At 32.7% G+C, this 72,089-nt stretch overlaps 6 protein-coding genes across 13 annotated transcripts; 2 read left to right on the forward strand and 4 right to left on the reverse strand.

Annotated features, from left to right (window-relative positions):
* The first annotated feature begins 9,092 nt into the window (after positions 1-9,092).
* LOC7496040 (DNA damage-repair/toleration protein DRT100) lies at positions 9,093-10,477 on the forward strand. The gene has a single exon (XM_002299204.4). The coding sequence runs from the start codon at positions 9,182-9,184 to the stop codon at positions 10,286-10,288; it is 1,107 nt and encodes a 368-aa protein (XP_002299240.1). The 5' UTR covers positions 9,093-9,181; the 3' UTR covers positions 10,289-10,477.
* A 3,073-nt stretch (positions 10,478-13,550) lies between these two features.
* On the reverse strand, positions 13,551-15,556 carry LOC7496039 (UPF0481 protein At3g47200). Of its 6 annotated transcripts, none has more exons than XM_024609992.2 (2): positions 15,412-15,556; positions 13,551-15,086 (listed from the first exon to the last, which is right to left on the reverse strand). In XM_024609992.2, the coding sequence occupies exon 2, from the start codon at positions 15,083-15,085 to the stop codon at positions 13,781-13,783; it is 1,305 nt and encodes a 434-aa protein (XP_024465760.1). In that variant the 5' UTR covers position 15,086; positions 15,412-15,556; the 3' UTR covers positions 13,551-13,780. The 6 variants fall into 6 exon arrangements, with proteins under 6 accessions (XP_024465760.1, XP_024465786.1, XP_002297787.1 ...); XM_024610018.2 differs by having other exon boundaries at positions 13,551-15,162; XM_002297751.4 differs by having other exon boundaries at positions 15,344-15,556.
* Positions 15,557-24,442: 8,886 nt separating this feature from the next.
* Positions 24,443-26,098, reverse strand: LOC7487038 (UPF0481 protein At3g47200). The gene is made up of 2 exons (XM_052453600.1): positions 26,045-26,098; positions 24,443-25,896 (listed from the first exon to the last, which is right to left on the reverse strand). Coding segments are annotated over exons 1-2 (1,332 nt in total). The 5' UTR covers positions 26,047-26,098; the 3' UTR covers positions 24,443-24,566.
* A 2,375-nt stretch (positions 26,099-28,473) lies between these two features.
* Positions 28,474-29,491, forward strand: LOC112327190 (succinate dehydrogenase assembly factor 1, mitochondrial). Of its 3 annotated transcripts, none has more exons than XM_024609691.2 (2): positions 28,474-28,816; positions 28,951-29,491. In XM_024609691.2, the coding sequence occupies exon 2, from the start codon at positions 29,000-29,002 to the stop codon at positions 29,300-29,302; it is 303 nt and encodes a 100-aa protein (XP_024465459.1). In that variant the 5' UTR covers positions 28,474-28,816; positions 28,951-28,999; the 3' UTR covers positions 29,303-29,491. The 3 variants fall into 3 exon arrangements, with proteins under 3 accessions (XP_024465459.1, XP_024461174.1, XP_024456854.1); XM_024605406.2 differs by having other exon boundaries at positions 28,476-28,853; XM_024601086.2 differs by having other exon boundaries at positions 28,481-28,764.
* A 1,131-nt stretch (positions 29,492-30,622) lies between these two features.
* On the reverse strand, positions 30,623-36,869 carry LOC7496037 (uncharacterized). Its single transcript, XM_002297749.4, has 12 exons — positions 35,763-36,869; positions 34,983-35,185; positions 34,700-34,897; positions 34,345-34,416; positions 33,792-33,887; positions 33,558-33,637; positions 33,278-33,353; positions 32,834-33,044; positions 32,203-32,399; positions 31,852-31,957; positions 31,599-31,688; positions 30,623-31,500 (listed from the first exon to the last, which is right to left on the reverse strand). Exons 1-12 carry the CDS (start codon positions 36,259-36,261, stop codon positions 30,752-30,754), a joined length of 2,577 nt encoding a protein of 858 aa, XP_002297785.1. The 5' UTR covers positions 36,262-36,869; the 3' UTR covers positions 30,623-30,751.
* A 15,599-nt stretch (positions 36,870-52,468) lies between these two features.
* Positions 52,469-54,116, reverse strand: LOC7487037 (serine/threonine-protein kinase UCNL). Its single transcript, XM_002297748.4, has one exon. The coding sequence runs from the start codon at positions 54,065-54,067 to the stop codon at positions 52,757-52,759; it is 1,311 nt and encodes a 436-aa protein (XP_002297784.4). The 5' UTR covers positions 54,068-54,116; the 3' UTR covers positions 52,469-52,756.
* Between the last annotated feature and the right edge of the window lie 17,973 nt (positions 54,117-72,089).

The following is a 72,089-nucleotide window of genomic DNA, read 5'->3' on the forward strand; positions in this document are numbered from 1 at the left end:
ATGCCAAGTCTGCGGGGTTTGGTACTGCTAAGTTTTATGGTAAAATTTAATAAATGTATTAAATCATGGACAGAGGAACAATTTGAAAAGAGATGGTGGAAGTTGCTTGACAGATTTCATCTTCGAGAGGTTGAATGGGTTCAATCGTTATTCGAAGATCGCAAATATTGGGTGCCTACCTTTATGAGAGAGATGTTTTTTTTGCTGGATTGTCTACAATCTCACGCTCTGAAAGCTTGACCTCTTCATATGACAAATATGTGCATGCAGAAACATCAATGAGAGAGTTTATAGAACAATACAAAATGATTGTTGAAGATAGGTATGAAAAGGATGCGAAGGCAGGTTTTGAATGCCCCAGTTAAAATCTCCTTTACCTTTTGAGAAGCAAATGTCACTGGTGTACACAGATGAAATTTTCAGGAAATTCCAAGTCGAGGTTTTTTGGGAGCAGCTGCTTGTCATCTTAAGAAAGAAAGCTAGGATAAGACAACCACAATGTGTACTGTGAAGGACATTGAAGACAATCAGAAACATCAATGAGAGTGTTTAAGCTATCATCGGAAGCGATCTAGTTGAGCCATCATTAATGATATGCATTAATTCTGTGTTCTTATTCTAACGTCATCTTATACTAATGGCAGGGCATATCTGACTTGGGGTCGACACGATCACATAATATAATGCCAGCACAGTTGCAAAATGTCACACCTACAGTATTTCATAATATCACGCCGATTCAGTTTCAAAACATGGCTCCACTACATTAGCACGAGACTCAACTCCCTCGTTAGTATGATTTTGCATCTATTGATTTCCATAGGATTGTAGCACGAGAAATTAACCATTTTGCAGGGAAGAACACTGGTCCAAAGCATGCAAGATGTGCTCTGATCTCTGCTGGTATGTAAAATAATTATAAATCATCCTGTTCTGTATCAGAATATTACTACTGAGTTACAGCTGCATTTTAGCCATCTATGAGGAACTAAACTTTACCGGGCTGGTCTTGGAAATTTGTCAGTACAATTTCCACCAGGCTCCTTACATCCCCAATTGTGATTTCTGTAAATAACTGCAAGTCGATGAGGTTCTCTATCACACGTCCTATACGTTGTTTTCTCGAACTATGTGGCTTTCTAGGTGCAAAATATATCCCGGGAAAATATCATTGCTTCACCTTCATCAAACTGGATGGTTTGCTTAACACAAAGCAGAACTGAAATCATCAGTCCAATAGTCAGAGAGCCACAACCTTCTCCTTGCGATAGCTCACGCAAGGTGTCAACAACCCTACACAGAAACAATGGCCGTCTGGTCACAGAGCAGAACACTAAGAAAGCCCTCTCTGATGTGTCCTCGCTGACAAATAACCCAGCGCAGAAACAATGCCAATATCAGTCATATAATATCTGCTTTGCTAGAAACTAAAGCTATCTTGATGGGGGTAGTATGATTGGCAACAGCCGTATAGTCTCCTTGAAGCTTGAAACTAGCTACTTCTGTCTTGCTAGGGGCTATTTTGATCAACAGTCAAGTTTCTCTCGGATTATGTACATTGCAGGCAGAGGGAGCAAAGGTGGTGAGACTTTGATTACTGTGTTCCTCGTACACTTGCAAAGTTCTGGGAAGCCTAGCTATTTTGATCAGGTCATGAATTAATTTAGGTTGACCTGATCTAACCTAAATTAATTCATAACCTGATCAAACTTGAGTGAGATCTAACCAGCCAAGTTAACTTACATAATTTTTTTATTTAAAATAATATCATTTTAATAGCCTCCATGGTCTAGGATAGACTCGAGTTGGCATGCGGAACCATGAGTTCACCTAGAAAACCATCACCTAGTCCTTAATTTTAACAAGATCTGATAACTATGCTAGAAAGTTGCAAATAAAATATGCCCAAGGTTGTCATTTTAGTTGGACCGAGAAGCATTGGAGTTGGGCTGAGATATGCATTTCATATAGCTATGCCTAGTTCCAGGTTGCTTCTTGATTTCATTTCATCATAGGATTATGTGCAGGGGATTGCTCAGGGTTTTGATCAAGTTCAATGGCGTATTGTAAAATCCAGCTCCAAACTATATCAAGTTTTTTGTTTTTTTTTTTTTTTTAACATGGTAAGATGGGTGTCCTTTCAATGAATGAAACCACCATATCTAGTGGATCCCTCATCATAAAAGCCACATGTAAATGATTGTAATTTGTAGAGATGCCTTGTAATTAGTCTTGAATTAATAATTTTGGGGACAAGGTCCTATTAGAACATGCTGAAAGTTCCCTTGGCTGCTTCCATTACTCACTTAGACAATACTCTTTTATTCTTGCTCGATTTATAACTCAAAAAACCTTCGCCATGAAACAACCGAACATATAAAATTGATCGTTGCATGGCCATTTGTAATAAGCTGTGCCATATTTTCCTCCAAATTGGTCTCTACATGTTACTTGAAGTAAGACTTCGAAGAATTAATTCCACGAGTTTCGCAATCTTGAAGCAAAATGTTTTTCCATGATTTCTTTTTTCTTTCAACCTGGTTTTCCTACATGCTAGATGGAATCAAACCTTGTTTCCTGCATGACTTCAGGTGCAAGTAACAAAGACCATTTGCAGAAAAGGTGGCATATATTGGCCGCTGATCTATTTGTTAATTTCCATGTCTCAAGCTATATATTATATTACACGTGCATAATCCCAGTTTCTTGCTCAATCATGGGACTTTTTTTTCCTGGGTCAACTCCAGAATTCCTGTTATTGACTACCCTAGATACCACCTATACATTGACAACTACGATCGTAATGGTCGACAAAAGCAATACTGCTTTTATATAATGAATTAAATTAAAAGTTTAAATCATTCATTATTTGGGCTAGGATTCGACCCAATGCCCAGGATGATTAGATAAATCCTGGGTAGTTACATCATTCTAGATCAATTTCAAAACAATTTTTTTAATAAAACAAAAAAGTTAAAAAAAAAATAATCCCAAAATATCAAAGAACCATCTCAACCCAAAAACTTAAGCTATTAGGTGAGGTTCCAAGGATATGATTTATATTATTCTCTAACACACTCCCTCAAGTGAAAGCCCTTTGGACTTGAAACTTACACAGACCCACATTATCTTGTGTTTAATTTTTTTATCAAATAAATAAGGATGATGAGATTCGAACTCGAGACCACTTGGTCATCAAGACTCTGATACCATGTCAAATAACCATCTCAACCCAAAAGCTTAAGCTATTAGATGAGGTTCCAAGGATATGATTTATATTATTCTCTAACACAAAACACCATTATTTTAGGTAAAAATTTTAACAAGCATTCTTGAAGTTGACCAGTCAGGTTTAGTTATAGACTCGACCCGAGATCCAAGTTAATTGAGTTAACCATAAGGTTGGCAGGTCAATTCCAAAACAATGTTGTTGTTCTTTTTAAAAAACAAAAAGATAAATTTGAAAAAAAAAAGTAAAAATAATCCAAAACACCATCATTTTAAGTAAAAACTAAAAACAATCCTTGAAGTTAATTGGTCAGGTTTTGTTTAGGTTTAGCTGGGCAAATTGAATCATGAATTTATCCACTATTACTCAGGTTTGAGGAGGTCAATTGTTAAAGAAAACTTTACTTGAGCTGAGCCTCGAGTTAACAGTTCATCAGGTAAATCTATCCTACTAAACTAAGTTTAATAATATATAAATTTTATAATTTATTTTTCAGTATATTTGTTGGAGAAAATTTGCTTTTGCGTAGATATAGTCAAACCTATATGTTATGTAGCTTTCTTTTGTAAATAATTGCTCTTGTTGAAGTGAAAAAGACCCCGTGGAGGTCATAGACATGGGGATAAAATACAGCTGTTCTACGAGGCGATGAATGTGGTAATGTCGGCACATTTTTGCACTTAAAGTTTAGACCTCTACAATAATGTACGCAACCAATTACATAATAATAATAATAATATCGAAGACCATTAGACCGACTAATCAAACATTTTTTATTCGTATGAAATCGATTTGTGTGGTTAATTACTGGAGTTAAATAAATACAACAAATTCTGCTACTTAATTACCTAAGTAAGAAATTAATTAGCAGATTTTGTTTGTTGGGCATTGCCCAGGTAATATTACTTACAAGATTTTAATTACTCACACTACTTTTTAAAATAATTTTTTATTTTAAAATATATTCATTTTTTTTTGTTTTTAACATTAATATATGAAAATTATTAACAAGTTATAAACACTTAAACAATTATGTAAAAACAGAAACATAAGTATATTTGGATGATTGGATCCATGAAAATTCAAACGATTCGTGCCATACAATTTTGCGTGGATTTCTAGGGAGTTGAAAGGACATTTTGTCTTGTCATATTATTTTTCTTGAGAGAAACAGAAGAAGAAGATTTTGGTCGGCAAAATCAAAGAAAGAGAGAGGAAATGCAAGAGAAAGCAAGGAACTTGCTGATTTCATATCATAACTTTCATGATTAATTCATGATCATTTCAGAGCTCAAAATCTCTAAATAATAGTGTAAGACTTTTCTTTGCTGGACGCTCCGGCACATGCATCACATGTCCTCTACCTAATCATTTGTATTCCTCTAAAAAACTTTGATTTTTTTAAAGGTTCCACTGATTAATATTTTATATATTATTATTGATGGATTGTACAAAATTTTATATTATTTTAATTTATTATTTTAATTTGTTTTAGTGATATATTTCTAATTAAAAACCAGTTGATTTTGATTTTTTATAAAAAAAACGAGATTGAAAGAAGAGAGATTAAAAAAAAAACATCAAACATGGATGATATGACTTTAAGTTTTATAAAAAATACATTTTGATCATTAAACATTAAAATTCATGCAAATTATATAATTTAATTATCATTGTAGTCCATATCCTTTACGCCAACCACTGGTCATTTGGGAATTAAGATATGGACATTTATATATAATCATAAAGTTATTAATGTCATAGCAATGCCTCATAATTGGCCAGTGATCCTTCTTCGAGATTTCATTTTCAAGCATGAACTTAGTATAAATTAGTAAGTTGTCGTGTCTTGTGCAAAATCAGGTGAAACAAACAAACAATTAGTCATTTCCTTTTTTAAAAAAAAGTCTTATGGATAAGGTTCTTCTGATCAGATCACTTGTCTTGTCGGACTCTTTACATTAAATAATTACCACCAAGTTACTTATTTGATCTTGAACTCAGAATGCTCCATGAATAGCGTCTTTTGATCTTAATTATTTTATAGCAAATTTATTAAACTTTGTCTCCCTTGACGGTGGATTCTGTTCCCAATAGATTTTAAATGAAAAAAAAAAGTTGACCAGGTCAATTTAATTGATCCAACTATTCAGCCAATCAAAATACAACTTGTTTTAATTTTTAGTAGCGTAATTCAACTGATTAACTACTAGATTTATTTTTTAGAGATTACCAGTTCGAGTCTCATAAATTTTAAGATCACTGAAAACTTACATGGTCGTTAACTTCAGTGCTCGTGTAATTAGTTACACTCACATTAATAAAAAATATATTACAACTTGTTTTATATTTTTTAATAATATTATTTTAATTTTAAAAAATTAAAATAATATTATTATAATTAATCTACATCGACTCCATCATCTCATAATCCGAACGGGGTTTAATTACTATAATATTTAGCCAACAAAATCCCTCAAATCCATTGATTCGAGGTGGAGTAGTTTTTTAAAAAGTTTTGATGCAATCATTTGTTACAAGTGAGAAAACTAAAATAATTAGGATTCAAATTTACTTCATTGATATAAATACAAAGTATATTCAACAACTAAACCTTATGTGGTCATTAGAAGTTTGAAACAATCAGGCAGCATAAGATCTCGATTAGCAATTTATTAAGAATCGAGGTGATTAAATAATAAAAATTATTATTTGTTTTATCTGTTCATGAACAGTAAAAGGTCAGTAGCTAGTGGGGTGATGAGATTACTTTTTGTCAAGATATCCTTGGAATTCGAGAGATTTACAAGTTGGTTTGAAATCTTTGTAGTAACATGGGCAAATGATGGCTTGTCCTCTCTTGATCTACTTCCAAAATTTTATGCCCCACATACCCGATCTTCTTCTTCGTGGACCGATTCAAGTTGTGAGAAGATAGGGAACGTGGATGATCCAGATTTACTGATGGGTAAGGAGTATTATATTTCTCACCTTGCACCACACTCAGTGAATCCAATTCCGGATGATTAAGATGTCACAACTCAACTCATGCATGCATTTACTTTACAAATCTGTCTTTCCTTTTTTTTGTTTTTATTTGTTGAAATGTATTTTTAATATTAGTATATTAAAACAATAAAAAATTATTTTAAAATAATATTTTTTTTTAAAAAAAAGGCCACAGCACAGTACCAACCCGCTCTAAAGCTAATAATTTTTCATCCCTGGGCATCATCAAAACCAAAGCAAGGTTTTCAGTGTTTTCTATTTTTTCCACTCTCCTTTACCTTTTCATAGAAGTATTAATTTCTTTTCACAAATTTATTGTGGCGATTCACAATAAGAACAAATGATGGACCTCAAAGTGCCACGATGAACACAGCTCTCTACCTCACCCTCCCTAGCTAGCCACCTTCACAGTCAATTATTAGATTCAGCTCCCTTGATTTCTATCCTCCAATTTGCCCCATATGTGTTTTGTCCAGACATAATGATTCATGATCGAGGGGCAAAGACTTTGGCGACACCATTTTATAGGCACGGTGCTCCTATTCTTTAAATACTCTTTGTTTATTTTTCAATGATAGAGAGACAGAGACAAAGGGACACTTGTTTCTAAAATTATTTAAATTAAATTTCTTTTATGTTCTTGTTTTTTTAACTAGATACATTTCTGCCTTCTCTATGTCTACTATATTTTCTATCACAAAAGGTTAATCAAGCATAACCTTGATCATGAATGAGATTGGCAATGTGTAATTATCAAGGAACATGAACATCATCGGGATTGAGGAAGGGGCTGGCTAGTGTAGGTGGAGGCTACTTCTTCATCCTTGTGGCCTTGCAAATTTCAAGTTCAGAATATTAGTTTGGTGCGTTGTCAATTTAAAAATCAAGATTAATTGACACTTTCAAGACCATCCATGAGAGAGCAGTGAAACATTTATCATGCAACCACCAATGTACTCCAGCTCATGCCCTTGTACATTGAATAGGAGGACTTGATTGATCTGGTCAGTTTGTATTGATTACCCATACTTTAATTAATTTGCTCATAAATTCTTAAAGTTTAAGAGAATAAATTATACTTAGAATTTTAACTAACAATTTAATGTTTTAGATTGTGATAGTTTCAAAAAATATCATTATAGTTTTGATAATCAAACAATCACGAGTTTAAATCTTATTATTTTTATTTTATTTTCTAATTAAAATCTAATTAATAGTACAAGATAGTATATAGACATGTATAAAATTAAAGTTTAAAAAACTTTCATTTAAGGAAATGTGTTAAGAAATAATATAAATATTTGGAGCTATCTTATCTAATTATTTAAGTTTTTATGTTGAGATGATTAATAACATAATAATATTATCTATTAATTAATTACAGTTTATTAATTAATTTATAAACATCAAATTATTAAAACATCCTAACATTTTCTTATTTAAAGCAATCCTTGCGTATAGAAGGGAGATAATAGAAGAAAAAAAAACTAGATTTTCATATAAATTGATGAGTTAAGCGATAAATGAAAACGTGTAAGTTTCATTAATATAAATAACTGATATTTCATAAAAAAAAAAGTAATTGTTACAATAATTTAATATAACACTACTCATATATCCATTCTCAATTCTAAGAAGAGACTGGATTCCTTAGTTACTTTTGTAGAGGTAATGTTTACATTCTTTACTTCTTCGAACTCGAGATTTTTTTAAAAGAAAGGGGTAATAATCATAATCGAGTTTACAATTCACTTGTAATATTTATACTTTTTAACGAGAAGAAATAACGTTTGCATGATATTTTTAGATTGTGTTTGATTAGTGTTTTAAGATGGATAAATACACACAAAAAAATATAAAAATATATTTAGTAAAAGAGATAAAAACATATATAAAATAAATATCTTAACAGTTTTAAAATAATTTTTTATACTTTCAAAATAAAAAGCACAAAATATATGTTTTTTATTTTTATTTTTAGTGTCTCAAAACAGTAACTATTATCAAAATTAACTCCTTTTTACTTTTCAATTTTCGGCAAATTAATTCACATTAATATGAATATTTATGAGAAAGTGTTGTTGGAACAAATCATTCCTTAAACTTGGATTATAAAATGTCATACATCGAAAACAAATTTGAATCAAGCTTCCAAAACATACTCTAGATAAATAATTATTCTCATTAGGTATGGTAGTGGGTGTTTACGAGTCGGATTTCTTCTTAATATTTATACTCTATTTATTATTTATTAGATTATAAATTTAGATATTTATAAATTATCAACTGGATTTTGTGTATTTATTATCTATTATTATTTATTATTCAATAAAAAAAATTATATATATATATATATCTATATATATATATATATATATATATATTTGTGTGTATGTGTTTTATGTTAATATTACGATATGTATATATTACATTGTTTTAAAAAAATTAAATATTTTATAAATATATCTATATAATATAAATATATATTTTGGGTTATATTTAAATAATTTTTTAATCGGGTTTAATAATATATTTTTTTTTAATAAAATAATTATTTAAAAAATATCAATGTATTTAGCTTGAGTCAAATCAATATTCACTGGTTTGAATTAAAGTCTCAAGGTCACGTACGTACCTAAAAAATCACCATTAATAATTTTGAATGAACATGCAAGTAGGTAAGACGTGGCAGTGATACAAATTTTTTTATAACATTAAAAAAAACCATCCATGAAATTTCCAAGAACCATGAGATCATCTCCATCACCTGGTCACCCAACAATCTTGTAACAATCCACGTTAGGGCCAAAATCGTCACCAAAATAATTCCACCCTATATATATACACGCGCACACACGCAAACAACAACGTTATCCCTCACCTCCATGCCCGCACTTCACTCCCCAAAGCAAGATCACAGAGAAGCAAAGAAATCAAGAAACCATGACAACGTTTTCTTACATTACATTTCTAGCAACCTTAACAATATTCATCTCAACTTCTACAGTTCGAAGCTGCCCTGCTTCAGATAGGGCAGCTTTGCTAGCTTTCAAAGCAGCTCTCCATGAACCTTACTTGGGCATCTTCAATTCTTGGACGGGCACCGACTGCTGCCATAACTGGTATGGTGTCATGTGTGACATGGAGACCAGAAGGGTTGCTGACATTAACCTGCGAGGTGAATCTGAAGACCCCATTTTCCAAAAAGCTGGTCGGTCTGGGTACATGACCGGTTCGATCTCTCCTTCTATTTGCAAGCTCGAGAGGCTCTCCAGTCTTACTATTTCTGATTGGAAAGGGATCTCAGGTCCGATTCCAGCCTGCATCACGTCTTTGCCGTTCTTGAGGATTATTGATTTGATCGGGAATCGGATTTCTGGTGAGATTCCGGCAGATATCGGACGGTTGGAGCGGATGACCGTTTTGAACATCGCCGACAATCTTGTAACAGGTAGGATCCCGAGATCCTTGACTAATCTGTCGAGTTTGATGCATCTCGATTTACGTAACAATCGGATTTGGGGTCCGTTGCCTCTAGATTTCGGGCGCCTTCGGATGTTGAGTCGGGCTTTGTTGAGCCGAAATTATATCAGTGGGACAATTCCCGATTCAATTTCTAAAATCTATCGTCTCGCTGATCTGGATCTTTCCTTGAATAAATTATCGGGCGAAATACCGGCTTCTTTGGGTAAAATGGCAGTCTTGGCAACACTAAATCTTGATTCCAACAAATTGTCAGGAAAAATACCTGATAGTTTGTTTAATTCAGCTATTGGTAACTTGAACTTGAGCAAGAACTCATTTCAAGGATACTTACCAGATGTTTTCGGGCCGAGATCATACTTCACGGTACTTGACTTATCTTACAACAATTTCTGGGGTCCGATACCAAAATCTTTGTCCCAAGCATCATTTATCGGGCACATGGACTTGAGTCATAACCGGCTATGTGGGAGGATTCCAGCAGGGCCTCCGTTCGATCACCTCGAAGCCTCATCGTTTGCTTATAATGCCTGTCTTTGTGGTAAGCCACTTGGAGCTTGCCAGTAGAGAAGAAAATGTTCAGATCGGCGGAGAACGGGATTAGTTTGATTTTTCGGGTTTGGTATTAGATGTTTGTATGAATATTATGTAATGTAACAGTAATTAAAAGGTGTGTTTAATTAGTTGCGTTGTTATGGGAATTAATTAAAAGGTTTCATGCACGTAAACCTTGCATGAAATGGAGCTTTGATGCAATGAGTGTACCTATAAACATAAATTTAATACCAAATTATCTCAAATCAAATGATAAAAAGCAAATTAATGTTCTTTTCTTTTCAGTTTCTTTCTCAATACCTTCCTAGGCGGGCCCGTTTAGTGCTAACTGCTAAGAACCAAAGGTGTTAAACTGGGCTAGGATTAGGATTCCGATCTCCCTAACCTTGGTTTAGATTAGTTTAAATTTAAAGTTGACTTGGTTTGACTGAGTCAACTTATAATTTAGTAAACTCGGTTTCTGAATATGATGTAGTTTTAATTGTTGTCTTGGACTGGGTTTAAAAACTCTCCATTTCTATTTTTTTCCTCGTTTAAATGACACATAATTAAGTCAAATATTAATTTCCAGCTATTTGCTAAAGTGATTCTACTTTTGTGTTTTATTTTTCTTTGATTTATATAAAATAAATGAAGCCACGTTTGGTGGTACTGATCTGGACCCAAAATGAAAAAAAGAAGAAGAAAAAACCGACAGTACTGATTCATGCGTGCAGTAATTAATTAACTCAAATGATGTGCAAAAGCTACAGTTTGGATTGATTTTTTTAATTTATTTGAAAAAGTAAATGAAAGTTGTACACGTAACGAATGAATTGCTTATTTGTTTTTAATAACACCTGTGTTTTCATATAAAAAATATTTAATACTTTTTATTTGGAAAAAACACGTACAATTATAGTCACGCTTGCGTTTCTAAACTGACAATAAGTTCATGATCGTGTACTCTAACTACAAACATTTTATTTTTTAAGAGGTTTTAAATTCGAATTAGCCTTTTCAATTTACACGATCAAGTACATTGATAATTGGATTGAAAGATCTGAATCTTTTTGCTACAGTTGTGCATAATAATTTAGTAACCAGTACTGGCCAAGCATACGTTGTGTGATGAAGCTTTTTTCTGGGACATGGATGGGAACTGTTGTCAGTGGCGATTTAATTATACACAGCTCCTATTCCTATACAAAACAAGACAGTGCACGTGAAGCCTTAGTGAGATAATGACAGCTTTGCTTTGCATTCAAAGACGAGGGCCTAGCGATGGACGAGGCAAGCAATTTTCCCTGGCATCTGCAGATTTTAGCATACCACAGCTACATCATCGCGCAGAGTACACACACACACCCACCAAACTAGCCATGCCTAATTTACAGATGAAGTTCATCTAGAATTAATCTATGGTAATTGCACTGATATGCTTTACTTGTCGAGATGTTTACATAAATGGAAGGCTGACAGATTCTTGTGCTTAAAGGATGCATGTGCAGCTTTTTTACTTTCTTATTTTTATATTCTTGTATTGTTTGGATTATAGGATAATCCACATTTGCAGGAGGGGTTAATGCCCAAAGTGAGATGCTACCTTTTAAGAGCTAGCTAAATGTAATAACTTTTTAGAAGGCTAGTCATCTCACAAATTCGGCATTATTAATGATTTCCATTTAAAGTGGAAGGATGTTTTGTTTTTGTAGTTTAACTTGTTTTTTAAAATGTTTTTAGTATGAAGCAATATTAAATTAATAAAATTAATATTTTTTTAAGTGATTTTTTTATGGTTTTAGCGTGTTAATGTTAAAAATAAATAAAAAAATATGAAAAAATATATTATTTTAATATATTTTTAATTATTTTTTTAAAAAAACACCATATACTGCATTACCCAACATACATGCTCCTAGCACACAATTAATTATGTCTTCGAAAGGAAGATGCATTATAATAGAAGATTTGAAGGAATTGGGCAATAACCTACAAGTTATATAGGTTGAATTTCTTCTTTTTGGTTATGGCAGGGCATTGAGTTACCTTTGTGCTTTCTATGCTTGAGTGATGGTTTAAGAATATAGAATGTATGCTGCTATTATGGCATCTGGATGCATGCAGAGCTGAAAGAACATGGGGAGAGGGGAATCTCTCCTAATGATCTCATCATGTGGATAGGTCAGATTGTTAGATGTAGGCTGCAGAAAACTAGAATTCTGAAGGAAGCTTTGTTAAATCCGAAGTTTTCTATTCTTAGTTCTACAATTATGTTCAAACAGAAATCTATTTAATTAGTTCTAAAAGTTGCAAAAACACTTTGCTCCACAGACAAGCAAGTGAGAGGTGTGCATTCATCTTTTTGGTTGCATGGAAGAATGTTGAATTTGCTTTATGCTCTCTTTATGTTTGACAGGGGGCAGCTTAAGAACAGCCCATGTATTTCTTTTCTTTTTCTCTTTTAAAGAGTAGCATATGTTCTTCTTGCAGGAATTCTTTTAAACTTGTACTTAGTTTACCTACAAGCTCTTCAAAGGAAAATGGCATGCATAGTTGGTTGACAGAAGACATTTTAATTAGAGGAAATGTATTCTTCTGAGGCATAACATTTTGTTGACTTCATAAAGAAATGTCTGACTAATTGATATGTTGACTTTGTTCGTTTTTTAATTAAATTTTCACACCACTAATTTAGAGTTTACGCTTGTCCCTTGTATATAGACCACAAATTTTCTCCATAATTGACTGAATTTTTCGCCACAGATTTCATAAGGAAATGTTTTTTGATGTATTTGATGAGGCCCAAATCTATGAATTGCGTTGTCAAGCAACTAATATTAAACAATGAGGTAGACTGGCTCCAATATACTTCGCTGAATTGAAACATCTTTGGCAGGAGCTTGATCAACGACGTCCAATTAAAACGGTGTGTGCTCAAGATATCAAAATCCGTCAAGAGGAGATCATGAAAGATCGTATCTATGATTTTCTTGCAGATTTCCTACAGACTAAACCCCTACCAGGACTTGATGAAGCCTTTGGTTACATTCGGCGTGAAACTCAAAGTCAAATCATAATGTTGGGTGGTTCTTCTCCATCTGGCGCCCTTGTAGATCCTGCTGTTGCCATGATATCTAAGGCGTCTGTTAATGGATCAACTGAAAAGGATGGAATAATTTGCTCCTATTGTAAGAAAAGACAACGTAATGAGGATAATTGCTTAGAAAAAATAGCTTTCCTGACTAGTACTTGGACCGCCGAATCTATTCCAATGGGCAAGATCTGACAACCATGCTTAAAACTAAGTTATTGCAATACTGAAATGCACTTCAGTGCCATTCATTACACGATCTTTCTGACTAATTGATAGCATGTTGATTACAAACCATTTTGCAGAGAAAACAAGACGTGGAAGAAACTAGCACTGATCATTTAATGAAGTACATGTATAGTATAGCAATCTCACAGGAAACACAAACAGAACACACTTTTATTTGTAGCACACGATTGAAATGGTAGAACCTATTTCACTTGAAAGACAGAACACACTGTTTGTATGACCGTGAGTATTAGAAGAGCCCCAGCTGCAACAACAGAGATGGAAACCCATGGATTATGGAAATAATTGTGTTTCAGGGCTGCAATCCATTTGTGCGTCCGCTTTCTGCAGTACTTATTCAGATCTTCAACGACATCAGCAAAATAAAATTGTTTACTGTTAACAAGATTTCCTCTATCAAGATCATGGAGAACACTCATAACTGCATCATTATCACTGAGCCAATAATCTATAATTCCTTTCTTAGCTAGTATTTCTACATCATTAGTATCACGAACAAGGAAATTGATGGTAGCGATATAGTCACTTACGTATACATCTCTGCAATGGCATTGCTCAAAGGCGTGGAGATTTCTAAATAACTTCTCTGTTTCATCCTCTAAAAATAGTGGTGGTATTTCCAGTATCCCTTTATGAAAATCAAAGTTCATGTCAAATATTTTTTCCTTGGACCCCAACTTAAACTTGACTCCAGATTGATGGAGCTCCATTACACTTGGTGTGGTTCGACTTTCAAGAGGCTGTTGCTGTGTCCGCTTTGCTGGCCGCTGACACTTTCTTAGAAAGTCAACAAAATGCTCTACTTCAGAGGAATTGATTTGCTCCAAAATGTCCTTTGGCACCCATGAATCCCCAAATGTGCTTGATAAGAAATCACGAGTAAGCTTAATCATGGAACATCCGCCCTGTCTTCTGGAAAGCTTAAGCAAGTCGTCAAGAATGAAGAATGGAATCTGATTTTCAAGCAAGCACATGTCAAAATCGATTCCTCTTATCATCCACGGTTTACCGAATATACGGTCATAGTTGCTTGGGATGAAAGAGCCAAACTGTATCAGGAAGACCATAATGATGAAGGAGCTGTCTAGCAACATCATTTTCACAAAGTCCTCTGTACTAATATTTTCAAAATTATCTGCATAACAGTTGCGCAAACTTGTCTCCTTCTCTGCAACAGCTGCGATACATTCCTTAACACTTACCTCACTCAGTTTAAGAAACTCTTGCAGGTATATTTTTTTATGCTCTTCCATTTCTTTCAGCTCTTCTTTTCCATGGTGAATGGGCCCAATGGAGACTAGTTGAGGCGTGTAGGCATATTCCTTCGAGTCGCGTAGTCTTTTAGGAACTCTGTAGATGGAACACGTATTAGAGAAGGCATGCAAGGTTTTCAACTCCTCTTGCACAGACGCTGTTAATTTGTCAATGTCAAGCGAAACGTGATCATTCCTTTTCATCTGCTCAGTTGATGTTCCAACAATCTCCATCCTGTGACGCCAATCTCAATTGATCAGATGTTAGCCGGAATCACAGAGAATCATCAGATCAATAATTGAAATGATCTCTACAGTCAAGTTACCAAATCATTTAATTAATACGGATGCTTAAACAAATTCCAACAGAAATGTAAAGAGGAAATGAAAATATCACACAAAATATTGTCAAACAATCACAAAAATATTTGGAAGGAATCAAATCTGAATTATTACAACATACGTAGCTTCTCTAAAGTACAACTTCCATACTTAGATTTGCTTCAAAACATATATAGAAAAAACACTCAGCGGCCTTCTGGCAGAAACAAAAAACTCACTCAGTAGCTCTAGGTTCTTTCACAAACTATGGTCTGAAGTGTTTCTGATCAGAATCTTCTTGAATGTTCTGTTCCTGCATTTCTCCATCAGTTCTTATTCTACACAAAGTCTTCGTCAATATAGATTTTTGCAGCTAAACAACAAATCAACAATATCAGGTGGGGGGGTGACTGCAGCTGTTCAATTTTTAAAGTAATTTTTATTTAAAAATATATTAAAATAATACCTTTTTATTTTTAAAAATAATTTCTTACTTATGAAAAAAATTTAAAAAAAATTAACTTTTTTTAAAAAAATACGGTTTCAAAGCATTCCCACAAAAAAGTAATGTTTAGTATTATGATGCATTATGTTTTTTTAAAATAATTTTTATTAAAAATATTTTTTTTTACTTTTTTAATTTTTTATATTATCATTTCAAAATAACTAAAAAGTAATAAAAAAATTAATTTAATATTTTTTAAATGAAATAAGTAGCTATTGTGCTCTTAAATAGTCTTTTAATTAGTTAGGTGGTCTGTCTTATGCCGCGGACTTACCTTTTAAAATATCATAAAAATTTAAAATTCAAAAGCATTGGGTTTGGCTACAACGTCGAATCGAAGAACATTGAGTTTGACTGCAACACCAAACCTAATAATAATATTTAAAATAAACACTATTTCCTTTGCTTTTTTCATGAACATGGAAGGAGGTGAGTTAACACCTTGGTTTTTTTAGATGTATTAGGTGTTGGTGTAGTTTGTAAATAAATAAAGAATGAAAAATATATCTATCCCACATTAAAAATAAACACTCTCTCTTCAAGTGTTTATATATATGAGTTTATATTGTGTAATAAATTAAGTAAAAATTATAGCAGATAAGCTCTTTGTTGGGCTTTTTAATGCTATTAAATGAAAACTTATAATATCAAAATATGACACTTGCTATTTGAAACTTAATATGTCAGTGATATTAAATTTTTTTATTTTTTATAATTAATTTTGATATTTGTGGTTGTTGAGATAAAACTAAATAGTAGATATCCAGTTTAATTCAAAATATAATTATTTTTATTAATAAAAATATAGTTTCATTGATAGTTATAATGTTTCATTATAATATTTGACTATATAAACAGCTACTATGCATAGAAAATATATACAAAACAAATATATTTTATTTTCTTTGTTTTTTTTATATTCTTTCAAAAATTTAGATGATTTAGTTGTATTTTAGAGATATTATATTTATGTAAAATAAATAAACATATTAAAAATAATATTTTCAAATTTCAAACTAATTTTTTTATTGTTTCTATTCCGATAGTTCTTTGTAACTTTAGTTACATGTATGGAGAGAAGGGGCTAGCAGGGCTAAACCCCTACAAAAATAAAAAGAAAAAGAAAAAGAAAAAGAAGACGACCCATTACGCCAATATAATCTTAAATTTTAGGGTCAAAACTAGTAAAATTTAAATTTTTGTCCCTCTTAACAAATTATCCTGGTTTTGGCGTCCTTGCAAATTAATCCCGGCTCTGCCGCCGGTGAGGTAATTAATAGGTGATAAAAGCATGTTGAATGACATAACCGACAAGTTGATTGATTATCATTTCACTGTACAGTTAAAAAATCTTTGGTAAACTTTGTGTATCTCATGAGCAGGAGGATACTGTTCCATTTAATTATGTTTGCAGCAGCTCTGCCCGTGGTCTCAAAATTCGTTTGGGTTTGCATTTTGAAAAAAAATATTTGTTTTTTTATCTTTTCAGGTGATTTGGATATTAAATATAATTTTTTAAAAATAAAAAAATATTATTTTAATATAATTTTAAATAAAAAACACTTTAAAAAAGAATCAATTATCAATTTCAATGGAATACAAGTGTCCAGGTCATAGAGCAGCATATCTAGAAAAAGTTTAGCATTCCTTTTTTTCTTTTTTGAAGAATCATTGTACAGGAACATTTTTGTTTTTTTAAAGAATTATTGTACCAACGTAGAAAGTTCTAGCCAGATGACATTTTGTGCATCTAACGCGCTGAAGGCTGTCGTCACAGACCAATCATACCAACGTAGAAAGTAAAACGGAGATGCCTTCTCTTCCAATCCTCCAGCACCGTTTGTTTTGATGTGTTTATGTCGTTTTTAAAGTTTATTTGTTTTTAAAAAGGCCGTGAACTCATGGGTAAGGTCCGGATCTTACGTCAATAAAAAAATAATCCCAGACTGCATTTTAAGTCACCAAAACGCACAGCTTAACACGTCTGCCTTTCGTTAAGCAAGATTCTTTTTTTAATCTGTACTTTTCTCCTTTCTTTTAAACTGGCTAAGGGTATGATGTTTTTTAATTTGTATTCCGTGATTTAAAAAAAAAAATTGAATTTTTTTTTAAAATTTTTTAAATTATTTTGATATATTAATATGAAAAATAATTTTTTTTTAAATTAAAAAAAAATATTTTTATATATTAAAAAAATCATTTTAAAAATCAAGCTATCGCACTGCACTACAGTAATTCACATTCCATTTCCTTTTCATTCATACCAGTCTATTATACCAACAGGGACACACCCTTCTCCCTCCCCACTCCTTAGATCTTTCTTTTCTTTTGATTCAGAGGAAATATTTTAGGGCTTTATCTGCTTTCGATCTTGCAGCGATCTGAATCCTCAACGTTGTTGACTCTCAAGTCGACGGTTCAATTTCAATAACAGATCTGATTAGCACACTCTGAGCCGTCGATCTAATCAGCAACCATGGCGGCGGCTTACTCCCCGATCACCATTAAGGAAGTCTTAACTATAATTATTCTCGCCCACTCCTGTCTATTCGCTTGTTTTTCGTTTCTTTCTAAATTGAAGTTCAGTTTAGATAGAAAATTGTGCTTCGAACTGAGATATGCTCGCTTATGAGTAAAATAACAGAGTTATCAATTATTTTTTCTTAAGTTAAATGTTGTGGGAAATCACCGAAGATTAAAAAAAGCTTTTAGTGTGAATTATAATAATTATTTTATTTTTTTCTTTTCGTGGAAAGATAAATATTTTTTTGGTTTTTTTCTGCAAGAATATTCAAGTATTTTTTAAATACAAGTAAATAATGCTTTTAGCAAAAAAATGAAATAAAAAAAAGCTTTGCTTTTAGAGTATGTTCATATGAATATTTTGTGTAATTAAGTGGACTATGAGACGCGTTTTAATATTTTTACTTGAGTTTGACATGGTTGCCAGATGTAAGTTGCTTGGATCTAGACCCACGCGCCTGAGCCTGACAAAGATGCCAGACTCAAGCAAGGGTCTGCTAAACCAGTGTCTGGGTTTGCCAGCCTCGCGCCTGAGTCTAATAACTATGCCACACTCAAGCGTCTAGGTCAAAAAATTTAAATTTTTTTAAAAGCATCATTAGATTGCAAAAACAAACACTGCCTCATTGAAGCAGGATTTTTCATTCATATACAGTAGAATTTAACTGTAAATTCTTTTTTGTTTGTGCAGCTTATTTTATAAATTTATTATATTCGAAGAAAAAAAAATGAAAAAAATATTGAGTTCTAAGTGATTTATTTAAATTTTTTTAAAATAATTTTTTTTTTGTTGTATTCATCGTGAATGAAAATGTTAATTTTATGTTTTCATCCAAATATTAAATAATTTTTTAAAGGGTTCATGTTTTTTTAAATTTGAGATGTTGTTACATGATTTAATTGTCAAAGTTTGTTACAAGAAGAGTTTATTACACATTATAACTATTAGTACATACGAAAATTTAAAATATATGATCATAAGAGAAAACTTTTGAATTTTTGAATTGATATATTATGTTAGTGAGATAAAAAAAAAAACCCTTTTAGTTTAAATACTTCAACTTAATAGGATAAGATAATATCTTTTTAATGTATGATAAAAAGCTTTTTGAAATAATCCTTTAGGTTATATCCACATAAATTATTTTTTAATTTTTTCATATAAAACATTAAAATTTTAAATATATTTTTTAAAATTTTTCCAGGTTATCCCAAATGGCTTAGGTCTGACAACTTTAACTATTCGTATTTTTTGATATCTTCGGGATACAGTTTTTCAGAGTCTTTTACTTTCATCCACCTCTTCCTTGGAGTTGCGTGCATACTCTGATGCTGATCATGGTAGTGATCCCACAGATCGCATGTTTGTTATCGGGTTCTGTATCTTTTTAGGTGATTCTTTTATTTCTTGGAAGAGCAAGAAACAATCTATTGTTTCTCAATCATCCACTGAAGCAGAATATCGTGCCATGACATCTACTACCAAAGAGATTGTTTGGTTACGTTGGTTACTTGCTGATATAGGAATTTCCTTTTCTCATCCTACTCCTATGTATTGTGACAACTAGAGTTCTATTCAGATTGCTCATAACTCGGTTTTCCATGAGCGCACTAAGCATATTGAGATCGATTGTCATCTTACTCGTCATCATCTCAAACATGGCACCATTACTTTGCCTTTTGTTCTTTCTTCCTTGCAGATTGCAGATTTCTTTACCAAGGCGCATTCCATCTCTAGTTTTTGTTTTCTGGTTGGCAAACTCTCGATGCTTGTAGCTGCCGCATCGTGAGTTTGAGGGGAGATGTTAAATAATATTTATGTAGTCTTATTTATTAAGGATAGAATAATACTTTTAGTTTAACCTATATATACTTTATTTGTATTTAGGTTAAGACTAAGCATTCATACTATACAAATTATTCAGAATTCTAGCCTCCTTTTTGTATTTGATCTCAATTATTTTAACAACATTAACCAGCTTGCGGCATGGTGCGACAGTTCTCTCCTACCAACAAAGAGAGAAATTTAATTGTCTTTCTTTCTTCTCCCTCATACTAAAAGTTTCACTTGATAAACCTCATGTTAATTACTCTGCTTTCTATTGTCTAACCTTGCAATGTCTTGAGTGTATGCTTTGGTGGCTCTATCTGTGAAAATTAACGAGCCGGAGAACATGGCAAGGTTTATGCAGTGGGAGCCTGGGAGGTTCGTATAATTAATTACCTGCTCTAAGGTAATTAATCCAACCCTATTTATCTTTTTTTTATTGATGTTTTGCATCTGGATTAATGAATTAGAATGTTACCTTTATTTTAATCCCGTTAAAAAAAAAATTTAAAATAATTTTTAATAAAATCTTAACTATAAAAGTGAATGAATTTCTACATAAAGTCTTCGTCAACTTTTAGAATCTTCCAGCTGGACCATAAACAATAAGTGGGGTCTGTTCCAGCTGTTGTCTGTTAGGATGGAAATGACCGCTCAAATCCCGGGCCACATGTTGGGTGTGAGACCTTGGGTTTGGCACAAAGTCTTTTTATTTGTAAAAACTAAAAACAATAACAGTAAATAGAGATAAAAATTACAAATATTTTTCCTTCCTCCTTTGTTATTATGTATTAGTATCCGGTGGGTGTGTGAGTTTAATTTGAAGTTGTGATAGGATTTGAAAGTTAGAATTCTCTTAAAACCCCTTTTAAGGATTAATTGTGATGAATAGAAATATGATTACGGTTTTGGGAAAAGAATGAAATGGATTTAATATGATGGATTTGTATGATTTGAATGAGAAATTATGTTAGGGAGTTTAGGAAGACAATTTTAAGACCCCTAGATCGGTTTTATTTGTTTTTGTTGATGTTGGGTTTAAATTTGAAGGATTGCATAATCGATGTGTGATTCGTTGTCCCTTTTTGGTGTGGTTGATTGTTTCCTCTATTAGCTGTCGACCAGCTTGTTTTGGTCGACCAATTGGTTCATACTGGTCGATCATTTAAAGAGCAGCAAGGTCTTTTCAATCCTATTTAGTTCTTTAGTTAATTACTCCATGCTAAAGAAAAGTAGTTAACCTGTGTGCACATTGTATTGTGTTTCCTAGCTGGCGAGTAGGGTGCCAGTATTGCGTGGGTTGACCTCCCACAGTTGTGTGTGTGTGTTCCATAGTTGACAAATAGAATGTCACTGTAGATTTTGTTTTAAGCTTGCTTTAGAGTCAAGATGGATATGACTCGGTTTGGGTGATATTGGATCAGTTAACCAAGTTAGCACACTTCCTGCTAGTGAAAACTACCTATGAATTTGCTAAACTGGAAGAGTTGTATGTTAGTGAGATTGTGAGGTTACATGGAGTGGCAATCTTTATTGTGTCAGATAAAGATCATCAGTTTACATCAAAGTTTTGGATGAGTTTTCAAGAAGCTCTAGGTACGAGAGTTCAATTATATATATATATATATATATATATATATATATATATATATCAAAGTTGAACGATCCAAAGGGCCTTAAAATTGTCCTCCTAAACTCTCTAACATAATTCTTCATTTAAATAATACAAATCCATCACATTCAATCCATTCCATTCTTTTCCCAAAACCCTAATTATGTTCATATTCATCACAATTAATCCTTCAAAGAGGTTTTAAGGGAATTCTTACATGTATTCAAATCCTACCAGATGCTAATACATAGTAACAGAGCTTAGGAATGAAGAATGTAATGTGTGTGTGTGTGTGTGTGTGTGTGTGTGTGTGTGTGTAGGGGGGGTGGGGTGGGGGTATGAGATCTGGATTGGACTTTAGGTTATTGGACCAATCTGAGGCCTCACATTGAGTTTGGTCCTTCTTTTTTTAGCTAGAAATCATACAGACAAGTAAAAAAGGGATAAGGTTTAAAGTTTAGTTTATTTTCATTATAAGCCACTATAAAAAAAGGGAGAAAAGTCATATTTAATTGGCTTTACTAAGTAATTATGCTGAAGATCAAGATGATAGAAGAATAATTGTTTTGGTATGTTTTTAAGCTTGTTTTATGAGCTATTCATGGTTTTTGGAGAAACAATCAATTGTCACTTTATTTGCCATGAAAGCTGAATTTATGACTGCAACTTCATGTGCATATGCAAGCGATGTGATTAAAGAAAATTCTTGAAAAGCTTAATTTCAAAAGACAAAGGCCTACAATAAGTTTTTGTGTGACAATACTCAACAATTAAACTTTTTAGCAAGCATATTGATGTGAAGTTTCACAAAGGATGAGACCATTGAGATCATTTGTTGTGAAAGTACAGATAAAGTTGTTGATATATTCACCAAATCCCTTAAATTAGAATTGTTTGTTACGCTCAGGAAATTATTTGATGTTTGTACTCAAGAAAACCTTATTTAAAGGAGAGTCCTTCATTGTTTAATTAATTAGAATTCTTGTTTAATTAGAGTTAGTTAGAATCCTTATTAGATTATGATTGTTAGACGTTATAATCTCCCTATAAATATAAAGGCCAATGTATTCAAAATTTTAAGAGTGTGAACCAATCAATAAACAATTGAAAGGTTCAAATTTGTGTGTTTTATTTCTAACAATTTGATGTAGCCGGACTTGTAGACACGAGCGGTTCTGACCATTCAGGTGATGACCTGACATTACTAGATAAATATGTGACCCAGACAGATTATGTGGATGAAATAATATTTGCTTTTATACACCAGTGGAACAAGTCTAGGTTCAAGAAAAGATCTGAGATGGCTAGGCATGGATAGCTCCTTAAAATTACGACAAAGGAGATTTGACCGTTGGATCGAGCTCAAATTCTTATAGGTAATTCTATGAGAAATTTTCTCTAGGGAAGCACTGCGTCGTTAAATGGACAGTCAAATCTTTCAGAATCATCTTTTGAGCACTGGTGCTCCTGTTATGATAGTTTTTATTATTATTTCTATTTTTTTTTTACTTCTAAATTTTAATTTGTTTTTTTTATTTCCTTTATGTTTTTGGATTGCTAGTTGTTTGCTAGTAGAATTAGGGTTTTTGGTATGTAAAACCTCTTAAGAAAGCGGCCTCCATGTGCTTTAATTTTCAAATAATAAAATTATGAATCTAGGACTCACATCTATAATCATCTTCGTTTATTAAACCTTCTGTGTTTTTCTTGTGAATTTTTTATTGTTAGTGTAGTACTTCTATTTAACTTGAGTAGTCTTTTAAGAACCCTGTAAATTGAGTAGTTTTTTGCCTGCATCACAATCGGTATCAACATAAGCACTTCTGTCTAACTAGAGTAGTCTTTTAAGAACCCTGTAAATTGAACACTGATCGGAGAAAGGACACAATTTATAGACCTACTCTCGCACATACGTTCTAACTTATTTGTGTCAACCGAAACATGATCTCCCTTTTTCATCTGCTCAGTTGTTGTTTCAACAATCTCCGCGCGTTCTGTGACTCGTTGAATAATATCTCCTGTCAAAATTATCAAATCACTTAATTAATACAGATGCGTAAACAAATTCCAACACAAATGTAAAAAGGAAATGACATGATTTAACTATGCAAGAAAGAAAGAGAGCATATGGAAATGACATGATTTAACTATGCAAGTTTGCATGATTTAACTGGAGTTGAAATGACATGATTTAACTAGATTAACTCGCCAAACCTGTAATTTATATTATAAGAGTGTGATAATTTAATAAAATACAAATATAATATTAAATAAAAAAATTAATTGAAAAAAAATTATAGAAAGAAAAACACAACACTACTCAAATAAATAATGCTTTATGAGCAGAAATAAAGTATAATCCTTTCGTCAATTTAGTTTATAGTTATAGTATTTTCTATTGAATCTAGTTTTTTCCTGGGCATATGACGGCTAAGTTGACGAAGGTTATACTTATAGTGATTCCCTCTTTTGTAACTCTTAAAAAATTGACATTTTCAGTTTTAAATTAGTTTCTTCTTTAAATAATTTCGTAGTGCATGCACTGGATAAAGATCCACTCAACGAGTAAAACATGTAACTGATCTTTACACTCACTGTGCTTGATGGAGGGTTTAAGAATGGTATAGGATCTTTCTCCAACGGACAAGGATTCTTTATACTCACCATGCTTGAAGGAGGGTTCAGAATGGTATGTGATCTTTTCTCCAATAAACAAGAATTTTTTATGTCGATCATGTTCCAAATTATTACTTTTTTTTTTGTTTATTAATTCTAATATGTTACTGCAGGATAAACAAGAAGTGGAAGAAACCAACATGGATTAGTTACTGAAGGAAATACATTGCAATTTCAGAAGAGGAAATCACAGAGCACACTGTTTATTTACAGAAAAAAAGAAACAAAAGAACAATTGAAATGGCAGAATCTAAACAACTTGAATGATAGAACACACTGCTTGTATGACAGTAAGTAGGAGGAGAATTCCAGCTGCAATAACAGAGATTATGGTCCACGGATTGTCGAAATACTTCTGTTTCAGAGCTGCCTTCCATTTGTGCCTACGCCTTGAGTAATACTTGTTCAGATGTTCAACGACATCAGAAAAATAGAAATCGTGCCTATCGACAATATTTTCTTTGGAAAGATTGTGGAGAAGACTTAAGAGGGCATCGTTATCACGTAGCCAATTCTCTGTAATTCCTTTTCTTGCGAGTATTTCTGTGTCCTTGGAAGCTTGGACAACCAGATTGATCATCGTGATATAGTTACCTATAAAACCAGAATCGGAATGGCATTGCTCAAAGGCTTGGACATTCCTGAATAACGTTTCTGTGTCATCCACAATCTTTAAACATGGAATTTCCAGTGTCCCTTTATCAGCGTCGAATTTTATGTCTAGTAGTTTCTTGCTGGACCCCAACTTAAACCTGACTCCAGCCTGATGGAGATCCATTGCACTGGGTGTGCTTAGAGTATCAATTTTCTTTTGCTGTTTTTGCTCTGTTGGCTGCTGACAGATTCTCAGAAAAGCAACAAAATGCTCTGCTTCACAGAATTTGATTTTCTCCAAATTGTCCTGGGGCACCCATGAAGACCATCTGTTTGTTAAGAATACAAAGGTGAGCTCCTTCAAGGAAATAGGGCACCTTATTTTGGATAGCTTATTCAAGTCTTCTAGAATGAAGAATGGAAGCTGATTTTCAAGCAAGCACATGTCCCTGGATACATCACTGATCATCCAAGGTTTACCGAATATACGGTCATTTCTGCATCCATTATTTCCGTACCAAGCCCTCAGTAAGACCATAATGACGAAGGCGCAATCGAGAAGCATCATTTTCACAAATTTTTCACTGCTAAGCTTTTCAAAGGTTGCCGCATAACAGTTTCGCAATCTAGTTTCCTTCTCTGCAATAAATGCAATAAAATCCTCAAGGCTTACCTCGCTGAATTTAAGAAAATCTTGAAGGTACATTTTCTTATGCTCTTCCATTTCTTGTAGCTCTTTTTTTCCATGGTGAAGTGGGCCGATGGAGACTACTTGAGGTGTATAAGCTCGTCTATTTAACTTGAGTAGTCTTTTAGGAACCCTGTAGATTGAACACTCATCGGAGAAAGGACGCAATTTATTGAACTCCTCTTGCATGGACGTTGCTAACTTGTTAGTGTTAACCGAACCATGATCTCCCTTGTTCATCAGCTGATCAGTTGATGTTCCAGCAATCTCCGTCCTGTGTCTCATTGAGTGATCTCTCCTATCAAAATTACCAAATCATTTATTAATACGGATGCGTAAACAAATTCCAACACAAATGTAAAAAGGAAATGAAAAAATCACACAAATATTGTCAGATAATCACAAAAATATTTGGAAGGAATCGAATCTGAATTATTTCAACATACATAGCTTCTCTAAATTACAACTTGCATACTTAGATTTGCTTCAAAACATATATATATATATATATATATATATATGCGCGCGCGCGCGCATGTTTAATCTTTACACTCACTATGCTTGATGGAGAGTTTAAGAATGGTATATGATATTTCTGCGATGGACATGAATTCTTTATTAGTAAAATACTAAAAAAATGATACTTTTACTCTGCAGCACCCACAAATCACTATTTATTTTAATTTTAATTTTATCTTTTAATATTTATTTTATTAAAAATTAAATTTCGTGATTTATTTCGTTTTACTTTCTATGACCATAGAGGCGAAGCCAGGACATTAGGTTTATGGGGGCAAATTAAAAAAAAAACTTTTAGAGGGGCTAAATGTTAAAATTTACTAATGTAAAGGCTAAAATTTATAATTTTTAATGGGGGAGACATTAGGGAAGAATTTGTAGGGGCCTGCCACCCTCTAGCTTTGTCCTTGATGACCCAAGTCATGAGTTTAGTGAGTTAACATGTTTTTTTTCAATTTCAATTTCATTCTTTAATATTTAGTTTGTTGAGGATTAACTTTCTTGATTTTGTTTATATTTACTTTCTATGAGGTTATCAGAGCCTCATGACCCAAGTAATGGATTTGGCGGGTTAATCCGGTTGATTCAGGTTGTTTTCTTTTTTTAATTGATTTTTTTTTTAATTTCATCTTTCAATATTTTATTTATTAGGAATTAGTTTTTCTATTTTTTTATTTGGTTTCTATGAGGTTATCTTGGTCTCATGACTCAAGTCGCGAGTTTGATTGGTTAATCCATGTTGAATTGTGTTATTTTTTAAATTGATTTATTTTTTAAATTTCAACATTGGATTGATTGAAAATTGGATCTCATAATTTGTTTTAATTTTTTTCTATAAAGTTATCCTAGTCTCATGACTTGAGTTTTTAGTTTGGCAAGTAAACCCGGATTAACTTGGAACTTTTTTGAGATCTTTTTTTAATTGGATATTTTTTAAATTTCATCATTAAACATTGAGTTAATTGAGGATTTGGCTTCATAGCTTGTTTCAATTTATTTTGTATGAGGTTATCATGGTCTCATGACCAGAATTATGGATTTGACAAGTTAGACACAGGTCGATCCAATATATTGTTATTTCAATATTTTTTTTGAAAAAAATATTATCTTGATTTTTTATAGTAAAACTATGCTTTTACTGATCGTTTAGTTTATCTTTAAACCCATAAACTCCATCGAGTCAGCCCCTATATTTAATTTTTTCTGCTAAATAAAAAAAAACCTTTAGCAACCTCTAAACATTTATATTTTTATGTTTAAAATAAATTATCCGACTAATAATAAAGCACGAACAAATGATATAGTACTCACTATGCTTGAAGGAGGGTTTAAGAATGGTATATGATCTTTTCTCCAACAAACAAGAATTCTTTATGTCCATTCTAATATATTTCATCTTTTTATTCGATAAGAAGGATAAGGACTCTCAGATACTCTCATTTATAATTTTCAATCCTCTCTTTTAATTTGATTTGATGAATTACCTCTCATCTTTCCTTTTTTTTCCTTGTAATTCTCAGGATGCATTAATTGACTCTCATATTTTCCTTCTTTTATTATCCACATTACTAGAGGGAAAGAGAGTAACCTTTTTGGACTTGGACCCGTTCATCTTCCCCAAATATATTTTTGTTAGACTGTTATTAATTCACGTGACTCGAATATAATAAATCTATATCCAATTAATTTAATCAGAGCCTCCTGTATAATAATGCATAGAGTCCATTGGGCCCGTGGCTTAAATTATTGGTAAGTCTGATTCTTGCCTTCAACGAATCTTAGATGGACTGACATTCGGTCTCAATAATTTTAATTAAACTCAAGATTTTCAATTCATGTCCAAGTATCAAGAAGAGTAATATGCATATACATGATGCAGATTTTGTATGCAGTCTTGGTTTTTTTTTATAGAATTCCATATGTTTTACAATAGAAATAATTTATTTTTTTATATGAAAAGTTTGATGTTTTTTGCATTGTTATTAAATCCAGTTTGAGGGGTCAACTTATCAACTTGATGATCTATCAATCTAGAACTTAGTTTAAATTGTGTTTTAAAAATGACATGTCATCTTAATAAAAAAATCAGGTTTAATTCTTTTAAAAAAATATTTTTTTAATTTTTTAATGAAACTTTTAAAATAAAATATTTTTACATCTATCTATCGAGATTAGTCCATCCAATTTGTAACCCAAAACTTGGATGAGGACAGGTTTAGTAACTTTTGTATTTCATATATATAAGAAAGGGTGAATTTAAACAGAAAGCCCATTCAGAAATGTACGGTGCATTGGGGATCCATTTAAAAATCACCAATAGTTTGTAGACTACATTGAGAATACATTTATAGTTACGGGACTCATTCGAGGTTTGCCCAGAACTTGTTATCCCCCCCTCTCTAGCTGAATCTATAACCACAAAGTCACCATTCTCTCTCGCATCCTAGCTGAATCTGTTCTTCCTTTCCTACACTCTTGATCCATTATCAATGGTTTGGAATTTGTTTCAGATTCATCTAATTCCGGTGATGGGTTTTCACTTCTTTCTCGATTGAATTACGTGAAGAAATCATCCCTCTCTCTATGAATTCTCTGTACTGTTGATCAAAACGAGAGGCAATCATTCTCTTACAATACGTGTTCACAGGTGCTTTCCAAGTTCCTTGGTAAAAAGGACAAGGACCCAGTTCATTGATCTGGTCTAAGATTCCTTCTGCAATTTTTTTTCTTCACTACGTTAGTATTTTTGCTTCCTGCTCCGAATGGCCATATGGTGTTTGATAAAATGCCAATACGAACATAACCGACTGATGTTGTTTTCCTTGTTGATTAGTGCTTTAGAAGACCAAAATCTGATCAGTGAAGTGCATTGAAATTATGCAATGGGACCATCAACAGGAGGAAGAACAAGACTCTCTGGAATGCAGAAGCAAGTGCTTACTCTGTACCGGGGCTTCTTACGAGCAGCTCGTTCAAAGTCCCCTGAAGATCGACGGCAGATTGAATCCTTTGTTTCAGCTGAGTTCCGCCGCAACTCCAAACAAGTAGATCGCAAGAATTTCATCTACATTGAGTACTTGCTTCGCCGTGGTAAGAAGCAGCTTGAGCAGCTCAACAGTCCTGATACTGTTGGATTGTCATATATGAATGCCACTTTCTCTGAAACTGAAAATCCCAAAAACTAAGTCGAGATGAATTACTGACATCTGCGTAATATTGTGACATCTTTTTTTCTTGTGCAATTTATTTCTAGTTCAAACAATTCTGTTCATAAAACGCCTGCAGTCATTTTTTTCAGTTGTCTTAAGCAGGTTTGCATGCCATTGTTCTATTGAGGCCATGCTTGATGTTTAAACCAATGTTAGTTTCTTCTATGTCTTGTTTTTTTTTTCTCTGCAACGTAGTTAGTACATAATCGAACTGCAAGCAATTTGTCAAAATAGAAGTAAAATCACGCGGAAGGGACAGGAAAGATTGAACCGAAACTAACTAATTGTATTTCTTGCTTCTTGGAAAGTCCTATCAGAAAGCATTACTTACCTGTACAGTTGCATACCCTTACTAATTTAGCTTCATTGTTGAAATAAACAGTGTAGATTTCCTTTCTGTAGTCCAGTAATGGTCCCAGAAGAAGATTTCTTTGCCCCTTTCGCTACAAAGCTCATTGGGTGATATTTGCTCGTTCCTTCTCTCATTTCAAAGCTGGCTTGCTATTTGATTTGTTTTAACCAAATTGCACTTGAGCTTCAAGCTTTCACCTGTATGTTTCTTCACCCCACCATACACAAAGCAACCTTTATGTCTTTCAGCCTCCCAAGGATACAGAGTACTTGAATCCAATCCCGCAACCAAGCAGAAAGTGGTCGTGTTCTGCAACTTGAAGATTAAGGTTGCCGTCCGTTTCTTGATAAACTACAAGCATGCCAGGATGGTCAAACTGTTCTAGCATCACTGATTTGCCAATAGCATCCGTACGTGTTGAAGGTTTCGAGGAAGATTTGTTGTCAAGGATGAGTGAGCGCATTTGGAAGAAAAAAAAAATTTTAAGTATTATTTTTTTAGAAATGTGTAAAATATTAAAAAAATATATAATTTATTATTGACATCAACTCTATTTAAAAATATAAAAAAAATTAATTCAAAACTAAAAAAAATTAATTTTTTTTAAAAACACATAAATATTGAATGGAGAGGAGAATTGTTGCCAGACCCAGTGTTTGAATTGATCCAGAAAGAGGTGGAGTTGTGAAAAGGTAACCAGATGATCATTGTGAGCAGGAGATATTGGAGTTATCCATTCTGAAAGAGAATCAGCTGCTACATTTTTGATATCCCAGTCACTCGCAGTATGACCTGCAAGTAGACAGGGCCATAAAGGATTACCTGAACTGAAGCATACTCAGTCCTGTCATCTGAATTTTCATCCAATTCCAAAATTTTGATCTAAATGTTAAAATGAAAACCTTGAGTAGAGTAGATCTATGCGATGGGTTTTAACATCTTCCTTGGCCAAACTTGCGTTGCATTGAATTTATCTAAGAGCATAGCACTGATAACAACTGCCAGCTTTTGTTAATAAATATGAGCTGTACTTTATCTTCCAATCATGGAAACAATAGCTCTATCCACACATTTTAAGCTTGAATGTTAAAATAAATGGTGTAAAATTCATCCCTCAAACTATGTAATGGTGCAAGAAGAAAATTCCTTTTGTCCCCCTCTGCCACAAAGCTGATTGGATGATATTCACTTAGTCCTTTGTTCATTACAAAGCTGGCTCCCTGATTAAATCCTGGATCTGAGGACCCTAGCTTGCAGCTAAGCTTCATGCTCTGGCCTGACTTGTAATTGACACCACTGTATATATAGCAACCCTCCTGGCTTCCTGATTCCAAGGACACAGTTCCATCTTTTCCATCTAGTCCCAAAACCACATGGAAGATAGATGAACCATCATCTGCAGCAGAATTTGTGACGGCAAGGCTGCTGTCTTTTCCTTGCTGCACTAAAAGCATTCCAGGAAGATCAAATGGTTCAAGCATCACTGATTTGTCAATAACATCATTAATTCCGAGGACTTCGGAGGAAGAAGAGTCATTAAAGACAATTCTAAATGTTGCTTGAAGACAAGCATCAGTGCCAGATTTCGGGTGCTCTTCCATTGTAATTGACTGGTTTGAATTTGTTAACACAAAAGTTGAATTTCCAGAGTCTTGGGAAAAAGATACTAGTTGTTCATTGTAAGAGGCAGGGATTGGTGTTATAGAGTCTGAAAGAGAACCAGCAGACCCGGCTTTGAGGTTCCAGTCACCACTGGTATGACCAGCAAGCAGGTAAGGACCATAGAGTATTGCCTGAATAGAAGCATACTGGTGCCGGTCATCTGAATGTTGTCAGAGGACTTTGTCAGTTATATGACCATCATCATTATAGAAATTATAAAAATATTTTACATTTCAAGCAAGAATCCAGTGAAAATACCTTGTATGGCCTCTGTTCTCAAACTAATGGGAAGCTGTAGGCTTAATTTGTCACCACTGCTCCATTTTCTATTGACTGATAAGAAACTACCTGCATTAGAAGCAGAATATTAAAGACAACACCAGGGTTTCCTCAATCGAAAGGTGGTTCCAAACGAGCTCTCCCATTAGCTCTTACGAAACAAATTAAATCAAATATGAGAAACATGTAGATTAAGAAATAAACAGTCATGATTCATGAGCATGCTTCACACCTGGAGCCGGTATAGCCAAACTCTGAGAGTTTATTGTTGCGGTAGCACCATCTAAATGTGTCCAAACTGGTATCCTCAAATTCAAGGTAGATGCTTGGCTTGACCCCTGCACAAATCAGATCCATTATGATCATCAGTTACCCTTTTCTCAGCCCTTATTAAACTTTTGATTCTGTGTGCTCTTGCGCAATGAACATAATAATAAGTTTACAGGAGATTCAGCAGTGTTTTTCTCTCCTTTTCCTAATCAAGGAGGATCCAGCTTGAATTTTTTTATATATAGCAAGGACCTCCTTTAAAGAGTAACACTAACTTCTGTATGCTTCTGCGATAGTCAATTGTAGCAAATACCTTGTTTGGAGAAAAGGTGAAAGTCACCCGAAGATAAGGATCCGAAGAAACAACAGGATCAACTTTCTGATTGATCATGATCTGTCCAGATTTCCAATCAAGAGAGCTTGATATATACTGAATAATGTAAAGACCTGGGGCTTCTCCTTCCTCTTCAAAATATATGGAATCTCCCAGCTTTGAAAATGATTCAATTCCTTTAGAGTCAGAAACAAAAAATAATATCAAATTGTTAGCACAGAAGCAGAGGAATGGTGGAATGATCTGCATCGGATTAAAAATCATTTGAAAAGAAATCCACATACATCGATTGACATTAATCGCATTGGTTTAAAAACATTTGAAAACTTCAAACACAATGAATAGAGGATTAATCTGCATCGGATTAAAAATCATTTGAAAAGAATCCTACATGCTTTGAGTGGAATAAACCGCATCAGTTTAAAAATATTTGAAAACTTCAGATGCAACCAAGGAAGGAATAATCCGCATTGGATTAAAAATGATATGAAAAAAATCAAAATGCATTGTGTGGACTAAAACAATGCAGTTTATTAGCAGTAAAAAATGATTAAAAATGGTGAATGTATTAGCAGGTAAGAAAGGATAAGGCGGGTAATAGATTCCACACCTGTTCCATAGCAGCACCAAAAAGTATCGTACAATGTCCCCCATCCATGATAGCTTTTGCCTTTGGAACTTCCGGGATGTTGTGGAAGCATGTATATCATCACTCCAGGCTCTGTTCCTCTTTGGATGCCTAGCACACCATTTGTCAGAGCACGCTCATAATAATCTGCATAAGCCATTTCTTTGGTCCATCTGAACAGGTGGCGGGAGACCTAAAGGTTCCAGTAAATGTGTAGAGTGTTTTAGAAGGAAAATTTATGTAATATGAAAATGAAAAAAAAAAAAAAAAAAAACTGCAAGGCAAGTGTCGAATGGATGCTAAGTACAGCCCTAACCACGTTACTATCAAAATAAGTTTCAAAAAGATTGAAATAAATTCTATATATCAAGGTACACATACTCAAAATTCTATATCAGTAAGAAAGAGATAAGAATGAAGACATACCTTCAGCATATTGTAAGTTGTGCATGATTCCTCATTTTCAGTCTGTAATGTGCTAGCCAGTCGCTTTGGATCTGACCTACTCATACATCAGGCAAAGGTGTCAAAATAACACAGGGTAAGAGACCAGTGTGGATAGAGTACGAGCAACCAGATAGTCAGGTAAATGACAGGAAAGGAACTTAGCAACCATTTCTATGAACGTAGAATCATCCATATGAATGCATAGAAATTTTACTTCAAAAATCACTGCCAGAATTTAACTAAAAATGACAATCAGTACCAGAACTCGCTAACAGAAGTTCCTCCAGTTGCATAGCTGTGAGAAGAGTTGACTATATCCATGAAGAATGTCCCTATATCCTGGAAGACACAAATCTATTTTAGGCAGTTTTAAGATCAGAGATCATTCATGCATGACTAATCTAACATGAACAGCTATGGCTCAATCAAAATGATACAAAATTTCATCGAAAATGCTGTTCAGACAGTATATGATTAATATAAAGCAATTAACCTTATAAAGTGGATCTCCAGTGATTTCATATCTCATCTGTGCACCAATAACGATAGGGATGTGTGTATTGGCGTGGAAACCTGATATGTCTTCAGCCTACAGGGAAGAAAAGAAGCTTCTGTGAGAATATCAATCAATCAAGTATAGATTAATCTTATCCCTTTATTACTCTCTTCCAACAAAATTCTGACCTCCCTCCAACATCTTCTCCTTCAGTCCTAGTCCTAGATAAGGAACCATTCTACCCGCGTACCGACACCCAGGCATCCTAAATTTTCATCACCAATTGTGAACTTGATAAATTAACCTGTATTCCAAATTCATTCTATTTGCGATATAAAAATTTCAAAAATTCATCTTATATCAGTCTTGCTTAAATGGAATGGTTATGTCAAAGATGATATCTTTTCATTTCAAAAAATTACAAAATCAGAAGTTTGTTTTCTCAAAGGGGAATGATTCTTATCATCAAAAAGAGGGGAAAACCCTGCAAAATCAGAAGACAAACACTGGCCAAAAGCTGATAAGCTGCAGTAGGTAGTCAATAAATTACCTGTACTGCAAGCAAACCAAGGAAGCAAGGCTTGTCAAACAGGTGAGCCAACACCAAATGTTTTGGATCTCCCTGCAGCAAAGCAAAATCAAAGGGTCAAGTTAAAGATACCCAGAGGCCTATCTTCCACAAAACAGAGTTAATTTTCAAAAACATCCATTCCAGCTGCCATAATAAACCAGAATATATGATGAATGCAATGAAAAGATATTTTCAGAAATAGCATGCTAAAACAGAAGCTCCAAATCATTTACAATATTACAGCTGTAAGAAGCAAGTTCAATACAATCCATAGGACTCACAAAGTGAAGAATGAGGAAGAGGCTAGGGGAACTACATAGATTAATTTACTTACAGTAATGCTGAATAACTTGTAAAGGACATCATTCATGCCACCAGTTTCCTCATTCAGTGATTGATAATGTCTTTCCACACTGAAATTGGTTATAACGTTACGTACTCGATTATAAAAGTAATCAACCATCCACTTCACCATTTTTAAAGCTTGAGCATTATCTGCAAATGTATATTGGTCCAAAAGACCTGCCAGGATCTGTCAAAGACAACAAAGCACAAATGGTTAGCCATGTAACTTTCTAAACGAACACTACCACGATCCAGTTTGAAGTATAACCTACCTTATGAATAGTGTAATAAGGAGCCCAGACAGGCTTTATAGCTTCAAACCGATCAAATAACTCAGATGGGAAAGCAGAAAGGTATCCGCTGCCCATTTTCTCCTGACAGGAAGATAGAGCAGATACTACCGCAGACATTTGCTTTTCGAGAATATCATTGTGAGTGCTAGCCCACATCTGTGCTGATGCACTCAAGTAGTGCCCTTCAACAAGCCAAATCAAATTTGTTAGTCATAAACTATATGGACTACTATTTTCAAAACACCACAAGAATGGAAAATAAAATTAAATTATAAAGGAATCCAATTTTACACAAAAATTATCATAACGAGATAAAAGCATATCCTTAGTTCTGCAATCAAGAAGAAAAACATTATTAGGGATTATCATAAACTCATCTTTAAATGGTTCTTATTAAACCATCACAAGCTTTTCAGTGGCAATAATTTGCAGAGGGTGTTTACCAAGAAACTAAGGAAGAAAACCCATGAACAGTAGACATATATATATATATATATATTCTTGGCTTCTTGTACCATAACAAGTCAAAATTTAGATAAATATTACTTTTAGCCAAACTACAGAGAAGGGAGGCAAGAAGAATCATTGAAAAAGGTGATCTTTTCAGAACAAGAACTGTGATATCGATTATTTGTACTTCACAAAAGTGTCTCAAGGGCCCTTATTTGGAATGTTCAGATTTTTGTGAAAAAGATAAACGTGTTAACAACATAATTTACACTAAATTCATGATCATCAGCAAAAACCACAGAAACTAACCTACAAAATGACCCCGAAGCTCGCAATTCGGGGCCTCCCAACCACCATAAGCTGTGCCTGGTGTAGACAAACCTGCAGTTTTCCTAAAGCTCCACACCAAGCTATCCACATCCAACATCAACAAGTACTCCAAATTTGTTTGTTGAGCCTGCCAATGAATTGAACTTGGATCCAATCTCACATTATGCAATGAGACTTCCTTGAGGAAATTCCCAGAGGATTTAAGAGGACTTTTCAAATTCCTATACATCATTGCCCAACTATACTCATCTTCTTCTCTAAGTATCTTTCTTGGCAACAAATTAGCCCAAGCTGAATCATCAGTTGGTGTCAAATGGTAGTGTGCAAACATTTCTTCTTTCCAAGTTTCATTCTCTGATGATAGCAGTGCATATCGAAATGTATGCGACGATAACTGAGTAGGAGTGTTTGTACACTCCTTGCTCGTACCAAAACCACATAGCATGGACAACACAACCAAAACAATCAAACCCTTCATTTCTTTTCCTATTTGTACAAATCACTGTTTAAGCAATGAGCAGAACACCAAAAGAACAAGTCTTTTGAGTTCAAATTCAACTAGAAAGAATCAAAACATGAACTTTAACCAAAACCAAAACCTCAAACTTTACTAAAATTCAGCTTAAACAAAGCTCAAAACCATCAAATTCAAGTAGTACTCATCCTATACTAATGAACCCAGAATTGTAAAGGGCAAACGACCAGAAAAAAAAAAAACCAAACCAAGAAAGGATCAAAAGCCAAAAAGCCTTGAATGGTTCAATAAAAAATAAGGCACGTGAAGTCCCTATATATACACACAGAGAGAGACATAAAAGGCAAGAAAGAGTCCACAAAACTCATGCTAAAAGGGACTAAAAGCTATTACCACTCCTCCCCTCCTCCTACTCTCATATCATCTCGTGAAAGGCAAGAATTCAGTTCCGTGTACATCAAAAACATAAAAAAAAATACATGTACAGAGAGAGATATTTAGAGTACAAGATGACAGATAAGAATCACGGATAAGATGTCGGTTTCTATGGAGGGTTGGTTAGGACTAAAAACATGCTCGACTGGAAAGGAGGAATCTGCAGTATCTCTTTGACAACTGTTGAGAGACAGAAGAATTTTGTTTTATTTTATTTATTCATTTTTTATTTGTTTGTAGTGTAAAAATTTTTCCGTTAAAAGGTTTCTGATTATTATTATTATTATTATTATTATTTTAAATTATAGTTGTAAAAATTTTCAGTTCCCGGGTTTTTTTTGTTGGTTGTTCCGGTTTTTATTGGATTTTCAGATTTGGGTTTTTTCAAGAGGCAGAGTTATCAGATGTGGTTACAAATCACGTCTGATCTATAGCCTAGATAACTACATTGTTGGGTTAATTTGAGATACAACTTAAACCAGTTGTTTTATTTAAAAAAAAATTAAATTAACTAGATTATGAATCAATCTATCCAGTCATCCGAGTTTATCTAGATTAGTAACAAAATGTTTAAAATCTTAAACTGGACTTTAATCAACAAAGTTATCTAGATAACCCATTAAGCTAGCTAAATTTAATATCAAATATCTAGGTTTTTTTTTTTAACATGGATGTTCGGGTCAGCTTGCGTGTACCTCGACTAATCTCATGGGTCCTGAAGTGAACGATCATGTAAGTCTCTAGTAGTCCTAAAGTTTGTGAGACTCAAACTAATAACCTCTAAAGAATAAATTTAAAACTCGATATTTTCAAAGGTTTTATTTTTATTTAATGATTAAATGGAATGTTTAGACCGGTGTATCAGCTAAGTTCGTTTGGTGAAGAATAAATTATTCATGCCAGCATTAAAAAATTTAGGAAAAAAATATATTATCATAGTTTTGCGTTGGAGAAAAACCTAATCCACGATTTGAAGAAATTTACCGACCTGCCCACCGAGGCCCACTCGATAATTTCCATGTGATTGCTTTTGAATGGGTAGAAAAATTCCTCGGCAGAAAGGTCCACTTTTTTTTTCTTTTCTTTTTTTTACACTGGAAAGGTGCAAGAGTGCTTCATGCACATTCTTGCAATTATTGGAGAGCATGAAGAGTGATGGAGTCACTGGGGATTGGTTTAGCGGTGGAGAAAAGATTTATTGTCCTTTCAATTTCTTAGTCCATGATTATTATTATATTTGCATGTTTGATTTTACTATCAAATGAAGGTATAGAAGCATGAATTGATCTTCCATGTCGTTTATCCAATTTATACAATCTTGTCATTATTATAACCGTAATAATGATAATGATAATAGTAATATGCTATACAATTTAGTATAAATTTAATTTAATTTTTAAAAAGATTTAAAATAATATCTTTTAATTTTTTAAAAAATATTATTTCAGATTAACTTGATAAAAGCAAATATTCCTGAATCTTACACTTGTTCGACCAGGAATCAAAGTTCAATAACTACCACACAAACTGCTTTCCATTGAATCCAAGTGATGTCAATTCTTATATTTTAAATAAAGTCGAAGATGATAATAATTCCCTAAATTTATTCTACCAGTTCATATGATGGTTTTATGATGTGTGTTTATTGAATAGGGAAAAAAAAAAGACAGAATGAAAGAAAGAAAAGGTGACACCAGCTATATTTATATTTTTTCATAACTCAATTTTTTTAAAAAAATAATCAAGAAAGAATATTAATAAGATTTAGTTAGTGTGGTTAAAAAAATAATAACCTAACTAACAAAAATTATTAATTCTGAGCATTAGACCATTTTAGTACATAATCTCAAGTACTTCTAGCTATATTAATACCTTTATAAATAAAATTTTAAAATCTAACTCGAAATCATTTAACTAAACAATGAAAAATTAAACTATAAACTTTATGGTAATCATTATTAGCAACAACAAAAACTATTTTTTTAATAAATAATCGAAATAAACCATAGAATATCACAACAAAGCCTATCAATGCATGTGTGTTCAACTAGTAAAACAATTGAGATTAAAAACCGATATCTCTATCAATTTGTCCATGATTGTGTTTTTTTGCCTGGTAATGCAAGCGACCAATATTAAAAATAATTGCGGTAGCTTTCTTCGATAGGGCCCATTATGATTAATAGAAATTGTGAAGAGGAAAGAAAGGAAAATCAATGGATAATATAAACCAGCTATCAGCTATTTATTTCTAGAATCTTTTGGTTCAATCTATCCAAAGGGCCAATTACGCCTCCTTGCAAGTTGCAGAAGAGATTGAAATGATGGAGAGTATAATTTCATGTGATGTAAAGTAAGATAGCACATTATGATTCAACACTTCCCAGCAAAATTCAAACTGCTTCTTAATTGCTGAAAGCATGTCTCTTTGCTTCTCTCCCAGCAATTCCCTCTCGTATTTATTGCAAACGCAACTGAAACGTAAAAAATCAAAATTATTCAAAAATATATATATATTTAAAAGGGTATTGATTTGATGTTTTTTATGTAAAAAATATTTTAAAGTTAACGTGTTTAAAAATTTATAATTTTTTAAATCAATATTGAAAGAAATATATATGTACTTAAGATTATCTAAAAAAATGATTTTAATTATCGTAACAGATGAACAAAATTACTCTTGTCATGAAATAAAAAATATATCTAGAAAAACTGTGCGGTGATAATTGTTTCTGCGACTGCTAAGAATAACTTCTTGTCACACAAAGCTCTCTTGTGGTGGGGCATTTGTATTAAATATCCCTCTTCGATCTCCATTGCTGAAAAGAAATCTCTCACGGTTGGCTGTTGCTGCCGCCAACTACCTATGCCGGAGAGTTGGACAAGTTGCAGAACAACGTCTCATCTCAACTGACAGCAGGCGGCGGGACAAGAAACTTGGGAGCCCCTACGACATTTCATTATTTCCTGTGTTCACTTCAGGTTTTCATTATTTGTTCAAGTTCGAATTATTGAGATTTTCTTGTATGAATGAATTAATCACTGTTTGGAAACGTTATCCAAATTATAATTTTTTTTATGTATTTAACATTAGTTTAATATGCTGATTTTAAAAATAATTTTTTAAAAAATAAAAAATTATTATTTTAATATATTTTAATACAAAATATATTTTAAAAAATAATCATAATTATTTTTTTCTAGATAGATGATGACAGTATGAATTAAAATAATTTGCTTAAACTTGAAATTATCCTTTTATCTTACTACGACATACAAACATATATTATTGATGAAAAGAAAGCTAAATTCATTGAATGTGGAGATTCTATAATGTTTAAAATTGAATTTGTCAATTGAGTTTTTATCTTATTACGAACGATTCATTCAATCAATCAATCAATCTTAACTTTTAACTTTTATATATATATAATTTTGCACGATTAATCATATTCTCAAAGGAGTTCTAGATTTCAGAAATTAATAATCTTCGCTATTTCTATTTCATTTATTATTTAGATTGTTTTTGTTTTTATTTTTTATTTGATGTGAATTCAATCTTTTATAACAAAAAACATAAGAATATATAAAAGTAATAAATTCACGCTTTTATGTTATTTATTTTTAATAGTAAATAGTAAGCACAACAACAAAAACAAACATGAAGGCAGTACTGACATGGGAAGATATTTGTTGCTTTCCGTTGTTTTCATAATTTTTTTTAAAAAGGTTGTTTTCAACATTCCCAAAGAATTTGGGATATTTAATAGTTTTAATTTGGACAGATTTTTTTATTTATTTTAAATCAAGCATCTTATGATTAAAAATAATAATCATGGCATGCTTCCTAGAGGCGAGGTACTTGGACATCAATAAAATACACTCATAATTCTAATTAACGTATTTTAAATTCTTTTTTTCTTTATCCTCTAGCTGACAAAGCCTTATCTCTAAGTAGCCAACTATGAAGTTAACTTCAGCATAAAAATAAATGTTAAAAAATTTAAACATGTTTTATTAAAGAAACAATAACAAGATAAAAATAAATTTATTTCAGTGTTATTTTAAAATAAACTTTTACACTTTCAAAATAAAAAGGACATGTCTCTTTTGTTATTAATATCTCCATCTTTTCTGACTTGATACATATTAATGTCAACAAATTGTTCAGCATATGTATTGATTAAAAATAACAAGGTAGTAACATCTGTGGTTCTTAATGTTAAGCAGCCATTTTGTGTGGTAAAACACTGTACATGTATTATGGATATAGATTTATGTAAATATAAAGTGTTTGTATTATAAACGATATTGATAATCTAAGGGATGTTGTTTGTGCTGTTTTTTTAGTAAATAAATATTATTAGATACATTGTTTTTTCTATTTTTTATGTTAAAAATTATTAGACCTGGCTGAACAACCGAATATTTTTATTTTTTGTTGTTCTTTTAGATTTTTTTCTTTTCTTTAATTTTTTTTTCATACCAAAAAAAATAAATTGATGAGATTTTTTTTATATTATATAAAAGTTGGGTGATGATAATTTTTTTTTATTTAAGATTAAGTTGGATTGAATTTCTTTTCTTTTAGCGTTGAGTCCTGCTATCACCAAGATTTAATAGCGTTGAATCCTGCTACTTAGCTAGATCTAGTAATTTTCAAATTTTTTAATTGTTAGATCTAATAGCATTGAGTCTGATATATTACCGCTAGATCTAAATCACTTAATATATTTTTTATAATTTTTTATATTTTTTAAAAAATTATTATTAACCGCAGAGCGAGCGTAGGTACTAAACATTAATTTCAGGTGGACCTGTGCTGATAATTAATTATTGAGGTCAGATGATGAAGTACACTTTGCATAAATATGAAAACCCCAAGGGGAGTAAAGAGAGCAAGAAATCCCTTCTACGAAAAGGAGAAGGGAAAGTCTAAGAAGAAGAGCAACGACAACTCCTTTTCAGTCTCTCTCAAGTGCCTTGCGGCTCTCACGCTCAGAGATGCAGCAAGGCCTCTGTATTCTTGGCTTCTTGCTTGCTGTGTGTTTCTTTCTGGATAGGGATGGACAAAATATATATATATATATATATATATATATATATATATATATATATATATATATATATATATAGCGGTGATTCCGATTGACATGTCGGGCACTAGTATCAATCAATTACATACAGATCGATGGAAAGTGATGCTTGAGTCAGTAGGTGAGATGTAAGCATCAATGGATATGGAGAAATTGTTGTGGTGTGGGGTGGTGCTTAAGTCAAGCAACGAGGCAGCAGGAGGAGTGCAGAAATGTCAAAAGTAGCATCTAGGTTAGGTAGTTACATGTCCATTTCTTTTACATTATCATTATACTAATTTACACCCATCGTATTCATGTCCGGGAAGGGTTTTTAAAGCTTGATGATAATTATTTTTTAAAATGTTAATGTTTTTAGAAAAATATATTGAAATAATTTTTTTTAATTATTAGAATTAGACTTTCATTGTATTTTGGGACTCAATTTTATTACGGTTATATACTTATTTTTCTTGAATTCGGATTCATTACTTCATTTTCTAAGAAAGAATTTCTGCCAATTTTCTTTTCTTTTTTATTTATTTTGGTTGAGGATATTCAAGATTTCAATGAACTTGCTAGTTAAGGCCTGCTTATTTTTTTCAGTTAGAGAGTGTTTTTTAAAAAAATAAATTTTTTACATTTTTATATTATTTTAATATATTGATGTTGAAAGTAAATTTTAAAAATTAAAAAATATATTATTTTAATATATTTTAAAATAAAAAATATTTTAAAAAATAATTACCAAGAACAGAAATATAAGTTAAAAATAAATTTATCTCCTTTGGATTATAGATGGGTTTGAAATATGTGTGGCCCAACTAAAGAGATGTATAGTAGTTACAAGTTCGGACAAGCCACAGTGATTGTCCACGTAAGATTGAGAGTCCTTAAACCCAACCAACCAGCATTTTAGGCAATCCTTTTATTTTAGCTTAAATCCAATAGGCCCCTATTTTTCCCCCCAACCAATTTGGATTTGATGCCCATATCCCGTTACTGGGCCAGCTATCCATTTCAAATCTGAGACCTTTTTTTAATGAGAATTTCTGTTTCTTTCAAAAAAAACAAAATACCCTTAAAAGTATGATATCTCAAAAATTTAGGATTAAACCAAAGTTATTAATCCCGGTTTTAAATTTTGATCATGATCAGTCAAAATTGATATTATTTTAGTTTTATTAAAAAAAAGTTTTGATTGAGCCAACTGATTGAATCGAATGAGTTATACTAAGTTAATTTTTATTTGATTTAATTTAAAATATTCTCATTTGATTTTATTTAAAATGTGATTTAAGTTAGGATGGTTGGATAAATAAATAACCGGTTTTATTCATTAAGTGAGGTTGGATTTAATAACAATAATTTCAACTAAAAAATAACTTATTATATTCCTGAAAAATATAAAAAAAAATGTGTATTTAAAATTACTCTGGACTAAATTAATCATTAATTAATTCAATTTTTTTTTTGTTTTATCATCAAAGAATGGCAATTGAGGAGGTGATTTTGTTAAACGAGGAGATTGGACACACCCAACTTTTTCAAGAGTCCAAATCCGATCAATTGATCTATATATGTGATTTTATTATTGATAATCAAAATTACATAATGGGCTATCATGGCTGCAACAACAGCTAAAATCATCGATACATATGCTATCATCACCCCGGCCATAGCTTTCTGCATTTCTCAGCAATGCAAGGCATCTTCTGGATTCTGACTGGCACAGTGTCTGTTCAGAATCTGCACTTGTTTTGGCAACAAATGTAATTAGAATATATTTATTTAGGATGATTACGTGATCAGACAAGAAGTTTAGAGTACTCTGAAAATCTAATTCTTTGAATTCAAGTTTGTTATCCTCGCCTACTTAGAATCGATAAGCTCGAAGTGTTATACAATATTTACTTGTATTCTTTTAAAATTCAATATTTAAAAATATAAATGAATGAAATTTTTCAACAACTATTTTAATTTACTATATGTTAGATTTTAAGATATAATTTATATTATGTTTAGGATGATTTATCGACTTAAATTTTTATGAAATAAAATAAAATTATTTATATAATTTTCTAAAATAAACTACATTTAGTTTCCTTGACTTTTTATGTTTATGTTTGTCAGGTAATAAAGTATATATATTGTTTTTTCTCAATGCTTTAACGGAATTGAAGTTATAAAATTCAATTTGTCTCATTACCCAGTCTAAATCCCATATCATAGTCTAAATTTATCAACTCAAATTAATCTAAAAATAATATTATTTTAAGATTTTACTATGTTTTTAGATATATGGATATAGAAAGAAAGGGTTGTATAGTCCTCAAGGGGCGTAGCGTTATGGCAAAGGGCTTCAAATCTGCACAGAAGGTCTGTTGATCTTTAGAAAATAAATTTAGGACCTGACTAATTAAGCTATACCTTTCAAAATTACCTAGACATGATTTTAGGTTGACTCTTCTAACCAAGTTGAGTTTAATATTAACTACAAAAATCAACCATGCTCACCATTCTTCTCGGGTACTGTTTTTTTCTGCATTTGCACTAGGGTCCTGTTATTCTAAAAAATACGTACTGTGTTCAATAGTTTCATGTACTCAATTACATTTCCGTTGGTGGTCAATTTCCGTGTTAGGATATCGCAACATATTTCTCCATTGGATCCTTATTTAACTGGAAATAATTGTCTACTCATAGAATGGTCCTATGATCTTGCATGTCTGGAGTTAAAAACAAGTAATTATGAGTTTCAACGAGAAGATATTCAGCTGAAGTTGCCGGTTTCAAGATTCAACTTCATAAATATGATGTATTCAACCATAAATTAAGTCGCATAATCGGCCATTAGACCTACTTTCTACCTCTAAAAAAGGTAACTTATTGACCATAGTAGAAATCAATTTAACCTCCAAGAAGTTTGCAAAAAAGGTGTCACCAAGTTTGGTCCGAAGACATGAACATAGTATTTTAGCTATCTTGACTCGTTTGATGATTGTCTAGAGGCTGTCAAGTGGTTATTTCAATTACTCTAATAATATCATCTCAAGTTTGAATTAATTGAATTTTTCTTTATCCATCAGAATTTAGTGTTGCAAGTAAAGGTTGATTCAAGAATACTTTAATCATCAAAATTGAAGGAAAAAACTAATTTAATTAAAAGGTAGCTAGTGATAGAATCTTAAACCAACAATATATATGAAAAGGCAACGTAATATGTTCATTGTCACCGATTGTGATGCTTGTTGAACATCATATAGGAAAACAAAAGGCCTCGTACCAACGAAATATATATATATTTTTTTGTAGTATCAAAGTTCAAAAAATAAAACATAAATTGAGATTACATTAATATCATTGAGCACTACCCAAAATGGGATTCATTTCACTACATTTTGTACTTGCTCCAAAAATTATCTCTTCTTTGTTTCGTTCGCAAACAACAGGAAATCAATTCACCCACGTTCATGATAGTTGCATTGACTTCATCTATGTTGGAAATAATATTAATGACTTAATTTTCCAATATTGAAGTTAATAATTTCAATCAGGGGCGGAGGAGCATAGAAGACTGAGGTGGGCTGTAGCCCAGGTAGAAAAATAAATCTTAAAAAAATGTAATATCCCATTTTATAAGTATAGCCTTTTTATTTATCTTTTTTCAAATCCATATATGTAAATATTCCCTCTGCATTATTTCTTATTAGCCTCGTACCTTTTCATTGGGCTTCTTAGCCTTTGGCATCCTATTAATTTCTCTTCTTACTCGTTGAATAAATCTCTAGGATTTTATTTTCGGAGAAAAGAACTCATTTTATATATATCCCAATTTATATGTATTTGATTGATAGAAAAACACGAAAAAAATTAATTTTTTTAAAAATAAAATTAAAAAAATTATGTTTGGGAGTGTGGTTGCGGTTGCTTTTTAAAGTGTTTTTTCGTGCTGAAATATATCAAAATGATGTTTTTTTATTTTTTAAAAATTATTTTTGAAATCAACGCATCAAAACGATCTAAAACATACCAAAAAATTTAATTTTTAGCAAAAAAAAATGAATTTTGGGGGATCACGGTTTGCACTGCGTTCCCAAACGCTCTTTACTCTTTAGCCCCATCTCATAGCAACAAATAAATACTCAATCAACTATGAGGAGTGTAGTCTAATTGGTCAGGCTCTAGGTTTGTTCTCTGAAGATCACTAGTTCGAATCTCACAAACCTCAAGACTACTAAAGGTTTATATAGTCGTTAACTTCAGGACCCGTGGGATTAGTCGGGGTACACGTGAGCTGACCCGGATATCCACGTTAATAAAAATAAATAAATAAATACTCAATCGAACTTCATGATATTTCACGCACTTACCACATCTTTTGCCACCTGCTTAACTCCCATTGGTATGGAGTATGGTTTCTTAGCTCATCCTTCGATTTATAATGCGAAAATTTTCATGCATCATTAGTGAAGTGATGAAAAACAAAATGACTGAAACCATAGCGTCTATTCAATGATGGATATTAAAAAATAATTTATGTTTATTTGTTCGTAGCCCAGGATAAAAAAAATTCCTAGCTCCACCAGTGATTTCAATATATAATTGTTTTTATTAACTTTGTTTTATATATATATTGCTTCGTTTAATTTGTTTTTAAGATTTGGGAGATGGAATTTAAACCATGAAGGGTTATATCATTATGTAACTCAAGATTCATTAAACATTCCATGGGAAAAAAAAAAAAAAACCTTCAAGTGCCTCATGTATATAAACTCGCAATCTAATATATATAGTTTATTTTATTTATTTTTTTCATTAAGAAAGTTTATAAGATACCTTGAGACCATTAAAATAATAATATCAACTAATTGATTACTTAATGTCCACTTAATCTAATTTAGTTATAGATAGCATCGATTAATTGTTTTCATAATCATCTTAATACTCCTAATTAACTTCTATGCCTAAACTAAAGCATATATATAAACGGGAGACTTTCACAAACAATTGCCTTAACTATATGTTTAATATTAGGTGTGCAAAGTTATACTCGTCGAAGTGGTCCTGTCTGCACTTGTGGGATTTAAAGAAAAAACCCATATGCATTAAAGAGTTTGGAAGGGAAATTAACATTTAACTCAACTTCCAGGCAGGACCCAGCATGCATGCACCAAATATCTATACGAACATTTAGCCTTATAATAAAGTTTTATGCTCTTACAACCGACCATAAAAGGTCGCGAGCCCTAACTTTGAAAAGGAAATCCCATTAATTACCTAACTTAGAAATCATTTTAAAGGGAAATGGAAGTTGAGAATTTGCTTGAAGTAAATTACATTCAAACCAAACATATTATAATATCACAAAAGGGTCCTAGAGATCCCATTCATCGAAGCAAAATGTTGGTTTTGACTCCCTTTATAGCACCTTAAAAAAATGTAAAGGGATCACAGCAATTAAGATCCTATTCTTCATTGGTAAACGTAGTAACTAAGTTGAACAACATCGAAGTAAAATCAACCAAATGGCTAGCTGACATAGAAAAGAGGGTTCCCATTTAATCATGGTCAAATTAAATTAATGAAGGGGGATCGACAAACTCATTCTCAAAGTCTCCATGCTTCTTGTTTACATGAGATGATCATGATATATACTTCTTGGGTTAGATTAGATGAAGCTTGAGAACTTTGACATCATCTATATTTCCTTTCATAGTTTGTATCCATCAAGGTTTCGACACAATGGACTGAATATGGCTCAAAATTCAAAAGCATGTCGATATAGCCTTACAATATAATGCCAAGTTCCATGTATATCATCCTCTCAACATTGCACGTGCCCTAAATGTTGATAAATTTTCTTGAAGTGGCAGAATATGTTACAAGAGATGAGAACAGAATAACCCCACCCCAAATTTCCACAGGGCACGAATATTTATTGGGATATATAGATAATGTTGTAACATAAACTTTTTATTTTTCTGTAAATGACAATTCAATTTTTCAAGAATTATCTTCTAAATGACTATCTTCTCATTAATGCACTCAATAAATAATAAAAAAAAAAACTGAAGTGACCTTATGTTTATCAAGAAGGGGAATGCAAGGGCCGCCCGTCTCTGCAACTTCTCTCCGTATCCATCATGGCATGTATATCAAGTTGTGTTGATGCGTGCAGGGCCAATAATGCTGATTGATCAACAAGCAGATGACAAAGGGTCAATTTGGTTTCTACTATAAGTGAACCTAAAGTCACATTTGCTAGAAAACAATTGTCAAATTGAGCATTAAATCCGCCGACAAATGGAATAAATTTAGACCATTTTAGTGCCTACTGGGGAACCAATTCCAAATTATAGTGATCTAAGCACCTGATGCCATCTACTAGTGGTCTACCAAGTAAAAAAAATGTTCTATCGTATTAGACCAAGTCATTGTTTCTACTGAGTTCTATATGATTCCAGGAGTACTGAAATTGAACATATTTTTTTGGTGCATGAGGATGATCATAGACTCGTATTGTAGTTGTTTGCAGCTGGAGAATTAATAGTGGGATTATAGTATTAAAAAATCATCTCAATCAAAAAAATCATCTTATAAATTTGTATTTTATGTTTAATTTTTATTAAATAGAATGAGAATGATAAAATTCAAACTCATGACTATTTGATCAATAAAACTCTAATACCATATCAAAAAATTATCTTAATTCAATAATTTAAACTATTAGATAAAACTTAATATATCTTACATATATTTGAGGTGATTTTATCTTCACAAAGACAAAGAAAATTGAGAAAATTGATTTTTTAATGTTTCCTTCCTTAATGTTCCTTTTTCTTTTTTCACGTTAATTATAAGATCTTAAAAGGGAATATTCATATCAACATGAAGGAGAATGAATTCTAAAATCTTCTTTTTAGATAATTTTGAAAAATACACCCTCACATTGGAGAATAAATTATTAAATCTCCTCAACAATGTAATTAGCGGATGATAAAGTTCTTGTCTATTTGAGGACTGTTTTGCATAATTATTTATAATTTTTTAGAATCAAAGTATACTTGATGTTTGTACGTGAGAAAACTATGTTATAAGTACCTTATAGTTATATTTCACGAGGATATTACATGTTTTTTTTTAGAAAAAAAAAATACTAATTTCATTATTCAAAATATATAAAGTATAAATATATATACCACTATTTTTATACTAAATCCATCCAAATAAAGTATAACGTATTGTTTGAAAAAAATAATTGGCAATACAAGTGGTGTATAATAATTAATATTCCAAACAATAACTGGTATATTTAATTATTTTGGACACAAAGAAATTAAATCCTCTGAAGATTTTAAATCTAAATTATCTATTTAGAAGTTGAATACATCTTACATGCACATAAATAACAAATTAATTAATCTTGTTGATGAAATATCAACTTTCTCTATCAAACTAAAAACAACAATAAAATCTTTATTCAAAAAGAGAAAAATATTGACGAGTAAACAGAACAAATAATCAAATATACAACCATATAAAGCAATTAAAGTTAACAAAAGAATATGGAGTCAAGTTTTGTAACTTTAGGTCTTTGAACAACTTTGCCTATAAAGGATGCCATACAGTACTCTAAAGCTCGTTAACTTTTTTGTGTTTTTTCCTTTCACGGCTGACCCCTATATTATTCAAAAATCATGCTAATCCACCCTATTTGTTCCTTAAATTTCATCTATCCCCTCCCAATTTATCATTGCTGTCCAAAATTAGAAAAATCTTCTTATTATTGACACGAAAACAAATTAAAAGATGTCAACTAAATAGGTTATAAAACAAATTAATGATTTTTCTTAGGGCTTTTTCATACCAAGAACACTGAACAAGTCATTTATTAAAATTCTTGCACACTTGGCATTTTTCTATAACTATAAGAGATATGTGTTAGCTTCTTCTTTTTCGAGTCTAAGATTGAGGGGAGCCTGTAATCATTACCATGGACGCCAAACCTTAGAAGTCAGGAATTGTGTGATAAAGTTAAAGGCAAATCAAGCAATGGCCCTCCAGCAAACCCCGTAATCTAAGAACATTTGTCTGGTAATCATATGATCATGCTTAACTTTCTATATTGAAATTAGTAAACTCACTGGAAAATAATTAGCCTTTTTACAAAATGCTCATCTACCAACAAGCAATCTGTGGTTAATTAAGAAAGTTCCTATATATAGGTATTAAGAAATACCAGAGAGAGCTTACCAATATATATATTTTTTTGGATTCAAACTCATTGAATAGTACTTAGGGTACACGTATATAAAGCTCGTTTATTTTTGTTGTGTAATGTGGTGCAATTTGTGTTTAATTACTCCAATTATACTGAAAATTTTCTCTCAAAACACTAATTAAAAAAAAGCTATAACCTATAAATTTTTTAAAATCTATCTTTTTAAACCATAACTATAAAAATATCATAATCTCAAACACACTAAAAATTCATTTGTTTACGTGTTTGTCCTCATTTCAAACTCGATCGAAGTAAAAAGTATTGAAAATAATGCTTTTGATTTTAATATATAATTTATATCATTCTTCATCATACCCCCTCGAATAAAAACCATTTAACCTTGAAACTTGCACAGATTCATATTATTTTGTATTTAATTTTTTATCAAATAAATAAGAGATGGTGAGATTCAAACTTATAACCGCTCGATAATCAAAGCTCTGATACCATGTCAAATAATAATTCAACTAAAAAATTTAAACCGTTAAATAAAATTTTAAAATATAATTTATATTATTTAAAAAAAAAAACATGTATATACAAACGGATTGTAAATAGATCTCATCACTTATGAAAGAGTGAACATAGATTTCATGCTTGACAAGGCTTATCCTTGCCGTACAGACAATATGCGTGGATGAAACGTTGCCTGGGCGGGCTATCCGGTCTTCTTCGAGGCAAATTTATCTCACGGGTGAGCCAAGCCTACCTCCACTGACTTTTCAGACAAATCTTACAAATAATATTAATTGCACCCATATCGTTGAGGTCGCTCTTATGAAGAAGATATTTCGATATTGATGTCTTTTTTAAATTTGTGCAAACTCATTATCTCTACGATCATGTGTTACCTAAGTTAATTTTTATATGAATGAAATCCATTTTTCCAGTTCATTAGAAACAAGGACACACACACTTACTTTTTTTAGTGTTTTTTTTTTTGTTATAATTTGTTTTTTAAATTATTTTTCGTTTAAAAAATATCAAATTAATATTTTTAAAAAAATTTAGATGATTTTAATGTTCTAATACCAAAAATAAAATAAAAATCTAAGAAAATATATTTATGTCTAAAAAATATCATTCATCACAAAATAAAACACATGCATGTATGTAATTAACCAATATGGTCAATATTTTCGTACAATGAAATCAACATGATGAAGCCTAATTATACATCCTATATTTATCAAAGATGGTGTTTTAATTAAGAATCATGAAGTAGTAGAATAATTAGTGATTAAATATAAGATCTTCGCACGTGAACATGAAAGAATATATATATGTAAGCTTGAGCTTCTAATTAATATTTGCATCACAAAGGAACTACAATGTTTCATCGATCATTTCACACCACTCTTCACGGAACAAACAGTAGCGTTATTGTCATCTTTCGGTAAACAAAATGATTTCAATTTAAAAATTCATGACCCCACTGATCACCAATTAATCCTTCTCATTAATTACCACTGTAATTATAGAACTAAAGCCATCAACAACCACCAGCTAAAATCATCAAACTAATAAAAGGTGAGCATTGAGTATAATTTAGTTTCTAAATACTTCTTTTAATATTCATTAAAAAAACTCAAGTACTTTTGTTCAAAGTTATTAATTCTCCGTGTTTGAGATTGCGGTTTAAAATAAAATCAGTTAAAATTTAATTTTTTTTGAATTATTTGAATATGTTGATGTTAAAAATAATTTATTTTTTAAAAAAATTATTTTAATATATTTTTAAATGAAAAGTACTTTAAAAAACTAACGCTACCACACTCTCAAACTTAATCTAAAATGTGTCATTTTCATATTTTTTTTTAAGTTAAAATAACATTTGAGCTTTTTTTTAAAGACCAAATCAAGTTTTGATTGAGTCGATTTAATCATAAATCAATAAGATTTTATCAAGTTAATTTTTATCTTTTTTAATTTGAAATCAGAACGATGTTGAATTTAATAACAATAATCTTTTCCTTTATTTCAGAAAAATATTATATTGCTAGCTATATCAATTATTTGTTTCAACTACAAACACTCGTAAATAGACTAGATCTAATGAAGTTAATTTTTATTTAATTTAATTTAAAATCAAAACTATGTTAATGATCTTTTCCTTTATTTTAGGAAAATATTATATCGGTACCATAAATTTCTATGCAAGAAATGCAAGATTTTGTTTTCTTTTTAAAGAAGGGAGAAAACAAGCATAATTTTGTCCAAAAGCAATCCCCGCCCTTCGCAGTGCCTCCAATATTAGGTGTAACTAGCCACCAAATTTCCTCTTTTTTTTTTTTTTTTCTTGGATAGCAATCAAAGACCTATAAATTGTGTCTATCTTCCTCTATTTTATTTTTTAATAAAATATTATATTGTTGGACTAAATTAATTCTCATTATTTCACATATTAATACTCAACTAAACAGATATATAACTTCATAATTAAAAAATATAAACAAGTGTATAAAAATATTGTTTCTCAAAATATTAACAAATAAACTAAAACAGATATCCTATAATTTTTCCACTCATAATCCTTAAAATTTTTATAATAATCTATATATATATATATTTATAGCTTGTAACAGCTAATCTTCATCTTCACTACGACTAGTGTTTTTCAATTTCTAACCCATTTATTTTATGTACATAAAAAAGAAAATGAACTGTGCTAAATCTTTCACGTGCCACCTGCCACACGTGTGGGTCAGAATTCTGACAATTTCATGTAATAATCCGAAGACGGTGACGGAGGCATTGACGGAGGTGGCGCCCTTAAATCTTTAAAATACTCCCTTATATCCACCCCAGCTGCCGTTGCCCTCTCCGTTAACTCCCCGTCGTCTCTCGACGGAATAAACGGCGGTCTTAGGACTTCCGTTAATAGGTCCCACCTTACACCCTTAAAAAACACATGCTCCTTAATCTCACAAGCTCCACGTTGATACCCCAACCTTTGTGTGGGGTCCTTCTCTAACAGCCGTTCAATCAAGTCTGTTAACTCGTTTCGTTTCCCGATAAACTCCGGCTTCTTGGCCAATACGTTTCGAAACGTTTCCTTCCGGTTCTTCCCTACAAAAGGCGTCGTCCCGTATAACATCTCGAAGCTCAAAATTCCAAGAGCCCACCAATCAACAGCGAACTCGTGCCCATCTCCTCTTACAACCTCCGGCGAGACATATTCCTCTGTGCCCACGAACGAGTTGGACCGTTCTCCATTGTTGAAGCTTAGTTTTCTCCGACTCACCGGGCTAACTCGTGCAGATTTTGCCTTCTTTAGCCCGTTCTTTTTGTGTTGAACATCATTAACAAACCACCACCTCGTCAAGTTCCTTATATGATGTTGTTGCTGCTTCTTTTGAGGTTCCTGTTCAATTTCGCTGACGGTGATTAAATTATTGCAGCTCGCGGCGGCGTTAGGGACAAGATTTCTTACCGTTTTTCTCGTTAACGTACGAGAAAGATCAAAGTCTGTAAGAGTAACGTGACCGGAATGTTGTATCAAAATGTTCTCAGGCTTTAGGTCTCTGTAAACAATGCCCATTTGGTGGAGGTGATCAAGAGCACAAACGATTTCAGCTAAGTAAAAACGGATTACAGCAGGGGAGAAAACATGGTCGTTTTGGCGGTGGCGGAGGACGTTGAGGTCACCACCGGGACAAAAGGGGACAGACCAAGCGAGGAATTCTTGGGTTTCTATGGAGGAAATGAGGTTGGGGAGAAATGGGTGGGTTGTTTTTGGGGTGGATAATTGGTTCAAGACTTGGATCTCCCACCGTGCACGGCGTTCGGCGTCGAATTTGGTATGGAGGGTGGATTTCTCGACTACTTTGAGGGCAAATCGGTTCTTGGCTGTGGAGTCAGTTTCTTGGTTGTGTACAAGGAAGACTGTCCCCATGGCTCCTTTGCCGAGGACTTTGATGGCTCTAATGCTGTCAAAGTCTAAATCTTTCTGGTGTTGCTGGTCTTGTGGTGGTGGAGGAGGTGGTGGTCTTGGGAAGGGTGGTGGGAGCTCCATTTTTAGAGAGAGAAAAAGAGAGGGAGAGAGGATTTTGAGGGTGGAAAGGAGAGCTGGATTTTGGGTTTTATAGTTAGTTTTTTTTTGTTTTTATATATTTTGGTTTTGGCTTTTTTTTTTTTTTGTCTTCGAAGTGATGGTGATTCATGAGGGTAAATTTACTGTTTTGTACACCCCGGCATTGGATTAACTCATGGTTCCAAGTCCTAATTTGAAAGGTACGCGTTATTAGCCGGTTTAACTTCCATTAATTTTTTTTTATTATTAAAAACAATGTTTTGTTATTTTTTTAATTTTTTTAATATATTGGTCAGCTTGGTTCGATATCAAGCAAATCATTAAAAATTTAATCCAATCAACTAGATGTTATTAGATTAATATTTTATACAATTCAATTAAAAACTTAATCTCAATTAAATTTTAGATTATGAGTTCCGCGATCAGTGTATCAACAATGGATTAACTACAGGCTAATTTAGGAAAGCAAAACAAGTATGGATTTATTGGGTTTTGCAGCTTCTGTGCTATCTTTATAGCTGGCATTCTCTTTGCCATGTAAGGGTTTTGGACCAATAGAATTGGAGCTTACTTGGATGGGAATTGTTGCCTTAGTGGTAGAATTTCTTAATTCAATGAATTTGAAGAAATTAAGATTAATTGACCCTCAAACCAACATATATTCCTTTTATATTCAATTTAGAAACTTGCAAGTTTGTGCATAAATCTCACAGCTTATAATAGCTTGTACACTTTGTGTTTTATTTTTTATTTTATTTTTTTTGGATAAAGAAGGATTGTTTAAGGAACAAGTTTGTGCATATATAATCACAATTGGACAAGTTATTGTAGAAGCACAATATTGAGCAATTTATAGGATAAGTATTATAATGTTTCATTTTTAATTTACCCTCATGAAAATGAAAAAAAATAGAATTTCAACTAATAAAATTATGATCGACTTGCTATGTAAATATTGTTTTTATTTTACATATATATTAAAGAGAGATTTGTGGGATATATCCCACGAGGAACAATTATCAAAATCTTATTGCAATATTACAACCTCTCAAATAGCTAGGCTAACTAGCTAGCTAGGAAGTAAACCGACCAAGTTAGGTTGTGACATTGTCCTAAAAGTGTCCTTGTTGCTTGTACTATCGTGAGAAAAATGTATCATTTAAACAATGGATTATTGGCAATGCTTCATGGGAGGCATGTGTTCTTAAGTGTAATGAGTTGTTGATTAAAGTTTGAGTCTTTATTTTCCTAATTAAAAGCAAAAATATATATAGCAAGGGAAACGAGAGGCACTCGTGCAAGGAGTGAAGAGAGGATGCAATGCTAATTAATTGCATATAGAGCCAAACGAGAGAGAGACAAGAAAAGGTTTTCTTTTCAAGGTTTTTCACATGGTGGCTTCCATAATCTAAGGGAAGAATGTGATCGTGCAACTTAGGTATGAAGTTAATTAGGGTTGTTGATGGAATGTTGTCAGCTTGTCATTCCTTTATTCAAGCTAGATATAACTTCTTTATTTAATTAAGATTTTTAAATTTTTTTTAAAATATGATTGGTGTATAAGTTAATGCAAGCATGTGAGCTGCAGTATATTAAATTATTTATTGACTTTTGTACAAGCTAACAACAGATTATTCTCTTAATAGATTGCAGAAAATCAGGATAATGTTGCACTATATTAAATCAAGATTAGGGTTTGTCTCGAGGATTGTTTAGGATCCCATCATCAATTAATTAATTATGTATTATAGGAAATTAATAATTGATAGGTCAAATATTGGAGGCATGTTCAATATTGCAGCTTCCAAACATGTTAAAATAATTCATTTGAAGTTGCAATCAGCTTAGAATTAATTAAATCTTCGTTGAATTGAGTTAATTTTATTTTATTATTTATTTATTTGTATTTGGGAGTGGAAGGATTTTAAATTTGGACATTCCAACTTCTAAAATGATTTGGGATCAGTAAAGTTGGACTGGGATTAAGTTTATAACAATAAATCATAAGAATTAAGAAGGTAATTGATTCTAATTAACTTGCTTATTGATCTTCAACATGGTAACTTTTTTACCCCAATTTTTTTTTTAACAGATGGTGATGGACCTAACCCTAACCAAAAATGGTGATGATGGCTAGAAAAGTGATCATGCATATATATAGGGCATATAGAGTACTAATTAACAAGTAATTATGGTTTAAAGAAATTAAATATAGTGGAGCCCCATATATTAAAAAAAAAATTAAGAACTACAAGGCTAGCTAGACTTTGCTATCATCACCTTTGTGGTAAAAATTTTATTCTTTGAACTTGAGCATAAAAGAAAACAATCTGAATCTAATACCTGGATGTTGGCGGACATAATTATAACCACTTTTAGCAAATAAAATTAAAATAAATGCTGATCTGCAAATCTACTACTTAATTGATCATAAATAATGAAATATAAAGTGGGAAAAGCCTGTTACTTATAAGTGAGTATTTAAAGTGGGGATTCGTTTCAAATTAAATCCCATTTAGCTACATCATTGAAGCCAAATTATCTTAATTTGATGGTCTGGGTTCATGTTAGGTATTGCTGGTAGATCAAACCCTTAATGACATTACCAATAAAAAATTGTTAATTATATTTTATAGAGAATATATATATTGATGAACCAAAATTTTTATCAGTATATATTTTTGCCAAAAAACATCGGATTAAGAAAGATTTACGGATATAAATTTTCTGGAATACAAGTACGTCTCAGTGAAGGCGCGCGCCAAACCTAGCCACGATTGGGCATGGCAGTGTGCTAGGCCTTGGGCACACACAAGGGAATGGGCTTCCTCCCCTACACACGCCCAATAGAATGACCATCCTTCTTAGACACGCCTAAAGGAATGAGGATCCTCTTTGGAATGACCAGACTCTCTTGGGATCACCAAGGGACGAACCCAACCTCAATTAGGCTCACTCAATAGATGAACCCACCTCTATTAGGTCTAGCCTATAGAAATAACTCAGTCTCTATGGGCTCAGCTATAGTTGATGTTTTGGACCTTAAACTTTTTATACATTTTAGGTGTATAAAAGTCATCCAAGAACCCACTATATTTCCATCAAATATTAATATAGATATAAGAGATATTTATACATCATTAAATGTTATCAAGGTAAAATTACACTCTAGACCTTTTTTTTTTTTACAAAAGAACAAGACTTACGAGTTATAAATACACTATGAGACCTTCAGAACAAAGGTTTATAATTTTCATTTTCTACTACATATATATTTTCAGAGCATCTCTTTCTAGAATATTATTGTATTTTCTCTTTCTAAAAAAATACTTATTTAAGCATCGGAGAGTCTCCATCTCCACGAAAAGGGACTTTTTGCACGCACTAGCCACCCTGGTCTACCAAGCACCAAATATAAGCTATCAACTACCTTAGCTAAAAAGAATAGATGAGATTGTTAGGACCAATTCATTAACCGATTATCCAACACGGGAACCTTATTCCTAGGCTACTTGGATTTTTAGGACATTATATATATATATATATATATATATATATATATATATATATATATATATTCAAAAAACAACTGCATAAATCTCTTTTTTTTCCTAGTCATTTTGACTTTTTTTATTGTCTTTAATCTTTAAATGCTCATAAAATCTTTCTTATTACTTAGGTTTGCATGCTCTCTAATTTTAAAAGAAAACCAAATCAATTTATTTTTCAACTTATTTTAAGTAGTTCCAGCCAAAATCTTGTTTTCCCTTTAACACAACTAAACAAAAACAAATAACAAAAAAGTTGAGACACAAAACTACAAGCTTCACTAACAAAACTTGTCTTCTTTTCTTTTCTTTCCAATAGTAATGTCATCAGGGTGATGTCAAAATAGCGCGCTTTAATTAGCCTCCTAAGAGGTATGTTGTTGGAAGGGAAAGAATTTTGAGTTTAATTATAAAATTATGATTAAGGTTCAGGAGTCGCCACTTAGTATTAAGGTTATTAGAAAACCTAATAATTTGCGAGAGTCCGAGTAAAAGATTGGTTGTACAACCCCAGAGCACCCTACCTATTTATTTTTGGATAAAACAGGGTCTAATTAGACTCCCGATTCTAACCAAAATTGCAGTTTGATTTTTTATACATGTGAAATCCTCCCAACTTACTTTTGTCAAAATGTCAATCTTCTTGCTATTTTATTTTATTATTATTTATTTATCTTTATTATAAAAAAAATAGAAAATAACCCATAAATAAGTTATTACAAGTAATATTATCTAGCAAGAAAAGTTCAATATGTTGCTCTTCTAGCTTGTAAAGTATATAATATTTGCATACAATGGAGCTAGCATTTATTCATGATGGATCCAGCATTTCGTTTTCACGCTTGTTCATGCATGTGCTCTGTTTCATCACGCAGGAAAATTAAGCTTATGTATATATATAAATGATGGAGCATTAACAAGTTTGCTAGCTAGAATGAGTTGTTTTTTTCAAACAATTTTTAATGGGTTCGATAAATTGAGATGTTTTGTTCATATCTAAGATCAAGCAAGATTTCTCAATCACATGTTATGCTTTCAGTGTTGATTGTTACAATTCACAAGCATGGTTTCAAATGTTGTGGTCCTAAGATTGCATTGTCATTGTCAAAGTGCCGAAGTATCAACAATCAATGGACTTGATGAATCAATGGGTCCATACTACAATATGTCAAATTAATTTTTTTTTTTAAATTGTTTGGATGACATATGACATCCATATATATTGTGATAAGTTGGAATATGAAAAATTACCTATCCCTAACCTATTATAAAAAATTACCTCTTTCAAAACCTATTATTAGAAGAGAGATATCAACAATCCTTGTTTGTAAGAAATTCTTCTTTAATTTGTTGACAACAAGTGATTAATTGTGTGATGATATATGAGTAATGATGCTAAGAATATATATTAATTGATCTTTTTGTTGAGATTTTGTTTTAGAATAATTTTTTGTTAACATTTTCCTACAAATGAAATGGTATTTACTATAATTCAAATCATGTGGATTTTATCAGATTTAATGGAAATAAAAAATAATTACAAAAAGAATGGTTAATGAAACACCAAGCATAAGGTCCTCCATCATTTATTAGTAAAGAAATTTTAGTTATATATCTAGCATTATTCCATGATATTCTAGCACAAGAATAACCATATAATAATAATATCAATAATATCTCTTCATATATTTCTAGGAACAATTTATTAATTCCATCCGGCAGTAAGATCTGCTCAAATCTATAAAGGATCGAAAAAGTATGATATTGATGTATGGATATCGATCTAAATTAATTAATTAAATAATACAATTAATGTTCGCATGTGTGATGAATAGTGTTTAATAGAAATTAAGCATTGAGAAGATAAGCGAGATTATGATTAAAATTATTGTTTGTTGAAGAAGAGAATTTCTTGAAATCTTTGCAAATCAGTGAGACAAAAGGAAAAGGATGCACACGCACATAAAGTTGGAAAGAGAGAGGAAAAAAGGAGGAGGGTGGAGATTAATGCTTGTCTTCTAGCTTTATTTCAAGCCTGCCTGTTCCTAGGATTTAGCCCAATCTATGGATATTTCTTGTCTATTTATAAACAGTTTGAAACAAAATAGAAACTGAGAGGGAAATATCATGGCTCTTTGTCCCTATATAGCTATTCCAATATGTTTCTAGCTAGATTATAATCTTGGTAAATTAATTTAATAGTCTTTATAAGGCCCTCTAGCAGTCAATTCACCTCTCTTCCTTGTTCAATAATTTTTGACAAAATATTTCCTCATCATGTGTGTATAATATGTATAACTTGCCCATTTTAGATGGGAGATGTAGTGTTCTATATAATTTTAGGATTTGATAGAACATTGGACATGCAATATTTTACAATACATATAGTTTATAGGATTTGAAAGAACATTGAACAATATTTTACAAGCCATCGTACCAACAAGAGAAAAGGACATACATATAACAAGGCTTGACTAAAATATATAGTAGTAGTATTCCAGGAATTAGGGGGGCTGGCATGCAGGTGCAGGGCCTGCAAGAAAATATTCTCTCTAATTTTACTCTTCTAAACTAAAATTCCTAGCTCTGAACCTATATTTGCCATTTTTTTTTATAAACAAAACTAATAAAGGCACAAACCATAGCCCATAAGAGCACATGGAAACAATTACATCATAACTAAAAAAGACCAAGCAAAAAAAAAAAAAAACTTCTTTAAATTCCCTCAAAATGCAAATACGAGTAGTTTAATCTTTCCTTGTTCATATATATATATATATATATTCCATTTTAGTTTAGGGAAACCTCTTGTTGTCCCTTGCTTCTTATCCAATTCTCTATTCATCCCTTAATTAAACAAGTTATTTTATAAGTTGGGTTTCTAACACAATACTTTGTATATTTTTTTATTTGGGTCATTCTGTCTTTATCAATTAATAATATTTTTTTAAAAAAAAATAGCAAAATATGAATTATTTAATGAAACGGGTAATTTATTTTGCTTGTTTACCAGAAGCCCACCATAGAATTGTCATGTGGTGGTGTTGGCCATGGCATGGACAACATGGGGCTAGTCAAGTTGTTAATTATCTGTGCATAAATTTAAGGTTAAAAATGCAATTAGCTAGGTGGGTAACAATGACAGATCAAGCAGGCTGATGGCTCTTGACGACTTTCGCCATATAGAAGTAATTCTTTGGAAAAGGATCCACACATCTAAGACCCCATATATTCCAACTTTAGGCAGCACAATATCCTGTACACTATTTCCTTTTCGGCCATCTTTTTAGGGTATGTTGGAGACACAATAAGCCCACCATCAAATTTTTTAAAACCCGTAAATGCTTTACTTGAAGTTTCATAAATTGTGTTTCTGTTGCCATCATCATTCTGGTGGTTGAAAATATAAGCTTCCACCTAAGCTCAAAGTAAAAGGAAAGTGAAAAAAATATTCCTCCACCCATGTCAAAGTTAGGAACACATGTACTTTAAAGAAACAAAAGTATATATACTTTGATTATGCCATTGTCGGCCATGACTTCACCATCACAGAGGATGCTTGGTTGGTTTTGTGATTTGAAAATATTAATTTTCTTTTATATGGTTTATCATCTTGAGATTCATATTCATGCATGTTGGTAAAGAAATGTACTGTGACCACGAAGAAATTAGATACTTACACTGAACTCCAAGATTGATATTAAATGTTGTCTAGCTAGCTAGCTTCATATATTATTTCTACATAGCTTTCGAAATTTAATTTTCAGGAATCGAATCACAAGAATTATAAATATTTTTTGTTTTGAAACGATAGAAACTCATTAAAAACTATTTTATATATAGATTTATTTATATTTCTATCTTTTTTTTCTTCAACTAAACATGTTTTTTTATCTTTTTTGTTTAAAAATATTAATCAATCAAGAACTGCTCTTAATTGTGTTAAAATTATATAGTTGTAATTAAACATATAGGACACAATATGAACCTTCTCTTAACCAATAATTTGTTTTGGGTGAATTTTAATTAACTTGATAATCTATGGAATAGCATAAATCAATCGGTCAATTTAAAGAGTGTAGTATAAAGAAAAACATTCTCATCCCAAAGAGCCACACGTTCGTAAATATATAGATCAATAATGCAAAACACACACACACACCATGATTTGAAGTACAAAAGGATGAAGCAATTTGATTGAAGAATAATATTGATCAAATTTTTAAATATGAATTACTATTGCTCATACTATCATATATATTATTATGATTAAGTGATTGAGCACTCAAAAAACAAGATAAGTGGTGGAATCCAACATATGCTAGCTAGCTAGCTAGCTAGCTGCTTTTGCACGCATGCACACAGGCAAGCCAAAGCTGTAACAAAGAACACCTGTATATTGTATGATCAAAGTGAAGAAATTGTATAGTATATGTAACCCATCATAGAAAGATATAATTATTGTATAATAACTTCTTTGGATTTTCTTGAAGACTTTCTTCAATAATGGTTACAGTGGGAAACAAGCTAATAAGCATTTTACATTGCTTTTTTCTTGAGCTCAAAATGGATGCTCCATGTATACATGTAGTTGCTATAAGGACCATCCAACAAATTGAATCCTGAAAAAATCCATTCATATATATATATGTTCATATATAGTTCTAAAATCCAAGAATAGTTTGATAGATCAGTCCGCTGATCTATTAATACAAATCCTGAATTGCGTTGGGTTAATACAAAATCATAATTTTTTAAAAAATATTTCTTAAAATCTGGCTTCAACTGGGTTAATGGTGTCCACTTTGCTTTCTTTCTTTCTTTCTTTTACCAATTTCTTCTTTCAAGTGTTTTATGATTGATAGCAGTCTGATTAAACCCAGAATACATATGGTCTTATTGTGGGTCTAGCTAGCTTGATTGATCATCACTCAAATTGATCTATCTTTACAGTTATTTTTCCATAATTGAGAACTTTTGCAGAGCCATAGCTAGCATATCTGTTTTCTGATGCTAGCATCCACTAGCCTCTGCAACCTCACAGGTCATAATGGAGCGTATATATGGAAGATAACTTTTTGTACCTGTGGCTCATGCTGTAGTGAGAAAAAAAGCACTGCGATTTTTGCTCTCTTTTTTTCCCCTTTCCCTTCTGTATGTGTATCCATCTTTCTAACATTTTTTTTTCAAGTGTTTTAATTATTAAAATGATTATTGTTGCCATTGATGACACAAAGATTTCAAGTATACTATCATTGCTAGCAATTACAAGGATTTCCAATTGTTATAGTAATAATGAGTTCATATATTTTTTTTTTCACATTAAGATTAAACACTTAAAATTTCATTTTTTATTAAAAGTTTAAAACTACCTTTCTACCTTAATTAATCTTAATCATTCCCATAAATGAATTGTAATTATATCTATTATGGAATGTTATTATGTATATATATTTATCTTGTATTTACCTTATATAGGTTTCTAATCATGTGTATTAGACTACATGGTTAGTATCATGTACAACCCTACATCTATATATATATATATATATATATATTACAGAAGGGGAGTGCTGTATACAAACATATATCACAGCCTCCATAATATTTTCCAATACCCCTTCTCCCTTAACTTCAACTTGGTATCAGAGCATTATATTCAAAAGAGCTTCCATCGGCGCCTCCCTCTTCTTCTCATGGATTCTACTACAGCTCAACCTTCCTCTTTTCCTACAGCAAACATGTCAGCTGCAGCATTCCCTGTTCTCCCTGCTAATTCTTCACTTATGCAACCTGCGTCAGGTTTTTCAATGGCTCCTCCTGGATTTTTTGCGTCTGCACCTATTCCTTCTATTGGATGCAGCTTTCCTCTAACAATGGCAGCAATACCTTCCTCTGCACCGATTGTTTCGGTACTGCCAGGACTCCCCTCTGCAGCATCAATCGTTCCCAACACATATCTTCATGGTGCTGCTGTAGTCCCTCTCTCAAATACTCATCAGGTTATCTCCTTGAAACTGACCACCAATAACTATTTGTACTGGAGAATGCAAATAAAACCATATTTGTTGGGTCAGGGTGTGTATGCATTTGTTGATGGATCTTATCCTTGTCCTGCACCCTATGTTACTGCCACCGATACAGCAGCTCCTGGTATAAACCCATTCTTTCTCTCATGGAAGCAAAAAGACCAATTAATTATGAGTGCACTCATCTCTTCTTTATCTACTGAAATTCTACATCTTGTGGTTGACTGTGACACATCTCATAGCATATGGCAGACACTTGAAAAATCCTTTGCTTCACCGTCACATTCAAGGATTATGCAGTTACATGGTTCCTTTCAGGATTTGCGTCAGGGAGATGATTCAGTTAGCACTTATTTGCAGCGAGCTAAGGTTCTCTTTGATGAGTTGGTTGTTGCTGGTCGGCCTCTCTCCTTAGAGGATTTTAATCTTTATGTATTTCGGGACTTGCGCAGTGATTTCAAAGACTTAGTGACCAGTCTATCTACACGAGCAAAACCCTTATCATACTCTGATCTTCACAGTTACCTGCTCACTCATGAATACCTGAATAAGAGCTCCCTTCAATCCACTATTGGCTCTCCTATGACAGCACCTTTGCTGCCTACACCTTCACATTCCACAGCTTCAGTATTCTCAGTTCAGCGTGATGGTTTTGGTGGACCTTTTGGCCATTCCTATCGTGGGCGTGGGCGCCACCGAGGTGGATAGAGAGGCTACCGTGGTGGTAACCATGGCACCTCTGGATCTGGTTGGCAGCAGATGTCTGGGTCTAGTTTTCATCATGGTTTCCGTGAGTCTGGGACTGGTTAGTAGCAGCATTCCCGTGGAGTTTCTAACTCAAACCAAAATTTTCAAAATGTTAAATGTCAATTGTGTTATGGTTTTGGGCATTCAGCCAAATATTGTTCTCAATTTACCTCACAGCATTTGCAAGCTACTGCTAACTTGGCATTTCAGAATCCTCAGCTCTCCTTTGCAGGTTGGTTTCCTGATACGGGTGCTAATCAGCATGTGACACCGGACCTCGCTAGTATGACGAGTTCAGAGCCCTATCTTGGCAGTGATCAATTACATGTCGGTGATGGTAAGGGACTGGTTATATCACATATTGCTCAATCTAAACTCTATACTCTCAAATGCACTTTTATCTTATCAAATGTTCTGCATGTACCACATATTAAAAAACCCCTATTGTCTGTTCAGAAATTTTGCATTGAGAATAATGTATTTTTTGAATTTCATTCATCTGTGTTTTATGTTAAGGATCTAATAACCAAGGAGGTGCTCCTTTCCGGTCAGAGTAGCGATGGTCTGTATGTCTTATCCGAGTCTTCTGCAACGTCCGTACCTTAAGCTTTCCTATCAACGTCTGTGTCCTCGACTGCTGATGTTTGGCATCGTCGCCTTGGGCATCCTAGCTCTCGTATTTTAGGGTCTCTAGTATCAAATAATAAAGTTGCATGTACTTCCAGAGTTTTTAATTTTAATTGTTCATCTTGTCCTTTAGGAAAAGCATCGCGTCTGTCGTTAGGCCTTACTGGTCATAAAACTTGTGCTCCTCTTAAGCTTGCTTTCAGTGATGTTTGGGGACCTTCCCCTATGTTATCTACTGATGGTTATCGATATTTTGTGATTTTTGTGGATGCTTATACTAAGTATATTTGGTTTTTTCCTTTAGCCGCTAAGTTTGATGTGTTAAAAATTTTTCTTCAATTTCAAGCTCTTGTTGAACGACAATTCGCCACCAAAATTAAATCCGTCCAAACAGATTGGGGTGGTGAATATAGGAAGTTAAACACATATTTTAAAACCATTGGCATTCATCACCGTCTAATCTGTCCTCACACGCATGAACAAAATGGTACTGTTGAGCGTCGTCATCGTCATATTGTTGAAACTGGTCTTACGCTTTGTCGATACACGACGTCGGGCGACGGCTCCCGCTTTTTTTGTTTATTTAACAAAAAGGGTTTTTTCTCAATTGGAAAAAATAAAGATTTTATTGGAGTCGCCATCTAGTAATTTGAGGGAAACTAGAAATCCCAAATTAGACACTGGTCCCAGAGATTCGGGTACGGGGTTAGTTATGATTAAGGGAAGGTAGACACTACCCTTAAAACATCATTTCAAGAGAAAGGTTACCCTTACTTGTGTGTTTTTTATTTGATTCAAATGCTATTATATTTTGGGCTTATTGGTAATTTGTTTTTTAAAATGGTTAACGTCGGTCCCTAAAAATAGGAGACGCGTTAAAAATGACATCAGTTCCTAAAAATTAGACGACTCGTCTAAAATATTGACGTTTTAACCCTAAAAAGGAGAGTAACGTCTGAGTTACCAAAAAAAAAAAATGGAAATAATCCATATTTGGTATTTTAAATTTTTGACATCGGTCCTTTTCTAAAAAAAGAGACGTCTCGACAGACAATATTTATTTATAAAACAAATTATTTTGATATTGTTGAGAAATAGGTATAACCATACTTGAGAACCAGACTTTGGACCCACAAACAATGACATGATAAGATGGGTGTTGGACCTGCGTCGTTATTCCGTTTATATTTATTTTTTGGTTTTTTTTTGTTGCTTTTAGCATACGAGAAAATTTACAAACATTTATATATACAAAAATATCAAAAATACCATCAGGAACCCCAAAAAATTACCTGAGTGCCACTGTATAGGCAAAATACTGAAATACCATTGAATTTCTCCGAAATTTACGAAAATGCCACTGGCTGCGCGTGTGGCCCACGCGCGGTTACTGTTGGAGCGGTGAAATTTTCTGGCGAGATTTCCGGCCAACAAATGGTTGATTCTGGTAGATCTGAGGGCGAAGATTCTTATGGCGGTGGTACCGACGGCCTTTGATGGCTGAAGATGGAGAATCGTCGGTTTGAAGCTTCGGTGGCCGACGAAAATCGCGCCCTTTTTCCGGCCAGATGGGGAAGAAAAAACGCTGAAAAATGCCGGGGGTTTGCTTTATAGGAGGCTAGAAACCTTTCTGTGGTGGTTCGGAAGCTTCACACGGCCGGAAATGGGAGATCGGATGAGAGAGAGAGAATCGCCGGCGAGAGGAGAGAGAGACTCCGAGATTCGCTACGGTGTGAACGCGCGCATGGCGCCCCGGTGCATCTGAAGGCTGTGAACCTTGGATCGCGGTTGAACTGATCCTGCGACTGTGATTGGCTGGATCTGCAAGTTGATCGGACGGTCCGGATGGGCTGCGTTTTGATCTGGTGTGGCGCGGTGTACCAAGAGCTGGGTACACCGGGTGACGTGGCGCAACAAGATCTAAGAGCAACTTGTTTTAAAGGCTGAGATGTATTTGAGTTTTAATCTAGTGTGGTAAGCCCTATTATATCCTATTACATTAAATCAAACTAAATACTATTACATCTGACGGTTAGAATATTTTTGATATTTTTCAAATTGTTTTTAATAAAAATCAATATCTTACTCTCATGAAGAAAAACTAAAAAAAACCTGAATAGTGATCGAGGATTTACTCTTTCTTTTCTTTCTTTTCTTTTCTTCCCCCCTTCTACCGAATTATCACTGGCTATTTATAGCAGGGACAAAAAATCTTATCACTATCTTATTGTAAGAAAAAAAACTCGTCGGCACAACTGCCCCGCCTGCTATGACAAAAGAAATTTGCATTATTAATTTTATTTTATTATATATAATAATAAATATTTATATAGATAAAATTAAAAACTCAAATCAGTATTAGAAAAGTTTATTTCAACCACTAAAAATCAATTTTAATTACCGAAAATTATTTTGGAACACTAAATAAAAACTCTCGATGGGTATCAACCTGGTGGACCGGGTTTTGACCAAGACTAACAATTTTGACCCAAAATGGCCTGAAACTCATTTTTCATCCCGGTCGATATGGTTGGACCCGTATCGACCCGGTGGACTCGGTGTTGACTGAAAATGACGGTTTTGACCTGAAACGGCTCGAAAACTCATTTTTTACCCTGGTCGACATGGTTTGAACCGTATTGGCCCGGTGAACTTGGTTTTGGTCGAAAATGACAGTTTTGACCCGAAACGGCATGAAACTCATTTTTTACCCTGGTCGACATGGTTTGACCCGTATTGACCCGGTGAACTCGGTTTTGACCCGAAACGGCCCGAAACTCATTTTTTACCCTGGTAGACATGGTTTGACCCGTATTGACCCGGTACACTCGGTTTTGATGGAAAGATGCGGTTGACTCGAGAAAAATATATTTTTGAATTTTACTTTTTCTTAATTTTTTTGGATTTTTATAAATAATAATAGAAATAAAATAACATTCGAGAAAATCTTGGTGGATCCAAAATTGGGTTACAATACGCTTCTTGGTCAGTGTAAGGCTCCGTTAAAATTTTGGAGTTATGCTTTTGAAACAGCTGTCTATCTCATAAATCGTATGCCTACTGTTGTTCTAAATGGTTGTACACCTTTTGAACATTTGTTTAAATCTTCCCCTGATTATAATTTTCTTCGTATTTTTGGGTGTTTATGTTTTCCTTTACTTCGTCCTTATAACCGACATAAACTAGATTTTCGCTCCTCCACGTTACTCTACTACTGATCACTCTCCAAGTATGGTGTCTGTTTCTCCAGGTACGGTGATCCCATTGTTAGCGACCTCCTCTCCTATTGTGGTTTCTTCTCGGCCTCCTGGCAATCCCACATTGAGCTCTTCCTCTGGCTCTCCTCCTGCCTTGCGTCTGGTAGTTGATTTATCTAATTTTGATCTTCAGCAGGTTTCTCATAGTTCCTCAACTCTGCCAGCTGACTCCTCTCGCAGCCACCACATGACACTTCGTCCTCGCCAGCCCAAACAGGCGCATCTTAGTGTATCTCAGTCATCTGCTACCGTGTGTCCTGTTCTGTCCCCTGCTACCGTGAGTTCTTCTTCTCCTGAACATGAACTTCTCACGTTCAAAGACGCCTCTCAATATTCGGCATGGCAGCAAGCTATGCAAGATGAGCTTCGGGCTTTGCAATCAAATGGTATGTGGACTCTAGTTCCTTATTGTTCCTCTATGAATGTTGTTGGCAGTCGCTGGGTCTATAAAATCAAGCGGCGAGCGGATGGTAGTATTGACAGGTATAAAGCCCGTCTTGTGGCTAGAGGGTTCACTCAATAAAAAGGAATAGACTACATTGAGACTTTCAGTCCAGTTGTGAAGCCTGCGACTATGAGGTTAGTACTTACTATTGCTGTCACCCGTGGGTGGTTTATTCATCAGCTTGATGTTCACAATGCTTTCTTGAATGGGATTCTTCAAGAAGAGGTGTATATGGAGCAACCACCTGGTTTTTCTCACCCTACTCTATCATCTCATGTTTGTCACCTGCATAAATCTATCTATGGTTTAAAACAGGCTCCCCGGGCATGGTATACCAGACTCAGTGATTATCTCATTTCTCTTGGTTTTCGTGCCTCTACTGCTGACACCTCTCTGTTTATGTACTCTGATGGCCATGATCTCATTTACTTGCTTGTGTATGTGGATGACATTCTACTTACTAGGAACAATTCAACTCTGCTATGCCATTTGATTACCTAACTGAATTCCAAATTCAAAATCAGGGATTTAGGCTCTGTGCATTATTTCTTGGGGATTGAAGTCACCAAAACTGCCATGGGACTTATGCTCTCACAGCATAAATATACTCTCGATATCATTAGGCGAGCCGGTATGTCTTTGTGTAAAGATGCTGACACGCCTGCTTCATCCTCGTCTAAGCTATTGCTGACCTCGAATACTCTGTACTCTGATCCTACCCGTTACCGACAAATTATTGGTGCTTTGCAGTATCTCACTTTTACTCGCCCGGATATTTGTTATGCTGTAAATAAAGTTTGTCAGTTTATGCACTCGCCTACCGATGGTCATTGGTCTCTTGTTAAAAGAATTGTTCGGTACCTTCAAGGAACAACATCTTATGGTCTCCACATCACTCGGGGGTCCTCTCTTTCCTTACATGGTTTTACAGATGCTGATTGGGCTGGTAGTCTTGATGACAAAAAATCCACCGGTGGCTACTTGGTATATCTCGGTAGCACCCCTATTTCTTGGAAATTTGGAAAACAACGCACAGTGGCTCGTTCATCGACTGAAGCAGAATATAAGGCTCTTGCGGATGGTACTGCTGAGATTTTGTGGATTCGGGCTCTGCTGTCAGATCTTCATTTTTCCTCTGATCCTATGACTATCCTTTGGTGTGATAATTTGGGTGCTACCTACTTGTCTGTTAATCCTATCTTTCATGCTCGCACTAAGCATGTTGAAGTCGATTATCACTTTGTTCGTGATCGCGTTGCTAAAAAGGAAATTGCGGTTCGGTTCATCTCCTCCCAGGATCAACTTGCTGATGTGCTCACCAAACCTCTTCCTCACGCGTCCTTCACTTATTTTCGGTCCAAGCTTCATGTGGATTCTCCTTCTTCAGCTTGAGGGGGCATATTATGGAATGTTATTATGTATATATATTTATCTTGTATTTACCTTATATAGGTTTCTAATCATGTGTATTAGACTACATAGTTAGTATCATATACAACCCTATATATATATATATATATATATATATATATATATATATATATATATATATATATATATATATATATTACAGAAGGAGAGTGCTGTATACAAACATATATCACAGCCTCCATAATATTTTCCAATACCCCTTCTCCCTTAACTTCAACTATATCATTCATCAATGCATACGTTCTTTTTTTTATTTTTTCGATGAACAATAAACCTAGCTAGATGTATTTCAATCAATCATAATTATTAAATATAGCCGATTAATTTAGTTTACCTCATATGGATCATGTTTCAAAATAATTAATCGGTCAAAAATTGATTTGATTTTAAAAAAATAAATTAAAACTACATTATTTTAATTTTTTTAAAATAAAATTATATTTTAATCATTTTAGATTAACTCGTACAATTAATATTTAATACTACATAATTTTACCCTAAATGATACGCTAATTAACTAAAAGCCTGCATCTTCATAAGCCCAGAACGAGTGTTCGGAACTTTAGCCTGGACTAGTAGCCCAGCAAATTCTTTTCAACTGAGACTATCTACCAAAGAAACTAGAAATGACAAATCCAAATAAATTCTTTTGCTAATTAAAGTCTATACATACAAAATTAATCCCAAATGGATTTTCCGAAAACCCTAATCTACTAATTCAAAGGGCCCCACTATTAGAACCAAGTGGGCCAACTGGTACAGAACCTTCGACTGGTCCATTCAAGTTGGGATTTCCATATCGATTTCTCCTTTTCAATGACAGAATAGTTTTGAATTTTGAATAAAAAATGTATAATTCTTTATATTTATGATATTGACATTTTTTATTTATCACGAATGTAGATTATTTTTAATGAACATGGATATATACATATTATTTTATTTTTTACTTATAATCATTCTATGCATATATTTTTATTTTTTGCATCGTTTTTTTTATATGAAATATGAGAGTTTTATATATAAATTATTTTAAAACAATAACCTATTATTTTTTATTCTAACAAAACCATCCATCAGAATATTGGTCATAAATTTATATTTTTTTGTGACAAAATTGGTGTTTTTTAAAAAATCAATTTGTTTTTGCTAGAAATTAATTTTTTGGGGTGTTTTTAAATTGTTTTGATGTGCTAATGTCAAAAATACATTTTAAAAAATATTATTTTGATATATTTTCAAGTAAAAAACACTTTAAAAAACAACCACTACTACAAAATCAAACAGACACTGATACTTATTCTATCAATGATAAGGTTTTTTTACTAAAAAATATTATAACTATTCAGTGATTGTAATACGGCTAATTTTCTACCAGGTGTGAATTATAACAATATTATTAGAGATCTTGTCTTTTATGCAAAGCTAGAAGTTTATTTCAATGCCTTTGGTTGGATGCAAATGATTAAGGTCACTTCTTTTGTTTGGATCTTCTTTTATAAGATCCAAACTATGAGGTTAACATGAGCAAAATGCCATTGAAACAATGTTTCAATGAAGAAAGTCAAAATTGAACCTAAAAGATTTTTTCCCTCTCCCTGAACTCCTTCCAATCTATGATCCAGCTTAATTAAAGGTATATTTTAATTAAGATTGGAGGAATTCTTACAACATCGTTGATTAATATTAATTCTAACCCTTCATTACTTATTTTTATTATCAATCTTACATTGCATAAAACAAGATAATGCAGAGCACATGCCTTATAGATTTCCCCTTTTATTTTCTATACTTTATCGAAAGAGAAAAAATTCTCATTACCTGAGATCATCTAGGGCTAGGCAAAGTGGCTTTAACTATTTATCGAAACACTATCTAACTTATAATTCTTACTAGTGAAAGAAAATCAAGACAAAATTA

Source organism: Populus trichocarpa, chromosome 1 (genome assembly GCF_000002775.5).
Source record: "Populus trichocarpa isolate Nisqually-1 chromosome 1, P.trichocarpa_v4.1, whole genome shotgun sequence".
Classification (NCBI taxonomy): Eukaryota; Viridiplantae; Streptophyta; class Magnoliopsida; order Malpighiales; family Salicaceae; genus Populus; species Populus trichocarpa.

Bases quoted from the DNA above. Each gene is read 5' to 3' on its own strand.
- LOC7487037 (XM_002297748.4), bottom strand. From the start codon at position 54,067: ATGGAGCTCCCACCACCCTTCCCAAGACCACCACCTCCTCCACCACCA.
- LOC7496040 (XM_002299204.4), top strand. From the start codon at position 9,182: ATGACAACGTTTTCTTACATTACATTTCTAGCAACCTTAACAATATTC.
- LOC7496037 (XM_002297749.4), bottom strand. From the start codon at position 36,261: ATGAAGGGTTTGATTGTTTTGGTTGTGTTGTCCATGCTATGTGGTTTT. The intron at 32,400-32,833 runs GTGTGGAATCTA...CTGACTCTAAAG, and splicing joins TTGGTGCTGCTATGGAACAG to GAATTGAATCATTTTCAAAG. The intron at 31,689-31,851 runs GTGTGAAGCATG...CTTCTAATGCAG, and splicing joins TTTGGCTATACCGGCTCCAG to GTAGTTTCTTATCAGTCAAT.
- LOC112327190 (XM_024609691.2), top strand. From the start codon at position 29,000: ATGGGACCATCAACAGGAGGAAGAACAAGACTCTCTGGAATGCAGAAG.
- LOC7496039 (XM_024609992.2), bottom strand. From the start codon at position 15,085: ATGGAGATTGTTGGAACATCAACTGAGCAGATGAAAAGGAATGATCAC.